General features: G+C 45.2%; 1 long non-coding RNA gene across 2 annotated transcripts; it reads right to left on the minus strand.

The window, feature by feature from the left end:
• Positions 1 to 3626: 3626 nt before the first annotated feature.
• Positions 3627 to 24087, minus strand: LOC104976124 (uncharacterized). Of its 2 annotated transcripts, XR_009493169.1 has the most exons (6): positions 23286 to 24087; positions 16224 to 16335; positions 11575 to 14897; positions 8371 to 8720; positions 4560 to 6880; positions 3627 to 4441 (listed from the first exon to the last, which is right to left on the minus strand). It is a non-coding gene; the product is annotated as an uncharacterized lncRNA (long non-coding RNA). The 2 variants fall into 2 exon arrangements; XR_816068.3 differs by lacking the exon at positions 3627 to 4441 and having other exon boundaries at positions 5132 to 6880; positions 11580 to 14897.
• Between the last annotated feature and the right edge of the window lie 48002 nt (positions 24088 to 72089).

The raw sequence follows: 72089 nt of genomic DNA on the forward strand, positions 1-72089 counted from the left end.
GCAGAAGACATAAGAGACACAGGTTTGATCCCTGGGTCTGGAAGATCCCCTGGAGGAGGGCATGGCAACCCATTCCAGTATTCTTGCCTGGAGAATCCCATGGACAGAGAAGCCTGGTGGGCTACAGTCCACAGGGTCGCAGAGAGTCAGACATAACAGAAGCGGCTTAGCATGCACACATGCATGCTTCAATTTAAAAAAAGAAAGGAGAGGGACTTCCCTGGTGGTCCAGTGGTTAAGACTCCATGCTTCCAATGCAAGGGGCCCAGGTTGGATTCCTGGTTGAGGAACTAAGATCCCGCATGTCACGTAGACAAAAAAATAAGTAAAATAAAACATTAAAAATATATATACAATAAGTAAAACAAAAATGAAAGGCGGGAAAGAAGGAAGGAAGGAAAGAAGGGAAAAGATAACTAAATATTTGAAAATAGGAACACTGAAGTGTTCACAGCCTCTGGTTTTGGGAATCACAGGCAGTTTAAACTTTACTCTTTTGGCTTTTTTTTCATTTTCTAAAATGTCTACAATGGCCATAAGTCACTTTGGCGGGGAAAGGGTAAGAGAATAAATATTACTGCTAAAGAAAAGAGGTTGGGTAAAGAGAACACCATAACCATTTTTCTCAGCAGAAAGAACACGGTGAGTCTCTAATATTAGCCCCAGTGACATAGGTTCTTAAAAATCCTGCCTCATTTGAAGCATCAGGTAATTATTGCAAAAGCCTTCGTGTGGGAGGGGGTGAGTGATGGCTCACATTTTCTGGATAACTGCCCTCATTGTCCAGTTCACACTGCCTATAGAATCATATCTGCATTTCCAGACCACACAGAAGCGAAGCTTGGAGTGAGAGCTCGCTCGCCGTCAATCCGTCAACAGGCATTTAATGAGCTCCTACTACATGCAAGGCTCTTGCTGTGCCTCGTTGCTCACTCTTGGGTATGTGGCCTCCTCACTGCCCCCTGATACCTCCACCACCCCCATCTGCTCTCCTTGGGCTGCCTGCCCTCCCGGGGCACCCCAGGTCCAGTCTGGTCGTCCGTCCGTTGCATCCTGCATCCCTTAAGGGAGAGACACTGAGCTTGGTCCACCTGCTCCAACTCTGAGCAAGGGGTGGGGGGGCAGTGGTCCCTGGTGATGCCTCTGAGCTGCCTCCCAGCAAACTTGCCTGGGTCCCTTCCATCCCCCTGGACATTGCTGGATGACACTCCCACGGGAAGGGGCTGAGAGGGGAGCCGTGGAAGGTCATATGTCTATCATGTCAGGGGAGAGCTTGGCGGCCACCTTTCTCAGTGGCAGGAATTCGTCCTCTAATAACTTGCCACACGAAACACACCTCTCCCGCTTGGACTGGACTGTGTCCCAGGATGGGGAGGCCAGTGAGAACCCTGTCCCTGCGCACCGCAAGGAGGGCCCGTGTTTCCTGCAGAGCCCTGGGGGTGTTGGCTCTCAGGAAATGCTGGACCAGAGAGGTGTCACCCACCAAGAGCAGGGAGGCAGAGAGCTCGGGGCTGGAACCCCCCAGGAGCGTGTCTGGGCCTGTGGCGGGATCCAGCGAGGCAGCAGGGATTTCCTGCCAAGCTAATGAGGGTGCTGGCAGCGTGCAGCCATCACTGGCAGGCAACGTTAGCTCTAATTGGGATCCAGCCCTGCCTCCTCTGGAGGGCGGCAGTGCCTGGGAGCAGGGCCCTCCACCTCAGAAACTTCCTGCCCCGCCTCCGGACCCCTGGGAGGGCACACGCCCTGGGCGCCCTGCAGCGTGTCCCCCCACCTCCCCAACTACCCCTCTTCCCTCCCCTTCCCCCACATTGAGATGCCTTCCATAGCCCACACAGGACACCTGGACCTAGCTAGTTGTGGCCAGCTTGTCTGAGGACTGGTCAGCCCGCTGGAGAAGAAACCGGTGTGTCCAAGGGCCGGCCACCCCACTGGAGATGAGAACGGCGTGTCCGAGGGCCATCACCCTGCTAGAAATGAGAACGGCGTGTCCGAGGGCCGTCACCCCACTGGGGAAGAGACTGGCATGTCCGAGGGACGGTCACCCCGCTGGAGATGAGACCAGAGTGTCTGAGGGCCGTCACCCCGCTGGAGATGAGAACGGCGTGTCCGAGGGACGGTCACCCCGCTGGAGATGAGACCGGCATGTCCGAGGGCCGTCACCCCGCTGGAGATGAGAACGGCGTGTCCAAGTGCTGTCACCCCACTGGAGTACTCTGGGCTCCAGGCCACTCCCTCTCTGTGCCCCCACCTCTCGGGGTTCCAATGCCCAGGTGTGCTGCTTCCCTCCGTCCGTCCTTCCACCATCTCCTGCAGATGGAGAATTGCAACCGGAAGAAGAGGAGCACGGCTGGTGCTCCCAGCTGGAGCTTGCAGCCTGGGGGACCTGTAGGGGGTGGAGGGAAGGACCCTCAAGGCTGATGGGGTTTCCATGTTTCAGGGAACTTTCTCCAGAAGGAGGGACGATTTCTCACCTTGCAGGGCAGGACCAACACTTGATCAGCATCTTGTCTTGAGAACTTTATTGGAGCCCTGGACTTTCTGTCATCCACTCAGCTACTCCGTGCCGGGCCCTCAGGGGGTCCAGGGGATGGCGATCAGGGCAGACACGAGGCAGACCCGCCATCAAGGTAGCCCAGCCGCAGCCTAGAGCCCTTGTGTGCCTTCTGCCAGCTGAGATGAGGTTCAGACTCTGATCCAAGGAGGGTTTGCGGAATCCCTCCTCTGTGTCAGATGCTTAGAGGCTCGTTGGTGCATTGATGAGCTTGGCAGAACCTCAGCAAATCCGGGAGGTGAATTCGTGCTGAAGAAATGGAGGCTGAGACCCTAAACGCTTTGCCCAAAGTCACTCAGCGGACCAGTAGAAGGACCCAGATCCAGGACTCGGAAAGTCTTTGACACACGTGGTGGTGGCAGGGTGGGGGGAGGGGAGCTGCCAGCTGAAAAGGTTAACAGAACTTTTTGAAATCCCTTCTCGGGTACCAAGTCCTGTGCTGCTAGATCTGCACCCAGGAATCAAAAGTTCTCACTTGGCCTAGCACCACTCCATCCCCCACCCACCGAAGAAACAGCCCCAGCCCGCCCAGCAGAGGACCACGGCAGCCTTGGTACTTTTCCGACATCTGTGGCCACGGCCCATGGGGGACACCTTCTACGAGGGCCATGGAGGTGGACGTTTGGACTGGCTTTCCAGTCTGTGCTGCTTTTCCCTTCTGTCTGTCTCTCTCTCTTTCCTCCTTTCTAAAAGGAGAGCAAGGTCTCTATTGTGCCCCATTGTGTGCCCGCTGCCGGGCCGCTGGGTTTTCCCGCCCTGTCTCATTAAGATGGATGGGGTTGCTGCCTTATTAATAATTGGGAAGGTCATTCTTTGTTTCTTGTTCCTCTCCTCACTAACGAAGCCTGCTCCGGTGGCTCCATAAAGAACTTTGCAGCCCCGGGCGCACCCAAGCATCTCCCCTGTGTGCAGGGCACTGGCTGCCAAGGCAGGCTGGCCAGCCAAGCCTGAGAGTCCCTAACGTGCCCCGCTCCAGGGCCCTGGTGTCACGGGAGGAAGGGCTGCCGTCATGCCGCCCCAGGGAAGCTGTTGGACCCGCCCGCAATCACCCAGGGTGTGGAGGAGAGGACACAAGCCAAGTCCTAGGTCTGCACGGCTGGCTCCGGGCTTCGTTCTTCCCACTGAGCAACCCCAAGCATCTCTAGTCCTTAGGCAGACAGGCATCGTTCGAGGCACTGGGGCTGCCGTGGTGAGCAAAGCGACCAGTTGCCTTCTTGCCCGACTTTCCAGTGGAGAGAGACAAGGAAGGAACCAACATGCCAGGAAGCAGGACGTTAAGAAAGTGGGAGGTGCTGTGGGGAAAAGAACCAAGCAGGAGGGTTCCGTCTGAAAGGCTGGGAGAAGTGACATTTCCCTGGAGAGCTGGAGCAGGACAGTTCCAACGTCCCCGCCAGGGGCAAAGCCCCCAGGACCTCGAGTGAAACAATGAAGGCCCAGCCAGTATTTCATGGTGTGGGGCTGAGAAAGAGGCAGAATCTATGTTGGGTTAAGTCGGGGCTAGAGGGAGAGGGGTCTAGGTGGTCCACGGGAGGGAAGATTGGACTTGGGGCAAGGATGGGGCAGGAAAAGAAGCCCCCAGGCCTGAGTCAGGAGGGTGCGGGCACAGGGTAACTGTACCTGATGGATGTAGGTGCTTGACCACCCACTCCGCGCCTCACTCCCAATCCTGCCGCTCTCGTCCCACATGGACGGGACCCAAGTCCCCGCTGTGGCTGCAGAGCCCAGGTGAACAGAGAGGATTCAGGGAGGTAGCAACATCCAGGTAAAGGACTCCATTCGAGAAAGGTGAGGCCTCGCCAGCTTGCCAGCAGTTTGCATAAGCCGTTGGCCATATGAATTATGCTCCGCACACAAGTTCAGACTGCGTCAGGCCTGCCTTTTCTGCCCCTCCTGCTGATGACACGGATGTCTGTTCTCAGAAAACACTGCAGAATTCCTCCAAGGGCACAGAGCCCACTCCCTGTCTGCCCTTGAAGTGAAACTGAAAGTGTTAGCCACTCAGTTGTACCTGACTCTTTGCGACCCCCACGGACTGTAGCCCGCCAGGCTCCTGTGTCCATGGGGATTCTCCAGGCAATTCCTGGAGCGGGTTGCCATTTCCTTCTCCGAGGGGTCTTCTCAATCCAGGGATCAAACCCAGGTTTCCTGCTTTGCAGGCAGATTCTTTACCATCTGAGCCAGCAGGGAAACCCTGTCTGCCCTTATTTACCTCCCTAAAAAAGGCAATAAGAAGAAAGAGGGGAGACGGTATTTACTTTTTGTAATGCTACTTGATTTTCTTCAAGCCCCCCAACTTTATGTCCTGGGCTTATGAACCAAAGCTTATTCTCACAGTCGAAGGAGACAAGGGTCTCTCTGCTCCCAGGGATGTCCCAGTTTGAGGGATTCCGGCCCCCAAGCCCTCACCCCCCTGCCACGTCAAGAAGATTAATGCCCTTTTTCCAACCTGTGAATGGGAGGCTGGGCTGTCACTGACCTCCTCCAAGAAAAGGGAGCCCGCATGTTTGCATGGAACTGAGGGAGCTTGGTTGAGTGCACGCACACACACACTCACACACACACACACACACACACGCATCCTCCCAGGATCCACCAGGGGAAGCTTTTATTCTCCACGTAGTTTTAGGGTTGCATCAAAGTTTACCATGGCCTCTGAGTGAAGGGATTACATTGATTCTCTCGTAAATCTGCAGGCTGGCAGGTTCCGTGAGAAGAGGACCTGGGTTCTGGCCACTTGAGTCAACCCCACAGTGGGGTGGCAGGCCTCCCACCATCCTTCCTTTGATCCTGCCCCCAGAATTCACTGATGAGAGAAAAAGAGCAAATTCCTCCAGCCTTGACCAAGTGCTTCTCACGCACCAAGCACCATGTGGGCCCAGGGTGCCACCCACCCTGGGCCACCTCAGGGCCTGCCCTGCCTCCCCCCGGCTCTGTTCTCCTGCCCCAGGGTCTGGCTGGCTTCTCTCCTCCTGACCTCACCATGGAGGTCGGGTTTTAGAACAGCCTTCCTATCTGTTAACCCTGCAGACTCAGCGTGGATGCTGGAATCTGGCTAAGTCCGCACCCGGTCGCGCGCCAACCCCTGCCCACCCCCCCAGCTCTCCCTCATTTGATTTTAACACGATGTATACCTGCTTTTGAGCATTTTTCCTCAGCCTAAAATAGTAACAATCCTAGTAGCTTCTTACAAGGGTGCATTAATGCATTTAGAGGAGGTAACGCATGGAGAAGCTAACAACACCTGTCAACAGTCCTCATCCCCTGCAGAACGTTAGCGATGCTTCTTCTTCACCAGATTGCAGGATCCTCTGAACAGCTACTGCAAGCTACTGAGATGTATTCATCTTTATTTCCCCAGTCCCAGCTCCGATGTAGACGCTGGCACACTTAACAAGTAGATGCTTGTTCAGTGTTTGTTAAAAATACTCTGCATCCACCCAGTCCTGGGTGCTGGTCCTCGGAAGCTGGCAGCATACAGATTTGCTGTCCTGAGGAGTCCATTCATCCTGAGGTGTCAGGACCCCAGAGCTCTGTGGGTTCCCCTTCCCAGGTAAGTGTTTATACACTGGGGGCCGTGTAGTCCTTGAACCAGAAGAAGGCCTAATGGTGCCCAAGGCCTAGGGCAGTGGTGGGGGACAGATAATTATTGTGGACAAAATACCTTTTCACACTCTTTAAAGTTTTGTAAGAACTAAGCTCACCTCTCATTCAAAAGGACAATCATGACTTGTGGTTCCCAAGGAAGTGTGGGGGAGGGATGGAGTGGAAGTTTGGGGTTAGCGGATGCAGACTATCAAATGGAGAGAATGGATACAGCAAGGTCCTACTCTACAGCACAGGGAAGTAGAGTCAATATCCTGTAATAAACCAGAATGGAAAAGAACATGAAAAAGAATGCGTATATGTGTATATATATATCTGTATATATACTGTTGTTCAGTCACTCATTCGTGTCCAGCTCTGTAATCCCATGCACTCTAGCACACCAGGCTTCCCTATTCTTCACTATTTCCGGTACTTTGCTCAAATTCATATCCATTCAGTCGGTGATGCCATTCAACCAGCATATTCCCTGTTGTCCCCTTCTCTTGCCTTCAATCTTTCCCAGCATCAGGGTCTTTTCCAATGAGTCGATTCTTCGCATCAGGTGGCAAAGTATTGGAGTTTTAGCTTCAGCATCAGTCCTTCCAGTGAATATTCAGGGTTGATTTCCTTTAGGATTGACTGCTTTGATCTCCTTGCTGTCCAAGGAACTCTCAAGAGTCTTCTCCAGTATCACAATTCCAAAGCATCAATTCTTCAACACTCAGCCTTCTTTATGGTTCAATTCTGAAAAACCATAGCTATGTAAGTATACATATATATAACTCAATGTGTGCATATTTGTATATAACTATACATAACTGAAATCATTTTGCTGTACAGCAGAGGTTAACACAATGTAAAACAACTATACTTTGATAAAATGCATTTTTAAAAAAAAGGACCCTCACGGCTGCTGCTGCTGCTGCTGCTAAGTCACATCAGTCGTGTCCAACTCTGTGCGACCCCATAGACGGCAGCCCACCAGGCTCCCCCATCCCTGGGATTCTCCAGGCAAGAACACTGGAGTGGGTTGCCATTTCCTTCTCCAGTGCATGAAAGTGAAAAGTGAAAGTGAAGTCACTCAGTCGTGTCCGACTCTTAGCGACCCCATGGACTGCAGCCCACCAGGCTCCTCCACCCATGGGATTTCCCAGGCAATAGTACTGGAGTGGGTGCCATTGCCTTCTCCGGTCATGGCTGGGACATGTACATCTACCAAGCGATGCCTCTCTGTCTCTGACAAAGTTTAATTGTATCAAACTCTGCCTCCCTTGGACAGGTTCTTCTGGTCAATGTTTTCCTTCCATAAGGGTGACCCATCACTTAGTCATCTAGTCAAGTCTGGCGGGGCTTCCTCTGTGGATCCTCACCTTAATGGGAGCGGCTTGCAGTGCTGGGACAGGGGAGGAGTGACCGGGCAAGTCATGGCAGGCACCTCTGGGTCAGGGAGCAACAGTGGGTGTGGACTCGCCCCCGGGCATCCAAGAAGAGCCACGGAAAGCCCTTTCTGGTGTTGCAGTCCCTGCCAGCTATGTGTCAACACCGCTCAGGACAGGCACCCACCAGCCAGAAACCCTGTGTGGATCCTGACTGCCTCTCCCAGCAAAGCCTAAAGTCAGGGCCCTCTGCAACTTGGCTCCAAACTTCCCCCATCTTTATCTTCGCTCATCCTCCTCCAAGGCCAAACCAAACAGCTCCCCTTTCCCTGGACACCCACAGGCTTCCCACCCTCCCACCTTGACCTTTGCTCTTTCTGATCCCTGACAGGCTGATCCTGTTCCCTCCATCAGTTGAAACCCCGTCACCTACCCCTCCAGGCTCAACTCGCTCACCTCTCTTCCTGACCGCATCAGCAAGACCTCTGCCCTGAAAGCCCGTTATGCTCTGTTCTACAGCCCTGCTGTTGTTTTCCTGCTTTGCTTTGTGTGTGTCTTTATCACACACACCCATCTTCCTAGATTGGAGGCTCTTAAAGGGCAGGGACCTCGTCTTATACATGTCATCCCACATCTCTTACAGAGTGTCATGGATGGGTGGATGGAAAAAGGGGAAAGGAGAAAGGAGGAAGGAAGACACAGGAATGAACGATAAACAAAAGGCCCTGGGGACAGCCAGCTCCTAACCAGAGAGGCCTCGCCCACTGAAGATGCCAGACATGCAGCCCTTCTCTCAATGGCTCCCTCCCTCCCCTCCCCGCACCTGGTACCCATTTCAGCCGCATCCATCACACAGACCTGGGATCACTGCGCAGAAAACATGCAAAGGCAGAGCAGGGCTGGCTCGGCCCCATGAGGTCCTCTTCCTCTCCAAGGGCCACTGACCCTACAGGAGATCAGGGAGGGACAGACCCATCTGCTGGGCCCCTTTATCCCCTGGTACGGACACACCCCAGAAGGTAACGTGACCACACACAGGACTCGCTGGTTGTCAGTGGCGACGGCAGATACACACTAAACCGATGCTGAGTGACAGGGATAAAAGCTGCCTTCCGCAGGATGCTTCAGTTAGCCAGAACTCCATCAGCCGCAATTCTTATCTCACTGAGGCTTTTGTTTGTCTTGTCTTTTCAATCTGAGTGTCCTTTCTGCAGGAGAAAGAGAAACAACCCAACAAAACAAACGGACAGTAGAAATTGTGGTCAAGAACAGTTTCAGGAGAAGAGAAAAAGGGAGGGTTTGTGATGCCTTACCATCCAGAGTTTCAGAGGTGATTTCAGCAAACGCCGAGCTGGTGACTCCGCTCCAAGTCGGCAAGCTCAGCAGGTCTCCTTCCCCTGCTGCCCCGAGCCTGCGTTAGAAGCTGGAGTCTGCCTGTGTCTGTTGATTGACCAATTCACGGAGCCACACCCCAAGGATCTAGCTGAACCCTAGTCACACGGCTCGCTTTGGCCTCATTGGTAACTGGAGGATCCGCGGATCATGCCGAAGCCACTGGGGCCGCGGCCCAGCCTCTGCCCAGGAGGAGCTCTGGAGCCCAGCAAACACCTGGCTTAGTCCCTCTCCCTTCAGCCACTCTCCATGTGACCTCAGCAGATAGAAACCAGTCTGCCTTAGGTTCCCTGTCTGCAAAGCGGGGTGATAATAATATACCCAAGACTTCCCCTGTGGCTAGGACTCCGCACTTCTATTGCAGAGGCGTGGGTTTGATCCCTGGTCAGGGAACTAAGATCCCATATGCCACATGACACAGCCAAAAAAGAATTTTAAAAACGCAATAACATACCTTCGGGAATCCACAAAGACTAATGGAGATAATGTATTAGTATATTAATAATGCTCTAACACACCCAGGAGCTAAAAAAAGAGCTGAATTTTTTTCCCCTTCCACCTGCATGCCAAACCTCTCACACCCCAGGCCCCAGGCTGTCCCTCCCAGAAAGTTCTGTCTGCAGCTCTCCAGGCCTCTTAAGGTAAGATGCTCTGATCCGTCACACCCTGAGAACCCCTGCCCTCTGCAGTATGGGGCAGGCACCTCCACCCTGAGCCCCCCGCGCCCCACAGCTTGCTCCCCAGTGCCTCTGCCCCAGCAGTGACCCCGCCACTGGCGAGAGACAGAACTGAGAGAGAGGAGACAAAACGGGCAGCCTGTGAAGTCCTCCCCCAGCCCCCTCAAACTATGCTTCTAGCCTGGTACAGTGCCAGCTCCATCATACTCCGAGATCCCTTACTTAATCCCTATGACTTAAGGACTGACATTGTCCCCTTACAGATAAGGAAACCAGGGCCCAGAAAAGTAGCTTTCTCAAAGTCACACATCTCATAAGTGTTGGAACCAGCCTTGGAGCCCACGGGGTCTGACTCCAGAGCCAAGCCTGCAGCCCTGAGCCTGGGGGCACCCTGTGTCCCCAAGGCTTCAGGCAGGACGACCCCCTCATCCCAGAACTGCCTTTGGCAGGGACCCACCCTGGGTAACTACTTTTCATTTATTCTTTCCAATTCTCACAGCAAGCCCACACTTGCTAGGAAAAGGTTTACTTTTCCTATTAGATGAGATACTTTCCTATCCAGATGCGAAATACTGAGGTCCAGAGGCATGAAGTGAAACTGTAAGGCACAGAGCTTGTAAGGGGCCAAATCAGATTCATCTGACTGCAAAGCCTGTGACTTTTCTGCTGCCCCAGCTCAAAGGTCAGCGCCAGACACACAGAGGAGGCCTGAATGGCCATACCCTCATGATGGCTTAAGAGGTAGTGAGACCCCATCTGTTCAAGCTCTCCCCAGGATCCCCAGGTACAAACCAAACCCCAGCCCCATGACCTTCTCCAAGAGCCCGGCCACGTGCCTGCAGTAATGAGTGTATTATCTGGGACTGGAACACTTGCAGTAGCATACAGATTAACCGGGCTGCCTTTATCTGGGCTGAACTGTCTGTTGGTAGAGACCAGAGCCCAGAAGGACTGTGACAGAGGAAGGGACATGGATTTGGCAGGAGAGGGTGTTGGATGTTCAAGGTGTTGTCAGGATGACTGGAGTGAAGAAGCTTGAGGTTGGAGGTGGGAGAGCCAGAGAGAGGGTGCCCTGTGCAAGTGGGCAGCACCAAGGCTGGCTGAGCGCAAACCCTGCCCTACAGCACTGCGAGCTCCATCACCCTGCTAGCAGGGCCAGGGACGCCTGATTCCCCCTGTTGTTATCACTGCATCTCTATAACCACCACCCCTTACTTATGTATCTGCATCACTTATCCATCTTCTTGACAGTCTCCCCAGCCCTAGAAGTCACCCCACGAATGCAGGGACCACTGAATCACAGAGCATCCCCAAAGCAGGCTCCAACTCCACCCTCTGGAATCATCCCCTCTTATAACAAAACGCAGATTCCTCAGCTGGGTCTTCGTGCCCCAGAAGCTGAGACTCTGCCCTCACCCAGGGAAGACTCCTGAGTGGGCGGACAGAGATGCTGCCCCTTGGGGCCTTGCAATAGGATGGCCATCCCTGGCCCTTTAAGGCTCCTTGTGGATGGAGGGTGACGGGTGCCCTCCATTCGGGTGCCTGACAGAGTGGAGCCCAGTCTGCAAGGCTCCTTGGTTGAAGGAGCAGCTCTCCCGTGCTCCTTGGGGGTGCCCGGGATATGCACACTTCTTCCTCCACTGCACCCACTCCCAGTAGACCGGGGAATTTGGTGGAGACTGCTCATACTTTGCGTCTTGTGAGGCGAAGCCAATAAATAGTTATTGTTGATTTCAAGCCAGAGGTTGGAAGAGAGCAAATGGCTTTCAAGGAAGTGTGAACAAGGGGCTTCCCTGATGGTCCAGTGGCTAAGACTCCGCACTCCCAATACAGGGGGCTGGGTTCCATCCCTGGTCAGGGAACTGGATCCCGCATGCCACAGCTAAGACCTGGTGCAACCAAGTAAATAAGTAAAAAATTTTTTTGAAAGAGTGAACAAGGGGAGGAGGAAGGAGAGGGTGGGATGAATGGACAGAGTAACACAGAAACTTACATTACCATATGTAAAATAGATAGCCAAGAGTCTTCTCCAGCACAACATTTCAAAAGCATCAATTCTTCTGCGCTCAGCTTTCTTCACAGTCCAACTTTCATATCCATGGCATCTGGTCCCATCATTTCATGGGAAATAAATGGGGAAACAGTGGAAACAGTGTCAGACTTTATTTTGGGGGGCTCCAAAATCACTGCAGATGGTGATTTTGATGGGAATTTGCTGTATGACTCAGGGAACTCAAACGGGGGCTCTGTAACCAACTAGATGGGTAGGAAGGGGTGGGAGATGGGAGGGAGGTTCAAGAGGGAGGGTACATATGTATACCGATGGCTGATTCATGCTGATGTTTGGCAGAAACCAACACACTTCTGTAAAGCAAGGATCCTTCAATTAAAAAATAAATAAAATTAAAATTTTAAAAAGAAGTGTGAACAAAATAAAGTGAGATCCATAGCTGGAGAATGATTCGGGGACTAAAGCATGGCACATCCTGATGCAACAATAAATTTTTAGTTGGAAAGACATTAGAAGCTCACTTTTCACAGCCTCTCAAGGATGATGGGTGTCCCTGGTGGCTCACATCCATACATGACCACTGGAAAAACCATAGCCTTGACTAGACAGACCTTTGTTGGCAAAGTAATATCTCTGCTTTTTAATATGCTATCTAGGTTGGTCATAACTTTCCTTCCAATGAGTAAGCGTCTTTTCATTTCATGGCTGCAATCACCATCTGCAGTGATTTTGGAGCCCCCAAAAATAAAGTCTGACACTGTTTCCACTGTTTCCCCATCTATTTCCAATGAAGTGATGGGACCAGATGCCATGGATATGAAAGTTGGACTGTGAAGAAAGCTGAGCACAGAAGAATTTACGCTTTTGAACTGTGGTGCTGAAGAAGACTCTTGCGAGTCCCTTGGACTGCAAGGAGATCCAACCAGTCCATCCTAAAGAAGACCAGTCCTGGGTGTTCATTGGAAGGACTAATGTTGAGGCTGAAACTTCAATACTTTGGCCACCTAATGCGAAGAGTTGACTCATTGGAAAAGACCCTGATGCTGGGAGGGATTGGGGTCAGGAGGAGAAGGGGATGACAGAGGATGAGATGGCTGGATGACATAACTGACTCAATGCACATGAGTTTGGGTGAACTCCAGAAGTTGGTGATGGACAGGGACGCCTGGCGTGCTGCGATTCATGGGGTCGAAAAGAGTTGGACACGACTGAGCGACTGAACTGAACTGAAGTGGTGGCTCAGGGCGTAAAGCATCTGCCTGCAATTCAGGAGACCTGGGTTTGATCCCTGGGTCGGGAAGATCCCCTGGAGAAGGAAATGGCAACCCACTCTGGTACTCTTGCCTGGAAAATCCCATGGACGGGGAAGCCTGGTAGGCTACAGTCCAGGGGGTCACAAAGAGTTGGACACGACTGAACGACTTCACTTTCATAAACAGCCCTGACATGTAATGGGATGACTTCCACATCTGGTTGATGGCAGACGGCCGACCAGGATGACAGAACAACCAGGGAGAGTGTCTCCCATTACCAGAAGCTTCTTCACATGGCGGCAGACACAGGTTCTGAAAATGGGGAAAGGACCGGTCTCACCGCACACGTGCTTCTCAGCCTCTGCTGGTTTCCGGGCAGCCAGAGCAAGTCACGTGACAAAGCCCAGGCTCCGAGGGGGAGGGCGGTCAGAGAGCAGGCAGGATGGTGTGAGTTCAGGCAGGAGCGAATCGTGGCCACTTGGGCACCCACCACCCGGGGACAAGAGTCACCAGGCTGCCTTTTGTTTACACACAGTCCTACAGGGAACATCAAGAATGTCTCTTCCTTACCTGACTTACAATAGATGACCAATTAACAATGTCTTCATGGTGTAATTGAAAAAAGAGGAAAAGAGAGAGAGAGGAAGAATGAAAAAGAATTACTGAATAAGGAGTGAGTGAGTGAACAGTGAACGGAGGTCTAACACTCCGGGTGCCTAAAGAAAACTGAGTCGCTCAGGCCTGGAGGAAGACTCTGGAATTTTAAGAAGCTGAAGAAAGACATGCAGCTGTTGAAGACACAAAGCCCTTAAGAAACGGGATGTTTGGGGAGGAAAAGCTTATGGTGCAGTGAGAGGAGACTGAACTCATAATCAAAACCCCTAATTCCTCAAACTTTATTCCTTCTCTAATCACAATGGAATTAATGAATGTCCTCACTTTTTTTAATTTCAACTCATATTTATTAAGCACCTACTCTATGTCAGGCATCATCGTGTTAGTTGCTTCAGTCATGTCCAACTCTTCATGACCCCAAGGACTGTAGCCTGCCAGGCTCCTCTGTCTGTGGAACTCTCCAGGCAAGAATACTGGAGTGGGTTGCCATGCCTTTCTCCAGGGGAACTTCCCGACCCAGGGATTGAACCCAGGTCTCTGGCACTGCAGGCAGATCCTCTACTGTCTGAGCCACCAGGCCCCAGCTCATGGTCCTGCAAGGTGGAGATCACCTCCATGAGTCATTTCTGCACCTTTTTAGCAGCTTGGTTCCCCACTCCATCTCTGAAGCCCGGCATCACATCTGCCCTGGCAGGGAGACACCAACCCAAGCTGCACCACCAGGCTCCCTCCGTGACCCTGGAGGGCTTCTCCAGCAGCTGCTGGGACACTCAGTCCAGACCTGGTTTCCTGGGCAGACAGGTAGGAGGCCCCTGGTCAATATGACCCCTCAGGCCCCGTTCAGCTCTAACACTCTAGGATAAGAACAGGAACTGTGTCAAGCTCCTAGTGAGCTTTCCATCACAGCCAGTTGTGCTGTGCCCTGCAGACAGCACGTGTCCTCTGGGGGTCACCAAGAAGGCCACCGAAGAACACAGAAATGCAAGCAGGGTCTTCAGAGTGTCGCGGGGCAGAGCTCCTTGGCATGGCAAACCTACCCTCTCCAATCTATCCAGCCACCATCCTGCCAAAGGGCTCGCTTCCCCAGAAAAGACAAACAGCCCAGCCACCCAATTCAGAGCTCTGTACTCCAGGGAGGAATGGTGGAGACACAGCTCCCAGCTGAGCCCAGTGGACCTTCAGTTCAGCCGCTCAGTCGTGTCCAACTCTTTGCAACCCCATGAACTGCTGCCTGCCAGGCCTCCCTGTCCATCACGAACTCCCGGAGTTCACCCAAACCCATGTCCATCAAGTCAGTGATGCCATCCAACCATCTCATCCTCTGTCGTCCCCTTCTCCTCCTGCCCTCAATCTTTCCCAGAATCAGGGTCTTTTCAAATGAGTCAGCTCTTCTCATCAGGTAGCCAAAGTATTGGCGTTTCAGCTTCAACATCAGCCCTGGATAAAGAATAAAAACAGAGGCAAAACGTGAGGCAGAAGGTCCTGACCACTGCTCCCTGCCAACCTGGTGCAGCACCAACCACCTCCCCAGATCTCAAGGTGGCTCTCTGTGTCCTCTGACCTCATCCGAGGGAGGACAAGCTCATTTTTTTTAAGTTACTTTTCCCCCTATTCATTTATTTATTTTATTTTTTAACCACACAGCATGTGAGATCATAGTTCCCCAGCCAGGTACTGAACCCCTGGCCCCTGTATTGGAAGCTTGGAGTCTCTCAACCGCTGGACCAGCAGGGAACTCCCCAGGCACTCTCTTGACTCCCCTCTCTCCCCACCTCTACTTTCCCGGACATCCGCTCATGAGAGCCCAGGCTTCCTCCTGCAGGCTGTTCACCCCTTCTTTTCTTACCCCTCCCTTTCCTCAGCCTCTCCCCACGGGGGCTCCATCCCCTTCACCTGCAAACACCTCACACCTTCCCTGGCCCCAGCTGTCAGCTGCCTAAGACACAGTCGATTGTCCTTTGTGATTCTCTCCCCCAAGCAGGCATCACTTCCTAACTTCCCTGCTGACCCCCAATTCCCTGCAGGCAGACTCAGACGGTGACCATTAAAGACCATCATCTTTAATAGCATCGCACACTGGAGAAAGGAAATGATCTTAACATTACTGCTTGAGGATCCCTTCATCTGCCTTCCCACCCCGCAACACCCACACGATTAGATGCCAACTTCTGTCTGTCACCCTGCATAATAGGTGTGGAGCATCCCTTTCTCTTCATTCCTGTAACAACGTCTTCCTTAGATCTTATGAGAAGCACTTTCAGTGGTCCTCGTTTCCCTGCCTCCCTTCCCACCACCAACCCCTCTTTAAATTCATAGCCTGTTTGGGGCCAAGCCTTGTATCTGTCTATATTTGATCTTCTCACACTCCATTCATCCTGGAAGGATTCACCCCTGCCCTGCTAAATCCTTCCCAGACTTTGAGATTCCGCTCAGTGGGGTTTCCTCTAGAAATCCTCTCATCTCCTCCCCTGCCCCCCTCTTACCACTGCCTGCCCCCATAAGCAGGAAGTCATCCTCTGGATTCCTAGTGCCCTGTCTGTGTTCCTGCCCTAAGATGCTTATCGCTTTCTGCATAGTATCCTAGATGTTTGAGTATTTTCCTGTCTCTCTAATGACAAAGATTCCTTGGAAGATGTAATTGAATCCTTTATATCTCTATAGCCCTCAAAAAATGAGGATGATGCCTTTGGATAGATTTGTTGAATGAATGAATGAATGACTCGTGCCTCTAGCGTTCACAGAAGGCAGTTGCAGAGCACCTACCTGAAGAGGAAGGGTCTTTGGGATCTTGCCCAGAAACAATTTGGTGATTGTAAAAGCATCACTTGAATTATTTGCCAGAGCTATGTCTCTTGACAGCCATCTGCAGCCACCTCTGCATAGAGGCAATGAAATTAAAATCTGCTGTATTGAACCAAATTCCTCGAGCAACCCTCCTGTTATCCCCGCCACCCCCACGTACGGAAGACGGAAAGCTGCAGCCCCTCTGTAGTCTCTCCCCAGAGCTGTGAGCGGTTACCCCACAACCCTGGCTCACCCCACCCCCACCCCAGCTCAGCCACTGAGCTCACGCCTTCTGGCCTCGTTCATTTTCTAGATGGATGGAGCAAATACCTAGCGAATATTATTTATGACTTTGTGATAAATAAGCCTTTTACAGAAGTTATTCAAGGAGTTCTGGGGAATTTCAAGGATAACTTTCAGCAAGTTTCAAAGGTCAGGTCAGCCTGGGATACTGAGCCCATAGTATTTGCCATTCGTTCATCTGTTTTGAATTATTGGCCTTACCCAGCTTCAGTCAGCTCTCAATGGACTGCCTGTGCTTTAGCTCTCTGGCTGTATTTTATTTCGATAGTGGGGAAAGGGCTTTAATAATTATTATTTGTGCTAGGCTGACAGTGGGAGAGGAATAAAAGGGGTCATAAATGAAATTTAAGTTCTAGCAAATGTGCTGGAAAAGATGTGCTCTATCTGACCAGGCACATTGCCCCCGTGCACCCCCACCCCCGGCCATATGCGTGGAGCTTACATCTGTGCAGAGGTAAGAAGGCACTGGCCCCGAGCTGGCAGCGCAGAGGTGGGGTCATAAGGGCAGGGCTTTCCCAGAGGGCCAGGAAGCAGTGGACGAGCCCGGGACCTCTTCTCATATATGAATGTACATCTGATCCTCTGCAGATGCTGCAAACAGGGCTGCTTGGGAGCAGAGTGTGTGTCCCACTCTATTCCAAATCCACAGAATCTAACAGTCTGCCAGCATATAGTAGGCACTCAATAAATATTAGATTAGGTTGGATGAGGCTGGATTGGATTGGAATGGACTGGGTTGAGTTGGTTTAGGTTGGGCTGGGGTGGGCTGGGTTGAGTTGAATTACATGGAATCAAATCGAATTAGGCTTCCATTTCTCCTCCACCCTAACTGTAATTTCTTTCCACAAAGCCTTTTATTTTTTAAATTTTTTTTCACTTTTGTTTTTGTTATGGTCAGCTTTTTTTTTTTTTTTTTCCTTCTGGTCTATTTGTTTAGCTTGGTTGTTTGGATTTGATTTTGATTTACCCTGAGAATGAGTTTGTCTGAGAAGTTTAACTTAGAATCTAAAGGTCTTCACAGATAGATCTAGACATTTCTGTGTAGATAATTCAGCAAACTTCATTTTCCATTCCTGAGACCTAAGAGTATCAGCCTATTTTTATAGAGATAATATGGAATAAAGAAATAAAGAATATTGCCTCATGTTACCCCCTTTTACAATAGTAAAATTTGTTTCACCTTGTTATATTTTTTTAAGAAGGCTTCTTCCTAGTACGTATACTTTACTAGTTTGAAACTCTTTACTTGGCATATTCCAAATGGGAGCATATAGGTTCTTTTACAAAGCGCTTGGTGAAGTGAATTGACGACAGAAAGCCTGTTTTGTCCACCTCTTTGGCTGTTTGTTTTCAACTCCAGAAGGTAGAAAAATATCTCCCCCTCTGAGAAATCAATCAAGGGTTCCCTTTGTCTCTAGACTGAGGCACTTTCTGCTAGATTCCCTTCTTATAAACATCTGTCCCTCTCACTTTACATGGTAAACACAGCCTGATGAAATCCTACTTTGGTGAAGGTTTAAAATCAAATTATATTTAAATGCATTGGTGGACGCTTAAAGGAATACCTCCTACAGCATGAATAGCTCTCTAATTTACCTTCTATGAAATCTGAATTTTTCATATTGAATTTTCTCGAGGAAAATCCATCTCCTCTTTGTTCTTCTTTCAGAAGAAACAGCTAGCAGAGTGCTTTGCCTGCAGTCTCCCTCCAGGCTGAGGCCTCAGGAGGGCATGCCTGTTTGCCAGAGTTGGATGCAGGTCCACCTGGGAGCCTGACTCCGAAAGGGAGGTTTAGAACCAGAAAGGGCTGAGACCATTCATTTCCAAAGAGGTCTTTAAAGCACCCCGGAAGGGTCTCTGCTAGAAGGTGCAATGGGATGGAGAAGCAGGGAAAAGGAAACAAGAAATAAGTCCACCGGGAAAGAGAGATGGGAACCCCAAGCAAGGACCTTCGATGTCGCTGACTTGTGCTTGCTCCTGCATCCAGCACTGTGTAGGGTCAAGGGACTGAGTTGACAGAGTCCCCAGACTGTTTTCCTGATGAACCTTGGATTTCTGCAAATCTCTCCAGCTTCTGGATGCGAACTCTCAAAACTCATCACTCAGGTTCGTGAAAACATCCTCAACCTTTACTTACCCCACACGGAGAACCCCATACATTATACTCCCTTCCCGTCAAGGGAAACGAGTGTGTTGTCATTCAGTTGCACAGGATGGGGAGGAGAGGCTGCCTAACATGGTGAGTCCTTCAGATGGATTTCATAGGGAAAAGCACCCTTTTAATACGAAGGAGAGAAAAACATGCCGCTGTTCCCCTAGCACTTCAAAGCATGTGGGGCCAGCGGCACGTCTTACATCAGCTGAAACATCCTTTGGACCATAGAATTTCTGCCTCCTTCTTCTAGGTCTCTGCTTTATCTACTGTGCATAGACAGTGCTCTATTTCTCCTACCTCTTCTGGAGTCCCCCTTCTCTCTTTAGCTCCTTCCCTGAGACAAGGTTTTAGAGCCAGAGCCTCATTTTGTGTGTGTATGTGCTGGTCACCTGGCTGATTAACAAACAATTCCAAAACATCGTGGCTTGAAACAAAAATTTGTTACTGCCTCTCGTGTGTCTGTTGATGGGGCAGTTGGGCTGTGCTCATTTAAGATGTCTCCTGGGTTGTATTCGGATAGAGAGGGGTCAGGGCTGAAGTCTTCTAATGGCTCAGTCTGCTCACGGCTGAAAAGCAAGACTCGAGGGGCAAGTGTTGGTAGAAAGGAAAGGTTGCTTTGTTCAGAGACTGGAAACCCGGGGAGAAGGCAGACTCATGCCCAAAGGCCAATTCCCCTCTCGTCCCCTCCCCATATAGCACTGGGCCAGAGTTTTTAAAGGGGAGTTTCCTGGGTGTATAGACAGAGGAAGGGGACTACATGCAGAAAAGAACAGTCAACTATAACAGTTATCTTGAAATTGGTCATCTGTGGTCTGATCAGCGTCCTCTTGACTGTTTTAAGTCAGTTCATCTTTAGTTCAAGGGTTAGTCTGTTCCCATTTCTTTGAGGCCAGTTCTTGGAACGGTGTCAGCTTGTATCATGGCTACAGTCTAATAGTAACTTCTTCCACCTGGTAAGGGTTTCAGTATCTACAAAGCAGTTCAAAGAATATGGCTCAGAGTGTTATCGAGAACCCTTGAGGAGGAACTAAGGGTCCTTGGCTTTTCTTAATGACTCGGTCATTATTATTTCATCTTATTTACTGCTTTCCTTTGCATCTACATTTTCTGACTTCTCTGATTAAATGTATTCTTTGACTCAAGTTTTTCTACAGACAAAAACCAGGCAGAAGACATAGAGGTGGGTGGAAGTTCCATCCCGGGAAAGCCCCAGAGGGTCCTGCTCCATTTCAACTGGATGGCCGACAGTTGGCAGTTGGCAGACGGATGACAGTTGCCAGTTGAGTCTCAGCTGGAGGTCCGTTGGTTAAGGACCGGAACAACTTCATGTGGCTTCTCCATACGGCTTCTCATAGCATGCTGGCTGGGCCACAAGAAGGGATGTCCCAAGAAGGAGTGTCCCGAGAAGCAACTATTCTACGAGACCCAGATGGAGAAGCTGCAAAGTGCTCATGACCTTGCCATAAAAGTCCTTGAAAGTCACTTCCGCCATATCCTACTGTTCGGGTAAGGCATTAAGGTCAGTCCTACAGGAAGGGAATCTGAGTCCATCTCCTGATGAGATGAGAAGCACGCAAGTGCCAGGGAATTGAGAACAGCCATGCTTGAAAACTCGCCATAGAGCCATGCTGTAATCTTATCACAAGATGCTAAAACCTTTTTATTCATTGCTGATCCTGTGCTGCTCTGTTCCCTTCCCCTCACACTCACAACCCCTCCAGTTAATAGCTAGGATCCCTGGGTTGAGAAGCTAGGATCCCTGAGTTGAGAAGATCCCCTGGAGAAGAAAATGGTAACCCACTGCAGTATTCTTGCCTGGGAAATTCCATGGACAGAGAAACGTGGTGGGCTACAGTCCATGCAGTCACAAAAGAGCCGGACGTGACTTAGCGCGCGTGCACACACACACACACAGAATATATATTTTGTAAGTCAGTCAAAGCCAGTCTTGAACTGAGCACAGCAGAGTTTGACCCAGGGAATGACTGCCTTAAAGCCACTGGAGAGATTTTTTGTTCTTTTTTAAGTTATTGGATTTTTTAAACAGTCAGAGAAAGTCCATGGGTCACATACACTGCAGAAATTTTCAGGTATTCCCACCATTATTATTATTATTATTATTATTATTTTTAGAAACCAAACGACAATCATCTTCTGAGGTTCTCCTCTGGCCTTCTATTTAAGAGTGAAAAATTAAAAAATAAAAAGGGGGGGAGGGCAGGGGGGGAAAGTCCAGGGGGGTGGAGTGAAAATTCAGCTGAAACTGAGAAATCTTGAGAGTGTGTATAATTCTAATACCTTTCCACTGGAAAGAAAAGTGAATCTTCTGAAACATCAAAGCTCCATAGAAAACAAGAGAGGTTTAGACTGAAAATCCTCGGACTCCAATCTACTGTCCACCTCTTCCCAAGCTGCTACAGGCTGAGGACAGGAAGATCAGCCACTCACTCCTGTAAAGTAGAAAGGAGGCTCTTTCCTGGCCCATCTGGCCTGCTCTGGGCTCTCCCTGAACCATCTGAGGCATCTCAAACCCTGGGCCTCTCCTCCCACTCCTGAGAATGACTGCCTGGTGTGTGGGGGAGGACAGGAGGTGTGACACAGGGAAGCCCCTTACCCATCCATCCACTCATCCATCCATCCACTCTTCTATCCATCCACCCATCCCCTTACCCATTCACCCTTCCATCCATCCACCCACCCATCCACCCATCTACCCATCCACTTACCCATTCATCCATCCATCCACCCATTCACTCACCCACCCATCCATCTATCCACTCATCTATCCATCCACCAACCACTTAACCATTCATCCATCCATCCACCAACCACTCACCCATTCACCACACCCATCCACATACCCATTCACCCATCCACTTATCCATTCACCCACACTCATCCACTCACCCATTCACCCATCCATCCATCCACTCATCCACTTACTCATTCACACACCCATCCACTTACCCATTCACACACCCATCCACTTACCCATTCACACACCCATCCACTTACCCATTCACCCACCCATCCACCCACCCACCCAGCCATCCATCCATTCACCCACGCATCCATCCATCCACTCATCCACCCATCCATGTACCCCTTACACATGATGCGCTTCCAGCTTCTCGAAAGGCAGAGGTGGACACAATTTGTATTTGACCTCACAGAAACTTTTTTTCATTATCTCCTAGGAGGCCCTCCTGTTTGAGGCAAAGAGTGCCAGATGGGGAGTTCTCCAACTTGAGGGCTCCCCTGTTTCTCCACCAACAAATGGTATAACCCTCCTGGGGCTTAGCTGGGAAAAGAGATTGTGCTACTACCTAATAATAATCTTTAGCTCTTTTTCACCCCCTAATTTTTCTTCAGGTAAACCAAAGGCAGGAACACCTGATGACACAGAAAACCCCTTACCCCCTTTATTCTGGCAGGATGGGCCCCCAGCGCCCACAGCCATTTGAAGAGACTCCCTGACCCCAGCCCCCGTCCCTCCACACCAGCCAGCCTCCTTTCAGGCCGCTGTGGGCAGCCAAACCAAGGATGACGAGTTTGCAAACTTGCTCCTGTGGATAAAATCCACAAGCTATTTTCCTAAATGGCCAGGAACTGGCATTGGGGTGAGATGGGGGCGAGAGCAGGGCCCCCCTCTCCCTGGAGGTCTCTATATGCTTCAGCTCTTAATCACTAGATCGGAAAAGAGGGGGAGGGGTGAGCCGGGAGGGGGAGGGGAAGGTAAAGGGGAAGGAAAAAAAAAAACAAAAACACAAAAACGCAGCATCAAGAAAAAAAGAGCCCCTCACTCAGGTCCTCTGGGACCCAGGACTCCATTCAGAGCGTTCAGAAAATAGGGTCAGGCATGTCTTGTGACCTGAGACCCCAGAGCTCCTCTGTTCCCCATAATTATCTAATACAGCACTCTCCCTGCCAAATACAATGAAACAATTTGTCACTTCAATTATCTGTCAGTCAACAGTGAGGCCTTTTCAACAGGCCAGCACATGTGTTTGGAGAGCTCGTCAGGGAGAGCCGGCTGGCCAGACCCATAACCATGGAAAATGGAACCTTTGTTAATGCTGGTGCTTAGAAAAGTAAATCCATTCAATTTCTCTCCTTCTCCCTCTCTCTCCTTTTCTAAATGCCTTCAGCTTGGAATTTGCACAAGGAGCTGAATTGGTCCTGCTCTGAACCTTCAATGACTGGCCAAAGGATTTGCATGGGGAAGCAGAAATTAATTCTTCCTTTCGGGGCTTTTTCCCCCTGGTTTGCTGTAATTCGGTGTTTAGACGCGAGATTACACCGTGCGTTACAGCGGGTTGGGGGTGATGAGGCGCCGGGAAGTGGGCGCTCGACCGGGCTGAGAGGGGGTTGCGTTTCGTCCGCTTCCCCAGTTCAGCCCAGCCAGCGACTCCTGCCCTTCCCCGCCTCCCCGCACTGGGGGTTCCCCCTGGGATCTCCACACTCTCCCCTTGGAGGGATAAACAGAAAGGAAATCTCATCCAAGGACCGGGCATCCCTTGGAACAACCCTCGGATTCCGTTTCTACGCAGACCTGAAATTGCTACTCCTGGGAGGGGACCCACCTCCTTTCCTGGGAGGAGGAAGCAAACCTGTGGCTGAATGCTGCTGCTGCTGCTGCTGCTAAGTCGCTTCAGTCGTGTCCGACTCTGTGCGACCCCATAGACGGCCTCCTACCAGGCTCCCGCGACCCTGGGATTCTCCAGGCAAGAACACTGGAGTGGGTTGCCATTTCCTTCTCCAATGCATGAAAGTGAAAAGTGAAAGTGAAATCGCTCAGTCGTGTCCAACTCTTAGCAACCTCATGGACTGCAGCCTACCAGGCTCCTCTGTCCATGGGATTCTCCAGGCAAGAGTACTGGAATGGGGTGCCATTGCCTTCTCTGGTGGCTGAATGTGCTGGTAGCTTCCTGTGATTTCCCACAATATTCTGACTTTAAATACTCATCCCAGGGTCAGATCGTGCAGTGAAGCTGCCTGTTTCTCTCTCGGGTTGGGCATACAAGGATGCTATTATTAATACAAAGTGTGTCAGCAAGGGCTCCAAAGACCCTTCCCCGCTCACAGCAAGGCTGGTACCTTTTCAGGATGGCAGACCCCAGTGGGCACACAGGTGTCCACCCATCATAGGGCTGGATCTTCTACCTCGATTTTTCTAACTAAACTATAGTTGATTTACAATATCGTATTAGTTTCAGGTGTATAGCAAAGTGATTCCGTTTTTGTTTTTTTTTTTTCAGATTATTCTCCATTTTAAGGTACAACAAGATATTGAATGTAACTCCCTTTTCTATTTTATGAAAAATAGTTTGTATAGTTTTTTAACAAACAAGTTTGTTAATCCCATGCCCTTAATTTATCCTTCCCCTCTCCCTTTACCCTTTAGTGACCAAAAGTTTGTTTTCTATGTCTGTGAGTCTATTTCTTTTTTTATATATACAGATTCATTTGTATTATTTTTTTGATCCCACATATAAGTGATACCATATAATATTTGTCTTTCTCCATCTGATTTTCTTCATGTGACAGTCTTTAGGGCCATCCATATTGTTGCAAACGGCAACGTTTCATTCTTTTTATGGCTAACATTCATATACATATAAATATTATATATAGAGAGCACATCTTCTTAAGCCAATCATCTCGTTAGTGAACACTTAGGCTGCTCCCATTTCTTGGCCGTTGTAAACAGTGCTGCTATGAACATTCAGGAGCATGTATCTTTTCAAATTAGAGTTTTTGTCTTTTTGGGGGTATATACCCAGAAGGAGGATTGCTGGATCATATGGTAGTTCTGTTTTTAGTTTTGAGGATCCTTTCCTTTTCCATAGGGGCGACACCAACTTACATTCCCATCAAGGATATACAAGGGTTCCTTTTTTTCTACACCCTTTCCACTTATTGTTTGTAGACTTTTTGATGATGGCTATTCTGACCGATGTGAAGTGACACCTTACTGCAGTTTTGATTTGCATTTCTCTAATAACTAGCAGTGTTGAACATCTTTTCATATTCCTGTTGGCCATCTGTATGTCTTTTTTGGAGAAATGTTTATTTAGGTCTTCTGCTTATTTTTTTGATTCAGTTGTCTGGGTGTTTGATATTGACTCATATGAGCTGTTGATACATTTTGGAAAGTACGCCCTGTTGGTCTCCTTTGCAAATGTTTTCTCCCATTCCATTGGTCACCTTTTCATTTTGTTGATAGTTGTGGTGCAAAAGCTTTTAAGTTTGATTAGGTGCTATTTACTTTCTTTTGCTTTTAGTTATTTTGCCTTGGGAGACTGATCTAAAAAACATTGCTATGATTTATATCAGAGGATGTTTTGCCTATTTTCTCTTCAAGGAAGTTATCGAGTCTCATATTTAGGTCTTTAAATCATTTTGAATTTTTTTTAATTTTTATTTTGTATATGATGTGAGGGAGCATTCTAATTTTATTGATTTATATGCAGCTGTCCAGCTTTCCCAGCACACTTGCTGAAGAGACTGTTTTTTCTCTATTTGTATATTCTTTCTTCCTTTGTCCTATATTCGGAGAAGGCAATGGCACCCCACTCCAGTACTCTTGCCTGGAAAATCCATGGACAGAGGAGCCTGGTAGGCTGCAGTCCATGGGGTCACTAAGAGTCGGACACAACTGAGCAACTTCACTTTCACTTTTCTCTTTCATGCATTGGAGAAGGAAATGGCAACCCACTCCAGTATTCTTGCCTGGAGAATCCCAGGGACGGCAGAGCCTGATGGGCTGCTGTCTATGGGGTCGCACAGAGTTGGACACGACTGAAGTGACTTAGCATTAGCATTGTCCTATATTAATTGACTGTAGGTGCATGAGTATATTTCCGGGTTCTCTATTCTATTCTGTTGATCTGCATGTTCATTTTTGTAACAATACCATGCTGTTTTGATTATTGTAGCTTTGTAGTATAGTCTGAAGTCTGGGAGGATTATGCCTCCAGCTTTGTTCTTTTTCTTCACGATTGCTTTGGCAGTTCTGGGTCTTTTGTGATTTCATATAAATTTTAGAATTTAATTGTTCTATTTTGATTGTTTTTATAGCGATTTTTTAAAAATACACCGTGTGTGCTAAGTTGCTTCAGTTGTGTCTGACCCTGCAATCCCATGGACTGTAGCCCCCCAGGCTTCTCTGTCCATGGAATTTTCCAGGCAAGAATACTGGAGTGGTTTGCCACTTTAGGGAATCTTCCTGATCCAGGAATTGAACCTGAGTTTCTCATGTCTCCTACATTGACAGGTGGGTTCTTTACCACTAGAGCCACCTGGGAGCCCCCTAAAATACATTGTTCTATAGCAAAGCAAAGTGTGTTTAACTTTTATACATATGATTTCATATACATTAGAGTTTAACCCCTCTTTAGATGTTTGCAGGTTTTTGCATATACTCCCCCCAACCTGAGAGTCTGTCTTCTTCCCACCCTGCCTTAGCTCGCGGTCCACATAGCAAGCCAGAGGTGGAAACCTGTCACTTTCTCCTTCTGCAGATGGCTTCCTTCCCTTCCATCCAGCCCCATAGCCCTGTACCACAGGAAGATGGCAATTTGGTTTTTTTTCCCAGGCCTTGGAATTCTGTACCCAGCACATCTGTGGGAAATAGATCCCTGAAGATTTCAGAGCAGATCTCTCTCTGTCTCCCCAGGGCCGCCAGGGCTCCTCGGGCGCCCCAAGCTCAGGTCTGATCAGACCATTCTCTCCTCCGCACTTCCTTTCTGCCTCATCCCTGCATTCACTCCCTTCCTCTCTTCTCCCTTCTCAGCTCTTCTCCCATCTCTGCCCTTCCTCCCTATTCCCTGCCAGTCCTGTCTCTGTATTGTTCTGCTCTGTTGTGATTTTCTGCTTCTTTCTCTGTTTTTCCCTTTTCTGAGCCCAGAGAATTTCACAGTCATCTCTATAGCATTGGATTGTACAGAGAAATCATTCTTTTTTTTTTTTTTTTTTTTCTTTCTTTCTACTTTAGAGCTAAGGAAAATATAAGCCCAAGAAGGGAGGTTTTAAATTCAGTCAGGAAGTCAGGAGTGAAACCGCCAAATAAATAAATCACTAAGTAGCTACCAGGTGGACCCAATCCCAGCCAGGCCCCCTCACGGCGTCCCTGCCTGCGTCTCACCCCAGAGCAGGCTGTTCTCCCCATCCTCTCAGGTGGCAGATTCCTCCAAGGAGGGATCCTGGCAACCAACCTGGGAGCTAACTGGGGTTGTTTTTGTGTTTTTTTTTTTCCCTTCGGGGCTGTGAGTAGAGCCTCTCTTCAGCTCTTGAGGAAGAGTCCATCGTGGGGGATATGACAACAGAGGAAGAAAACAAGCCTTTCTTTCTGGACAAACACTCTGTGTGCAGACCGGATGCTACAAAATGACCACTCACTTTGAGAAGCTGCACACCTTACCCCAAATGTACTAACTTATTGGCAAAATTATTTTGGAATATTTCCAGAAAAAAATATATACCATGTATATATCACAAAAACATGTCATGTATTACTACTTTCTGGTAACCCCATATTTTCAAAGGGGTTCCTTTGCAGTAAGCCCATGCTTCCTTTTCTACCCCTTTTCAGGTATGATTCTGATTGCTGCAAGACTTCTTCCCCAAAATCAGTTCTACCTTTGCTGTAAGAAAATCAGCAACCCTTCAGGCCATGTGAAGAACTGGGGCCCAGCCCTGAAAGGCATTCTGAAAGCAGAGGATTTCCAGGGAAGCCAAAGGCAAGGCACGATCAGGATACCTTGACAAGCATCCTCTGTGAGCATCCCGTGTATGAGGCTCCAGCGCCAAGGCCAGTGCCAAACCGCAGGGCTGAAGGAGGCAGGCGGGAGATCACAGCACAGCCGCCAACACGCAGATATAGGGTCTGGAGTTGGGGAGGCAGGCGAGGCCAGCCTGTTTCCCTGGGCTCTGGGTCAGCCTTGCCAGGGCTCTCACCTTCCCCCCTTCCCGACCCCCCACCTCTCTGTGGACCGACTCCCCAAACTCCCCAAACACTGACACCAGTGTTTAACCTCTCCCCTCCCCGACCTCCACTGTCTGCTCGGGGAGATAATGGCGACACGGTTGCCCTCTCTCCCAGGCTCTCCCCAGAGGAGAGGGGCCAGAAAGAGCCCCAAGCTGAGTGGGCATCGGGCCGGGCTGTGTCTAATCCCATCTCGGGCCCTGCACAGTTTAGAGGCATCTCCCAAGGAGGCCCAGCCAGTTCTGTCTCTCTGAAACATAATCTTCTCGATTGTTTCATCTTGCTTTTAGATAGCCACAATTTTTCCTTACAACAGCCAGCCAATCCCCTCCCCAGCCCCCAAGCCTGGAAAAGAAAAAAAATATGAATGTACTTGAACGGAGTGATAACCACCCACTGCAGAAAATGCAGGAACAAGACCTAGCCTGTGGGGGGAAAAAAAGGCTTCTACCCAGAAGGAAAATGAAGGGGGCACCCAGAGGAAATAGGTCAAGCTTTGAATCCATGGGTCACGGTCCCTCTGGTGATCCATGTATTTCAGAGACGCTGGGGGACCGGGGGACCTCCAGCCTGAATGCCACGTTTGCTTAGGTGGTCGAGGTTTTGAATTTTTTCTCAGACTCTATCCTATCTAGCCTGGTCTGGCTGTAATCACAAATCTCCAAAAATGGCGATGTGTACCATTTCTCTTGGGTGACTCCATAGAATAAATATTTTACATACAATTTACCCAGAAGCCCCAAAAAGACTTGTTGAAAACAGCCCAAATGCAAATTGACCACCCTTCTGAGAAACAGTGAATTAAAGCTTCTTGGGCTGTGAAGCCAAGTTGCTTAAAAAGCCACAGTGCAAATTCTTAAAGCACACAGCTTCCCTGAACTCAGTATGGAGAAACCGATTTAAACTATTTTTACCCATTCATTGCTGACGCTAATGAAATTTTATGACTTGCTTTATAATTAATTATCTGCTTGTTATTAAAATTCTAACTCAATATAAGTGCTATACGATTGTATTTTAAAAATCACAGTTTTGGGGGGAAATTGCCACCAAGCTGGGAACAAGGAGAAAAGGGTAGTAAAGGCCAGAAGTCACAAAGCCTGGTCTGCTTCCAAACAGCTGAAGGATAAAGTAGTTATTAAAATAATAACTCATATATAACATGGAAATAAAAATAGTGAGTTGTCTTACTTTCAGGTCTGAGTATCAAAATGTGAGTCTGCAAAAATTCATAAATTTATAGATAAACCTAATGCTATGCAGGCCCTAAATACAGATTTTAAGGAATAAAAATGAAAGATATTATTTTTTAAGTCTTTAAGGCCTCTAAGTCACCATGAATGTATATACATTTAAATGTATATACATGTATTTATAATAAACATATCTGTGTAACGTATGTATCTATACACATAAGCATATATTACATACATATAGCCACGCGAGTCAGCACAAACGTAGCTACTCAGAACCTTGCCTGCTCTTTCCCCCTCTTTCCCTGGACCTGTGCAAATGTGAACTAAATATTTGCAATAGATTTTAATTCCTCTCCCTGAACACAGAGCTGTTTTACAGGCTAATCTGAAATGTTGGTTTCACCATATAATTGCTTTAGATTCATGGACACTTTAACTTCGGGGAGAATTTTTTAAATTTTTATTTGATATCGGAGTAGAGTTGATTTACCATGTTGTGCCAGCTTCAAGTGTACAGCAAAGTGATTCAGTTGCACGTACACACAGATCCACGCTTTTTCAGATTCTTGTGGGGGGAAATTTTCAATTTCTAAAGCACATGAGAGGGAGAGAAACAAGTCTCTTTCATTCTCCCATCCATGTGGCCATCCAGCTTTTTTTGAATGAAGTAAAAATGAGCACTAAGGGGGATCAGACAACATCGTACAAAACAGGAGGTAGCTTCCAAAGAATTTTCCAGGCGGAAGTTCAAGCATTTCCCCACAAATAGCCATCTTAGCAAGTAGAGAAGGTACAACTCTTAAGGAAAAAACAAAATCCCAGAAAACTAACAGGTGTTTCAATGGCCAGGCGAGAAGGACGCTGCAAGTCCTGATTTGGGGTTGTTTTGAAGAACAATGAGGCCATTGGCAAGTACTTGTTGGGGCCACTGGGCTGTGAAAGACCCCTGATAGACATGCAAATGTGAAGGGGCCTGAATAGACTCAGCAAAGCTGGGTTTCCACAGCCTGGGCGGGGAAAGCTTTAGGGAGATAGCTGAAAGCATATGCCCTGAGCCAAAAATAACGTTTGCGCTGTAAGGACATTTAGGTAGAGCTGAAACGAGCCATTGAATGTTTTTTTTTTTTTTTTAAGTTCCATTGGAATCTGAAAGGGCAGCAATAATGCAAATCTGAAGTTTGCCTTCGTTAATTGGGTAGAGATTCACCAATTAATCGTAGAAAGGCAGAAAACTATTTTTTGGTTACCACTTTTTTTTTAAAAAGAGACTTACCGATAATTTTTTTTAAATACGATACTCCAACATCAAATCTGACAACCAGAAAAAAAACAAAACAGAAAACTAGGAAGGCCTTTATATAGCCTCTTTACTTCACCTGAACTGGGATAAACAGCTAAAATCGGAAGTTTAAGGTTATTTAATGCTTAGGACCAGGTTAGAGAGCCCAGCAGAGCCTCGATCAGTCTTTTCTTGACCTGATCAGTAAGGGAACTGCCAAAGGGGACACCCCCAGTTCCTGCACAGGTTCAGCCCTAAGAAACATCCCTAGGAACCCTGCTCCAACAGAGCAGAATGAAGAAAGCCTTCCTTCTCAAGCCAGCTTCCGAGTGTCTGGTATTAACCTGATGATCCAGAATTTTGGCTTCCTGCCCAGCAAAATGAAAATTTACAAACTGCAAATGTCTTTTATTATTAATAACATTTTTATTGATTCGGAAAACGCACCTGGTGTATTTCTTCCTACGTTCTGTGTTGACATTTGTTGAAATTGTTTCAGGGCTGTGTATAGGTTCCTGTCTCAAAGGAAGGTGTAAAAAGAAATTTCGATAGAAATAATAATGTGTGGATGAGGGAAGCAGAATGTGAGTTGGAGCTATGGAGAACGAACTACTCAATTTTTCAACTTTTTTTCCATCGAGGTTCACAAGCAGTGAAATCATTCTTCCTAAAAGGAACAAATGATCAGTTGAAATGTTTAAATAAATATTTTGACTAAAAATGTGTTTCCCACACATACAGATAATGGTCTGTATTTTTGCAGGGAACGTCTGACAACCCTACCATAGATTTTTCTTTATAAAGTAAATAAGGCCTGAAAAGAGTTTGGGAAAAACCTCGCAACCCTCATTGTCTTCTTCCTTATTCACTAACATCCAGGAAATGAAACCGTCATTTCAAGTGTTGTCTGTTTTGTTTGGTTGGTTTTGGGGATGGATCCTGTTCCCCTCTACCCCAACTTTCCCTTCCAAACTTCCTTATTTATTTCTTTATTTACGGCTGCGCTGGGTCTGTGTTGCTGCGTGCAAGCTTTCTCTAGTTGCAGCGAGCCAGGGCTACTCCCTAGCTGCCCTGTGCCGGCTTCTCAGCTTCTCACTGCAGTGGCCTCTCTTCTTGTGGGGTTCGGGCTCTAGAGCATGGGTTCAGCTGTTGTGACCCATGGGCTTAGTTGCTTCTCAGACCAGGGACTGAACCTGTGTCCCCTGCATTTGCAGGCAGAGTCTTAACCACTGGACCACCAGGGAAGTCCCTTAGGCTTTTTATATCCATTCAGAGAGACATCACAAGCCAGGGAGTCAACAGCCTGCGAACCTGGCAGGTGCCATGTTGCTTCTTGGAAAGCGTAGTTCCCAAAAGTCATTTGTCTCAGGCATGTGACAAAACAGGAGATGCTCAGCCAGAAGGACTTGCAGGAGATTGTTTACTTTCAACTGCAATGTTAGTCTGCTAAGTCGAGTCAGTCGTGTCCGACTCTGGGAAACCCCATAGACGGCAGCCCACCAGGCTCCTCTGTCCCTGGGATTCTCCAGGCAAGAATACTGGAATGGGTTGCCATTTCCTTCTCCAATTCGTGAAAGTGAAGTCACTCAGTCATGTCCAACTCTTAGCGACCCCATTTCCTTCTCCAATGTGTGAAAGTGAAGTCACTCAGTCGTGTCCAACTCTTTGAGACCCCATGGACTGTAGCCCACCAGGCTCTTCCATCCATGGGATTTTCTAGGCAAGAGTGGTCTAGTCCACCCCAAAAAACAGATAATGGAATAGGAGACAACCACATTTCAGGAGAGAAAAATTATCCCTTAGGAAAATATGCTAAATTGTGGGGAAGTAGCATTTAGCATTCTTAGATAGTGTTGTGGTTGGGTTGACCAGAAATCCTTCACTTTACCCACTGGAGAACTTAAAAAACGCTGTTTGTAAGTTGTACCATAAGTCCATGAGAAGAAAGAAAGAGCCACTACAGATAGCAGGGTGGCTCTGTCACTTCTTACTTAAAAAAAAATATGCACTTACTGTCTTTTAAAATAGGACCTTAGAGATCTCTATACAATTTTGCAATTATGGAAATATTTTTCATAATAATAAAGTCCCCTTAATTCTTTATGCCACCGAGCTCACCACTTGGCTCATTGAGTACCGGGTCTCTCTCAGAAGAACTCACAGTGGTGGCCCTGGTGAACTTTGCCCAAACCAATGCTGCCTTCTCCAAGTGTTTAAGCCTGAACATATGCACAAGGCTCCCTCTATGGAAGGAACAATAAACTAGAGGACACAGATCTTAAGACCTTCAGTAGAAGACGGAAGAATGAACGAACATGCATATTATTTTCCTCATCCTCCTCCATAATACAGACTCTGGACAGAAGCAGAACATCAAAATGTTGTTGGACTGACTCCTTAATCATTATATAAAGACTTTGTCTTTTTTTTTTCTTTACAATCTTTGGCTTAAAGTCTGTTTTGTCTGATATAAAGATAGCTTAGTTCAGTTCAAGTCACTCAGTGGTATCCGACTCTTTGCGACCCCATGAATCACAGCACGACAGGCCTCCCTGTCCATCACCAACTCCCGGAGTTCACTCAAACTCCTATCCATCAAGTCGGTGATGCAATCCAGTCATCTCATCCTCTGTCATCCCCTCTCCTCCTGCCCCCAATCCCTCCCAGCATCAGGATCTTTTCCAATGAGTCAACTTTTCGCAAAGTACTGGAGTTTCAGCTTCAGCATCAGTCCCTCCAATGAACACTCAGTACTGGTCTCCTTTAGGATGGACTGGTTGGATCTCCTTGCAGTCCAAGGGACCCAAAAGAGTCTGCTCCAACACCACAGTTCAAAAGCATCAATTCTTCAGTGCTCAGCTTTCTTCACAGTCCAACTCTCACATCCATACATGACCACTGGGAAAACCATAGCCCTGACTAGACGGACCTTTGTTGGCAAAGTAACGTCTCTGCTTTTGAATATGCTGTCTAGGTTGGTCATAACTTTCCTTCCAAGGAGTAAGCGTCTTTTAATTTCATGGCTGCAATCACCATCTGCAGTAATTTTGGAGCCCCCAAAATTAAGTCTGACACTGTTTCCACTGTTTCCCCATCTATTTTCCATGAAGTGATGGGATCAGATGCCATAATCTTTGTTTTCTGAATGTTGAGCTTTAAGTCAACTTTTTCACTCTCCTCTCTCACTTTCATCAAGAGGCTTTTGAGTTCCTCTTCACATTTTGCCTTAAAGGTGATGTCATCTGTATATCTGAGGTTATTGATATTTCTCCCGGCAATCTTGATTCCAGCTTGTGCTTCTTCCAGTCCAACATTCCTCATGATGTACTCTGCATAGAAGTTAAATAAGCAGGGTGACAATATAGAGCCTTGACATACTCCTTTTCCTATTTGGAACTAGTCTGTTGTTCCATGTCCAGTTCTAACTGTTGCTTCCTGACCTGCATATAGGTTTCTCAAGAGGCAGGTCAGGTAGTCTGGTATTCGCATCTCTTTCAGAATTTTCCACAATTTCTTGTGATCCACACAATCAAAGGCTTTGGCATAGTCAATAAAGCAGAAATAGACGTTTTTCTGGAACTCTCTTGCTTTTTCCATGATCCAGTGGATGTTGGCAATTTGATCTCTGGTTCCTCTGCCTTTTCTAAAACCAGCTTGAACATCTGGAAGTTCACATACTGCTGAAGCCTGGCTTGGAGAATTTTGAGCATTACTTTACTAGCATGTGAGATGAGTGCAATTGTGCAGTAGTTTGACCAATCTTTGGCATTGCTTTTTTGGGGGATTGGAATGAAAACGGACCTTTTCCAGTCCTGTGGCCACTGCTGAGTTTTCCAAATTTGCTGGCATATTGAGTGCTACACTTTCACAACATCATCTTCCAGGATTTGAAATAGCTCAACTGGAATTCATCACCTCCACTAGCTTTGTTCGCAGTAATGCTTCCTAAGGCCCACTTGACTTCACATTCCAGGATGTCTGGCTCTAGGTGAGTGATCACACAATCGTGATTATCTGGGTCATGAAGCTCTTTTTTGTACAGTTCTTCTGTGTATTCTTCCCATGTCTTCTTAATATCTTCTGCTTCTGTTAGGTCCATACTATTTCTGTCCTTTATCAAGCCCATCTTTGCATGAAATGTTCCCTTGGTATCTCTAATTTTCTTGAAGAAATCTCTAGTCTTTCCCATTCTGTTGTTTTCCTCTATTTCTTTGCATTGATTGCTGAAGAAGGCTTTCTTATCTCTTCTTGCTATTGTTTGGAACTCTGCATTCAGATGCTTATAACTTTCCTTTTCTCCTTTGCTTTTCACTTCTCTTCTTTTCACAGCTATTTGTAAGGCCTTCTCAGACAGCCATTTTGCTTTTTTGCATTTCTTTTCCATGGGGATGGTCTTGATCCCTGTCTCCTGTACAATGTCACGAACCTCCATCCATAGTTCATCAAGCACTTTGTCTATCAGATCTAGTCCCTTAAATCTATTTCCCACTTCGACTGTATAATCATAAGGGATTTGATTTAGATCATATCTGAATGGTCTAGTGGTTTTCCCCACTTTCTTCAATTTAAATCTGAATTTGGCAATAAGGAGTTCATGATCTGAGCCACAGTCAGCTCCTGGTCTTGTTTTTGCTGACTGTATAGAGCTTCTCCATCTTTGGCTGCAAAGAATATAATCAATCTGATTTTGGTGCTGACCATCTGGTGATGTCTATGTGTAGAGTCTTCTCTTGTGTTGTTAGAAGAGAGTGTTTGTTATGGCCAGTGCTTTCTCTTGACAAAACTCTATTAGCCTTTGCCCTGCTTCATTCCATATTCCAAGGCCAAATTTGCCTGTTACTCCAGGTGTTTCTCAGAGAAGGCAGTGGCACCCCACTCCAGTACTCTTGCCTGGAAAATCCCATGGACACAGGAGCCTGGAAGGCTGCAGTCCATGGGGTTGCTGAGGGTCGGACAAGACTGAGCGACTTCCCTTTCACTTTTCACTTTCATGCATTGGAGAAGGAAATGGCAACCCACTCCAGTGTTCTTGCCTGGAGAATCCCAGGGACAAGGGAGCCTGGTGGGCTGCTGTCTATGGGGTTGCACAGAGTCAGACACGACTGAAGCGACTTAGTAGCAGTAGCATCCAGGTGTTTCTTGACTTCCTACTTTTGCATTCCAGTCCCCTATAATGAAAAGGACATCTTTTTTGGGTGTTAGTTCTAAAAGGTCTTGTAGGTCTTCATAGAACCATTCAACTTCAGCTTCTTCAGCGTTACTGGTTGGGGCATAGGCTTGGATTACTGTGATATTGAATGGTTTGCCTTGGAAATAGAGATCATTGTGTCATTTTTGAGATTGCATCCAAGTACTGCATTTTGAACTCTTTTGTTGACCATGATGGCTACTCCATTTCTTCTAAGGGATTCCTGCCCACAGTAGTAGATATAATGGCCATCTGAGTTAAATTCACCCATTCCAGTCCATTTTAGTTCGCTGATTCCTAGAATGTCGACATTCACTCTTGCCATCTCCTGTTTGACCACTTCCAATTTGCCTTGATTCATGGACCTGACATTCCGGGTTCCTATGCAATATTGCTCTTTATAGCATCGGACCTTGCTTCTATCACCAGTCACATCCACAGCTGGGTATTGTTTTTGCTTTGGCTCCATCCCTTCATTCTTTCCAGAGTTATTTCTCCACTGATCTCCAGTAGCATATTGGGCACCTACTGACCTGGGAAGTTCCCCTTTCAAGTATCCTATCATTTTGCCTTTTCATACTGTTCATGGGGTTCTCAAGGCAAGAATACTGAAGTGGTTTGCCATTCCCTTCTCCAGTGGACCACATTCTGTCAGACTTTTCGACCATGACCCTCCCGTCTTGGGTAGCCCCACAGGGCATGGCTTAGTTTCATTGAGTTAGACAAGGCTGTGGTCTGTGTGATCAGATTGACTAGTTTTCTGTGATTATGGTTTCAGTGTGTCTGCCCTCTGATGCCCTCTCACAATACCTACCATCTTACTTGGGTTTCTCTTACCTTGGACGTGGGGTATCTCTTCACGGCTGCACCAGCAAAGCGCAGCCGCTGCTCCTTACCTTGGATGAGGGGTATCTTCTCACAGCCACCCCTCCTGACCTTGGACATGGGGTTGCTCCTCTTGGCCACCTCCCATGACCTTGGACGTGGGTTTGCTCCTCTCAGTCACCACCCCAACCTCGCACATGGGGTAGCTCCTCTCGGCTGCTCCTGTGCCGATGCAGCCAGGCACTCTCGGTCACCACCCCTGACCTCGGGCGAGGGGTAGCTCCTCTCAGCCATGCTTCTGTGCGGTCCCTCACAGCCAGCACGCTATCCTTGCTTTATTTTGGTTTCCATTTGCATGGAGTATCTTTTTCCATCCCTTCACTTTTAGTCTGTGTGTGTCCTTAAGCTGAAGTGAGTCTCTCATAGACAGCTTATGGTAGGGCCTTGATTTTTTATTCATTCAGCAGCCACTCTGTCTTTAGACTGGAGAATTTAGTCCTTTTACATTTAAAGTAACAAAGGTACGTCTAGTCAAGGCTATGGTTTTTCCTGTGGTCATGTATGGATGTGAGAGTTGGACTGTGAAGAAAGCTGAGTGCCAAAGAATTGCTTTTAAACTGTGGTGTTGGAGAAGACTCTTGAGAGTCCCTTGGACTGCAAGGAGGTCCAACCAGTCCATTCTGAAGGAGACCAGTCCTGGGTGTTCTTTGGAAGGAATGATGCTACAGCTGAAACTCCAGTACTTTGGCCACCTCATGCGAAGAGTTGACTCACTGGAAAAGACTCTGATGCTGGGAGGGATTGGGGGCAAGAGAAGAAGGGGATGACAGAGGATGAGATGGCTGGATGGCATCACTGACTCGATGGACGTGAGTCTGAGTGAACTCCGGGAGTTGGTGATGGACAGGGAGGCCTGGCGTGATGCGATTCATGGGGTCACAAAGAGTCGGACACAACTGAGTGACGGGACTGAACTGAACATGTAAAGTAAGTGATAGATATAAACTTTCTGTTTCCATTTTATTATTTATCTTCTGTCTATTTTGTAAATCCTTTGTTTCTTTCTTCTTCACTAGATCTCTTCTTTTGTGATTTGACGATTTTCTGTAGTGGGATACTTAGTGGGATGCTTTTTATCTTTTGCATGTTTACCATAGATTTTTGCTTGTGGTTACCATATGGCCTACATAAAATATCTTACATTTGTAACAATCTATTTTAAGCTGATAACATCTTAACTTCTAACACATACTAAAGCACAACATTCTTACTCTCCTCTCCCAACAGTTTATGATGTCACAATTTACATCTGTTTACCTTGTGTACCCATTAACTAATATTGTGGTTTGATTTATTTTAATACTTTTATCTTTTAACTTTTATATTAGATTTATAGGTGACTTATCCACCACCATATAACATTAGAGCATTCTGAATCTAAACTATATATTTACTTTTAACAATGAGATTTATATTTTCATATGTTTTTCTGTTACTAATTAGTGTCCATTATCTCAGTTTTTAAAATTCCTTTAACATTCCTTATAAGGCTTGTCTAGTGTTGATGAACTCTTTTATTTTTGGCTTGTCTGGGAAGCAATGTACTTCTGCTTCAGTTCTGAATGACACTTTTATCAGGTAGAGTATTCTTGGTTGGGAAGTTTTTTTCTTTCAACACTGACTATACCATGCAGTTTCCTTCTGACCTGTAAAATTTCTGCTGAAAAATCTGTCAATAGTGTGATGAGGGTGTTCTTGCATATAACAAGTTATTTCTTTCTTGCTATCTTTAAGAGTCTCTTTTTAGCTCTAACTTTTGACAATTTAGTTATAATGTTTCTCCGTGTGGGTCTCTTTGTATTCCTCTTATTTGGAATTCTTTAGGCTTCCTGGATTAGGATGTCTGTTCCCCTAGGTTGCTGCTGCTGCTAAGTCGCTTCAGTCGTGTCTGACTCTGTGCAACCCCAGAGACGGCAGCCCACCAGGCTCCCCCATCCCTGGGATTCTCCAGGCAAGAACACTGGAGTGGGTTGCCATTGCCTTCTCCAATGCATGAAAGTGAAAACTGAAAGTGAAGTCGCTTAGTCGTGTCCAACTGTTAGCAACCCCATGGACTGCAGCCCACCAGGCTCCTCCATCCATGGGATTTTCCAGGCAAGAGTACTGGAGTGGGGTGGGAAGTTTTTAGCATTTGCTTCTTGAAAAAGCTTTCTGCTTCTTACTCTCTCCCTCTTCTCTTCCTGTGAAAACTTTAATGTGAATATTGGTTCACTTAATGATGTCACGTAAGTTCCTTAAGCTATCTTCATTCTTTACCTTTATTTGGAACCTATTCCTCTGCTTCTTCATTTTCCTTGATTTTTTGTGTTGATTTCTGCATAAGACAGCCACCTCTCCCAGTCTTGCCAGAGTGGAAAGAATGTAGGAAATGGATCCTATTGTTTAGCCCATTTTGCACTCTTGGTTGTCTCTAAACCTTTGTGATTGTCTGAACCACCTTTGTTCTTAGTAACTCTCAGTAGGTGATGCTTTGCCAAGATCCGTCAGAGTCCCGAAGGAAAGGATCAGAGTCATCACTTAGATGCAAACTGATTGGAAGATGAACCCTCAGGTAGCAGCTTTTATAATATGCAAATAGAATTCTTTCAGAGGAAGGCTGGAGGGTGAGCATTTCTTTCAACTCCAGCACTGAGCCCTGGGTGGGTGGGGAGTGGGATGGGGAGGGGGCTGGTAGCCAGCTAAAAAATGTTTATTTGTTTGCCACATCTTGTGGGACCTGCAAACATGAGCCCCATTGGCCACCAGAGCCAGGCATTCAAAGGGTGCATCCTCTGGGTGGCAGCCACAGAAGCCCAGGTGCCAGACATGTGCACAGACTCCCAGAAAGGCACAGGTGACCTGGAGCAAGCCAAAGGGAGAATGTGGAGTCAGCACCTTCCCTGTCTCTGGGAAAGATTGTCATCAGCCCTGAAGTGAAGGTGTCCTAGAAGTCTGACCCTCAGGCAGCAGCTTAGAAAGTATACAAATAAGCCTCTTCAGGGACATAATGGGAAAAGAGCATTTCTGCCTGCTAATCTCTTCACCGAGCCCAGGGGGATGATTATCTGGGTATCAGTAAGCCCATTAAGAGCTGTTTTTTTGTGTGTAGTTGTGCGGATCTCATGGATGCAAGTCCAGTGAACCTTCAGAGATAGGTGTTTGGGGGCCCCTCAAGTGGAAGTCTGAAAAGCTGGGACTTCTGATGTGTGTCCAAACCCTTCAGTCTTCAGGGAGAAGCTGGAGTGGTGAGTTCCCTCCTGACTGTATGACACTGTGATCAGGGTGGGGTTTATAGTGAGACTTATGTCTCAACCTTCCCTATCCATTTCACAGTGGGTGTTTTCTCTTTCACTCGATGTGTAGGAGTCTCTCAGCTGGCTTCTAGATTTCTTCCAGAGGGAGTTGCTCTGCGTGCAGCTTTAGACTCAGTATATCCAGAAGGGAATGTGAGTTCAGGAGCCTCCTTTGTCACCATCTTGGACTGAACCCAAAAGGTTTCTTTTTAAGAGCAAGGGGAGGAGAGAGCAGATAAAAATCAGAGAGAGGGGGGAAAAAAAGGAATTAAAGTATTAATCTAAGAAGTTCAAAATCTGACAGACTAGAGAAAACTAGGAAATGAAAACTTAAAAAAATGATTCTAGAAAGTTGAATTTGCATGTTAAAAGGCCCCTCAAAGTACCCAGAAGAGTGGCTGAAAGTACTGATATATATGCCTTAGGATATATATCATCCTGATGTTTTAGAACACATGCTAAAAGATCCCAAAAACTTTATAGAGAAAAAGCAGCTTTCATATAAGGGCATAACATTGGCATCAGACTTCTCAACAGAAGTGTAGAAGACAATTGCCATAATTACTTTAAAACTCTGGGAAATAACCACAAAAATTACACTGCTCTCTTTTCGGTATATCTTACATCACATATTATATATTGTCCCTCTGCTTATTTAACTTACACGCAGAGTACATCATGTGAAATACCAGGCTAGATGAATCACAAGCTGGAATCAAGATTGCTGGAAGAAATATCAACAACTTCAGATATGCAGATGATAGCACTCTAATGGCAGAAAGTGAAGAAGAACTAAAGAACATCTTAATGAGAGTGAAAGAGGAGAATGAAAAAGCTGACTTGAAACTCAACATTCAGAAAAGTAAGATCATGGCACCTGGTCTCATCACTTCATGGCAAATATAAGCGGAAAAGTGGAAACAGTGACAGATTTTGTTTTCTTGGGCTCCAAAATCACTGTGGACGGTGACTGCAGCCAAGAAACCCAAAGACACTTGATCCTTGGAAGGAAAGTTATGACAAACCCAGGTAACATATTAAAAAGCAGAGACATCACTTTGCTGACAAAGGTCCATATAATCAAAGCTATGGTTTTTCCAGTAGTCATGTATAGATGTGAGAGTTGGACCATAAAGGCTGTGTGCCGAAGAATTGATGCTTTCAAATTATGGTGCTGGAAAAGAGTCTTGAGAGTCCTTTGGACTGCAAGGAGATCAAACCAGTCAATCCTAAATGAAATCAACCTTGAATATTGTTGAAGCTGAAGCTCCAATATTTTGGCCACCTAATGCAAAGAGCTGACTCGTTGGAGAAGACCCTGATGTTGGGAAGGATTGAAGGCAAAAGGAGAAGGGGTGGCAGAGAATGAGATAGATTGAATCACTGATTCAATGGACATGAATTTGAGCAAATTCCAGGAGATAGTAGAGGACAGAGGAGCCTGGCATGCTACAGTTCGTGGGGTCACAAAGAGTCGGACATGACTTAGCAATTGAACAACAAACATCACATCAGTAGAAAAATTGTTGACTAGTTCTAGTGATGGTCATGTTGGCCTTGATGATCCGCTCAAGTTGGTATCTGCTGATTTGATTTTCTCCATTGTACAAATCACCATATCTTCCTTTGTATTTGATTAGCATTTTGCTGGGAGATATTCTGATATTACATCCATATTCCACTTCTCACATGAAACTTCCTCCCACCAGCCTTAGGAGTCAATGACCACTCCCTACCTATATCAACTACATTTCTGGTGTCTGCTAACTGCTACTGTCAGTTGGCGTTCTGCTTATCAGAAGAGATTTCCTTTCTCCTCAATTTGTTTCTTACACTGCTGTGGATTTAGGCTTTCTTTATTATTCAGTAGATTTTAACCCAAGGCTTTCATTGTTTATTTTAATGCTCATATTGATAGGGATAGAGTAGGGTAATCAAACAATTAGCTTAGAAACCCTATTTGTTCAGTCGCTAAGTTATGTCTAACTCTTTGTGACCCCGTGGGCTGCAGCATGCTAGGCTTCCCTGTTTTTCACTATCTCCTGAAGTGTGCTCAAATTCATGTCCATTGAATCGGTGATGCTATCTAACCTGCCACCCTAACCTATCTATCTCATCACCTGCCACCCTCTTCTCCTCTTGCCCTCAATCTTTCACAGCATCAGGGTCTTTTCCAATGAATTGGCTTTATGCATCAGGTGGCCAACGTATTGGAGCTTCCACTTCAGCATCACTCCTTCCACCAAATATTCAGGATTAATTTCCTGTAGGATTATAGGAAATCTTATAGAAACCCCATTAGGGTGTAGGCAGAGAACTTTAGGGGGTTTTGGGACAATAAGACTAATGATTACTGAAGAACGTAATGGGAAAATTCTGAAATGTGGGCTTGCTTGACTCATAAAGCAAAACAAGTCACTTGTCATCAAAGCCAGATTGGGTCGCTTAACAATAAAATCAAGATAACTTGCTTAGTAGCAAAACCTTGCAACAGAAGCACAAGACATACCCCAAACAATGAAACAATGGTGGCGTGAGACCTGCATCCTGCCCAGTGAGCTCAGTGAGTTAATGACAGCCAAAATGTGCTCCTTGGCCCTTAAGATATTTTCTTTGTACAATGCACCCTCCCCCCCCCCCCCCCCCCGCCAAAATGAAGCAATAATTGAGAATAAGGCCTACAACCCACCCAGAGACGTTCATCAAGTTAACGATTCCCCAGGACATGCTTGGTGTACACAAAAATTAATCATTTCGGAAGATGACTTTTCAAAATGAAAGACCCTCGTTGTAATGAGACCTGACATAATTTTTCCAAAGTGTTATTACAGTCCTGGCCTGACCATATAGGAACAAGAAAACTTCCTGACCCTACCTGGGGTGGGGGTAGGGGGGTAAGAACTGATGTTGGAAGCATGATGTCTACTCAAGAAAAACAAAGGTCTTCTCCCCGCCCCAATTCTCGCTCTTCATTTGGTTATAAAAATGTAACCCACTGAGTAATCGGGGGCAGCCTAAGCCTTGCCTGTCTGTTTGTGAACCTTACAAGCACCCTATTCTAACAAATCACTTCTTGTCTATCACGTTGCCTTTTGCTGAATTTCTTCCTGCACTGAGACAGCAAGGACTGTGGTGCCAGACGGAGCTGTTCAGAGCCCTGGAAAGGACCCCTAATGATTTCAATATTGCCCTGAATCTGGTTAGTTGGAACCCTTCACCTGGCCCCTGTTTCTTTCACATGCTCCCTTTACCTTACTTCCTACCACAATAAGATAGTTCAGGCTCATTTTGTACTTTCCTTGCCCCTGCCTAAACTTGTTCATTTCCCCAAGGAGACGATCTCTATATAATCGTCACCATAACTATGTGGAGACTGTATATATTCCCCATGAGTTTATGCTGATATTTCCAGACTCCAGTAATAACACCTCTGGGTGCTTTTGATGCCCCTTCCCATAATGACAAGTCCCTTCTCATCTCTCTTTCTCCCTGTTCATCTGCTTGACTCGTCTCTTTTTCTCTCTCCGAAGCAGTTTTCTGCACTTCTCCAGTCCACACGATAGAAAACATGACTGAGACCCCTCCTAAAATTTGCATCACAGCTTCAGTGAACCAAAGAGAAACAGATCTCTCCTTACCCTAATAATTTCAAAACTTCCAATGAAAGAGTGAATGGCCCGGCCAGGTGCCCGCAGTGTGGCCTGGAGGCGGGTGACGGGGTAAAAACTTGGCACTGTGGATGGATTACAGGAGGGCCAGCCTCAAGAAGAGGAGTGGGCAGTTCCCAAAAGGGGTGGAGCAGTGAGGAGGAACGATAGACATCACCCCCCGCTGAGAACTGAGCACACCAGCAGGTCTGAAGAGAGAATGCAGAGAGAGAGTCTCAAAGTCTTTTGGCAAGCTCTGAGTCAACACAGCTATTATTCATAGATTCCAGAGTAAAGGAAATAAACCAAATGAGGTCTATGAGAGGAGACAGCAGAGTGAGAAGAAAGGAAACTGAACCCAAAGATTCAGGGGCAGAACATAACCTCTGAAGAAGGTTTAGTGCAAATGCAGGAGACTCATTTATCTTGTTATTTGCCAAAGAATGCAAAAACAGAAACAAGTACTCTTAAGAATATGACAGGAAAAGATGAAAGGGTAACAAAATGAGGTGAAAAGAAATATGATTGAGATAAGAAAGAACTCTAAAGAAACTGAAAGTGTATCAGTGCATCAAACCAGAGTATAGAGGAAAAAAATCTGAAAAGAAATGTACGAGAAAAATTGCAAGTTATGTGCATGAACCTAGATCAGAGTCCTTTGCCAAATAAGCCCCCCTCAAATATCTGTAGTACAAACAAATAATCAAGCCTAAGGATTATTTGTCATGAAAAATGAGAACTGGAACTAAAGCAAGAGCTGTATATGTATGCAAAATACATATAATTAAAATACATTAAAAAGCCACGGGAAAAAAAGATGTAGGAATGCATACTAAAGGAGTTAACAACGTTCAAGGCAAAAATCAATAAGCAATGACCCAAGTATAAGCATACCTTAGAATTTTTACATTATTGGATGCAGATAAAAATCTTCTAAAGATCCAAGAATAATATATATATATTTTTTTAAAAAACAGGTTATCTTCAAAGGAATGAATCCAAGACTTTTAGAATTCTATACTGCTGTAATAAATGTCAGATGAAAAGTTTTACATGGTTTTCAGAAGAAGATATTATACCCCAAGAATTACTCTCAGGAAATTGATATGTCATGTAGGAAGGAGAGATATGATCACATGAGCAAGGGAGTTGAACATATATATTCTTCCTTGGAGAATCTTAAAATATAATTCAATTAAGTAACAGCTTACAAATGGAAAAGTTTGAGATAAATGTCAGAGGGCAGTTACACCAGACAAAGAAAGGGTTAAGTAACACTGTTAAAGGTTCAGTATAATTGGTGCAAGTCTCCTTAAATAACCAATTGCAAATGTTAAAAATTACTTGTGAAATGGAGGATTCACAATGTAAAAATAACAACTTGGAAACAATAATCTGATGGTTTCACAGATGAATTCTTTCAAACTTTCAAGGAACAGATAATTCCCATGCTGTTTAAACTCTCTCAGAGCATAGGAAAAGATGGAAGGCTTCCCAGTTAATTTTACAAAGTCTGCATAACTCTCAAATCAAACCCAAAGAAAGCACAAAAAGAAAAACTACAAGGCTAATCTCACTTGTTATTTTAATCTAAAAGTCTAACTAAAATATTACTAATGGAATCCGGCAGTATATTAAAAGAATAATACTCTATGACCAAATAAGGCTTATTCCAGGAGTGAAGGATGATTCAATCTTATGAAATCAATATATATTAGTACAATAATAAGTCAAAACATATGAATATCTTGAGGGAAACTAAGAACTTTACCACCTCCCCCCCAAAAAAGAATTTTACAGTTGTTTCTGATTTGTTTTAAAGACAGTACACTGGAAATAAAAGGATACTCCTTTAACCTAATCAAGAGTATTTATTTTGGATCAAATTCCACGATCACATTTGATGATGAGACAAAAGATAAATCTTCTTTAAAGTCAGGGACAAGACATGGATTTTAGCTATCACTACTGTTTATTAATACGAAAGATCCAACCCATGTAATAAAATAAGAAATTGGAAATTACAGAAATCACGTCTAAACAAAGAAGAGCACATTGCTTGCAAATTATTTTACTTTTTATCTACAAAATTGACTGAAAAGCCAAGCAGAATTAGTTAGGAAGGAAGATGGGTAATTACAAATACATATGCAAAAATCAGTATCTTTCCTATGTCCTACCATGAAGGAAAGGATCAAAATTACAAATGCAACAAAACTGTAAATAAAATACTTGAGATTCTGCTTGAACAAAGTTGTTGATCTCTGGACAAGGTGGTTCTATTAGCTCCTACTTTGACACTTTCCTCATCAATGATGGATAAAAAATAAAAAAGAATACTAGAAGAGCATAGCTAATTCAAAAATAAGTATCACCACAGGTCAGAACTGAAGAGAAATAGGAAGGAATATGGAAAGTGGGGCCGCTGGGCCTGCTGAGGTTTCGCTCATCCAGACAAGCAGAGTTCAGCTCCTTCACATAAAGGGCCCTGGAAGCACCCTCCCCAAGTCAGGGGGCAGGAGCCAGGCTCCCCGCTTGAAGGCAGGAGACACCACGCCTTCAAAGCCCTGAGGGAAGGGGATTGTCAGCCCAGAATCATAGTTACTCAAGGGTGAGGACAAAGTAGGTCATTCAGACTGACAAGAAATTTTAAGACTATATTTAACAGTCCCTCAGCCAGAGAACGATAATGACGTGAGTGAACAAAAAGACGAGCAAACCCAGAGGGAAGACGTCAGATTTAAGAAATAATGAAATGAGTAAGTGAAGTCGCTCAGTCTTGTCCGACTCTTTGCAACCCCGTTGTCTGTAGCCTACCAGGATTCTCCGTCCACAGGATTCTGCAGGTAAGAATACTGGAGTGGGTTATCATTTCCTTCTCCGGGAGATCTTCCTGACCCAGGGATCAAACCTGGGTCTCCCGCATTGGAGGCAGACGCTTTAACCTCTGAGCCACCAGGGAAGCTCTAAGAAATAATAATGAGAACTAAAACGGGTTGGTTTGTTGGTGAAGCTGACATTAGCTACATAACATACATAGCCCAAGAATACTGGAGTGGGTAGCCTATCCCTTCTCCAGCGGATCTTCCCGACCCCGGAATTGAACCAAGGTCTCCTGAATTGCAGGTGGATTCTTTAGCAACTGAGCTATCAGGGAAGGATATAATATACAGCTATACTACATGTATATATATACACACACACAGAGCATACTATATAATATATATTTGCATATACAATAACTACAATTAATGAGTATAGGTAAATTTTATGTTTGAAATAGGTAAAAATAAAAACTGTACACCTGAGATATCCAGTACAGTAGTCACTAGCTCTCAGTGACCACTGACCACTTGAACTGTGGCTAATTTGAATTGATTAAGTATATTCAGTTCAGTTCAGTTCATTCGCTCAGTCGTGTCCGATTCTTTGCGACCCCATGAATCGCAGCACACCAGGCCTCCCTGTCCATCACCAACTCCCGGAGTTCACTCAGACTCACGTCCATGGAGTCGGTGATGCCATCCAGCCATCTCATCCTCTGTCGTCCCCTTCTCCTCCTGCCCCCAACCCCTCCCAGCATCAGAGTCTTTTCCAATGAGTCAACTCTTCGCATGAGGTGGCCAAAGTACTGGAGTTTCAGCTTTAGCATCAGTCCTTCCAAAGAAATCCCAGGGCTGATCTCCTTCAGAATGGACTGGTTGGATCTCCTTGCAGTCCAAGGGATTCTCAAGAGTCTTCTCCAACACCACAGTTCAAAAGCATCAATTCTTCGGTGCAGATTAAGTATACGATGAAGTGTAAAATGGGACTTTCCAGGTGGCTCAGTGGTAAAGAATCCATCTGCCAATGCAGGAGATGCAGAAGACATGGGTTTGATCCCTGGGTCAGGAAGAGTCCCTGGAGAAGGAAATGGCAACCCATTCCAGTATTCTTGCTTAGAAAATTCCATGGACAGAGGAGCCTGGCAGGCCACAATCCGTGGGGTTGCAGAGTCAGATACAACTGAGCATGCACACACAAAGAGTAAAACACATCCCAGATTGTGAAGACGCTGTAATGTAACATATCTCAATGATTTTTGTATTGGTTGCATATTGAAATGATAATATTTTGGATATGACTTAAAGGAAATATATATTAAAATTATTTTCACTCTTCCCTTTTTTAAAAAAAATTGGTTACTACAAAATTTAAAATTACCTATATGGCAGTCACTGCACCAGATACCAATCTTAGACCAAGGGACAGCGAGGCAGGAGAGAGGATTATTCTTTTATAAAAGTTGTCAACATTTGAGAAATTCTCTGTCATGTTTGAGAAGAGGAAAGACACGCTGAGTAACTATAGACTTTGTTACAAAAAATATGTGAAAGTAGAAGTGTCAGCTGCTCAGGTGAGTCCAACTCTTTGCGACCTCATGACCTGTAGCCCCCAGGTGTCTCTGTCCATGGGATTCTGCAGGCAAGAATACTGGAGTGGGTTGCCGTTTCGTCTTCAGGGGGTCCTCCCAACCCGGGAATCAAACCCTGGTCTCTTGCATTGCAGGCAGATTCTTTACCATCTGAGCCACCAGGGAAGCCCCTAAAAATGTATACACAAGTATACAAAAGCAGTGTATACTTAAGTATGAATGTTTCAAAAGAATGGAAGTGACACCTAGAGTTTTCAAACAATTTGAGAAAGGAAATATAGAAAAATTCATTAATACCTCAAAGGAAGGAAATAGCAGGCACAGAAAAAGAAAAGAAAGGGAAGATGAAAAAGATAGATGGTAGAGAAAAGTCCCAATTTTTAATAATTACAAAAACTGTAATCTCAGCTATTAGAGTCAACTTTCTTTGGAGCACATGTTCATATAAAAGACTTCTCTACCCTCAACATGGAGATGTAATTTTTATTCCAGATAAAAATTTTATAAAAATTGAATATATCTGAGATTTCAAAGATGCTAATGCTAAGTCACTTCAGTCGTGTCCGACTCTGTGCGACCCCAGAGACGGCAGCCCACCAGGCTCCCCCGTCCCTGGGATTCTCCAGGCAAGAACACTGGAGTGGGCTGCCATTTCCTTCTCCAGTGCGTGAAAGTGAAAGTGAAGTCGCTCAGTAGTGTCCGACTCTTAGCGACCCCATGGATTGCAGCCTACCAGGCTCCTCCGTCTATGGGATTTTCCAAGCAATAGTACTGGGGTGGGGTGCCATTGCCTTCTCCAGATTTCACAGATAGCTTCAAGTGATTTCAAAGGATAAATATGACAAACCATATTCTCTAATCTTGATCCAATTATTAATAGAATAGAAAGCAAGAATAAGGTATGTATGTTTGGAATTTTTTTTTTGGGGGGGGGCCATGCAGCTCGTGGGATCTCAGTTCCCCAACCTGGGATTGAACCAAGGCCATGGCAATGAAGCTGTGGGATCCTAACCACTAGGTCGCCAGGGAACTCCGTATGTTTGGAAATTTTTAAATGAAATCCTAAATAACTCATGGAATAAAGACAGAATTAAAATGGAAAGGTTAACTATTTCCAATGGATAACGATTAAAATGGCACACAATGAAAACCAGTGAGATGAGTTAGACTGAAATTATAGCTTTAAAGCCACGTTGTAAAAAAAATTTAAGATCAAAAGATAATTAGAAACTCACAAAGCAAGACAGGATATTAATTACATATCAAAGACAATAGAAGGAAGAAAAGAATAAGGTTAGTACTCTTGCCTGGAAAATCCCATGGATGGAGGAGCCTGGTAGGCTGCAGTCCATGGGGTCGCTAAGAGTCAGGCACGACTGAGCGACTTCACTTTCACTTTTCACGTTCATGCATTGGAGAAGGAAATGGCAACCCACTCCAGTGTTCTTGCCTGGAGAATCCCAGGGATGGGGGAGCCTGGTGGGCTGCCATCTATGGGGTCGCACAGAGTCAGACACTACTGAAGCGACTTAGCAACATAGCAACAGGAGCTAATAGAACACAAAGAAATATAGTATCAATAGCATAGAAAATGGCTTTGTAAATATTAATAAGATAAATCTACAGTAAGAATAATCAAGGAAAAAAGAGAAAAGACAAATCAGCAATATTTAGAACAAAAAGAGAGACACAGTCTTAGGATAGCAGAGTTTTTTAAAAAATCACTAACATGAATTCCCTGCTAATAGATTTGAAAATTTTAATGAACTTAATAAATGTCTAGAAAATTAATTACCAAAATTGACTTAAGAAGAAATAGAATGCCTTAATATGCAAAAAAACAAAAGTTTAAAGAAATTGAATTGGTAATCAAAAGGCTTCCAAGAGGCACAAGTCTCGAGTGTCTTATGGATGAAATTTTCCAAAACATTCAAGGGATTTGTTTACAAAAATGTTTAAAAGAAAAGAGAAGGGAAACCCCATAATGTATTTTGACTTTGGAATGAGTGTGTGTGTGCTAAATTGCTTCACTTGTGTCTGACTCCTTTCGACCCTGTAGCCTGCCAGGCTTCTTTGTCCATGGAATTCTCCAGGCAAGAATACTGGAGTGGGTTGCCATGCCCTCCTCCAGGGGAATCTTCTCAACCCAGGGATTGAACCTGCATATTCTGTGGCTCCTGCACTGGAGGCAGATTCTTTACTGAGCCACTGGGGAACCCTTACTTTGGAATAGTATACCCTTAATGCCAAATGAAATGAAAGTATGATTTGACATCTGAAGACTACTAGTGTAATAAATCACATTAATTGATTAAAACAGAAAAGTGGATATTTCAAGTGATGCTGAAAAGATGTTTGATAAAAGTCAATACCTATTCATGCTGAAAAAAAATTGGGAATAAGAAACATTTCCTTAATTTCATAATCTATATTATTAAATGTGATCCAGAAAACCTATTAAATATCATAATTAATGGCACAACTTGAGAAGCATAAACAATAATTCAGGAGTGAGACAGGATCTCTACCATCATCACCTGGATTTAACACCATAGGGGAAGTCATGGGTAATGCAATGAGAGAGAAGAATAAAACTAGTAATAATTGGAAAAGAAAATGTAAAACTGTCTTTATTCCCAATTGATGGTTTTCTATGTGGAAAGCCAATCTAAGACTTCTAAAAATTGTTATAACTGATTAGAAATATCAGTAATATTTTAAAACTAATAATTTATATTTCTACTGGCAACTACCAGAGATTATAATAGAAAAATAGAGCCTACTCACAACAGCAATGAAAACCATAAGAATCTATGTATAAATAGTTGAATATATAATTATGTAAATGCAGCAAAAATGTATAAGACACATTTATTGGAAAATCATGAAACATTAAGAAAGGATATAATAAACACTAAGAAATAAATGCCAAGTTCATGGACAAAAGACAATATTATCAAGATGCTAATTCTACCCAAATCTATAAATTGAATACAATTTCAGTCAATATTCTAATACAATTTTTTGTGAATTTGATAAGCAGATGTTAAGTTTATATAATGAACAGAGGATCACAAATAAATAAATACAAATCTATAGTAATTAAAAGAAATATTGCCTTAGGATTACACACACTCACAAGTGTATACACACAGATAGTTGTCCGTTTAGAGAGTCCAAAAACAGACTCATACAACCTAGGAAACTCGATATACAATGGAGGTGGCATTAGGCCACCTAACAAATAAAGACCTGGAGGTGGCATTAGGCCACCTGAATGAAGACCTAACAAAAGGTGATATCATTTGGAAAATAGATACACTTAATTCTCCACACAAAACAATCAATTCTAAATGTGTAAAATCAAAGAGGTTAAGCTTTTAGAAGGCAACACAGGAAATCTTTATGATTTCCCACACACCAAAAAAAAAATAATAATAATAAGGAAAATGTTGATAAATTTGACCCCATTAAAAGTTAAAATTTGGTATTTTTGATGCATAAAGCTAATGAAGAATTAAAATCTGCATTTTTAAAGAAGTCACAAATACAATTTCTAAAGAGAAGAAATTACCATAGAAAAATGAGTAAAACATATGAGCAGGCGATTTAGAGAAGAGAAAATACAGTTAACAGACACAAGAAGGGAGTTGCCTGGCAATCCAGGGGTTAGGACTCCAGCTTTCACTGCTGTGGGCCTGGGTTCAGTTCGGGTCAGGGAACTAAGATCCCACAAGCCGTGTGGTGTGGCCATAAATAAATAAATTTGTTTTATACAGAAGAAGAATACTTAAACTCACCAGTAACAAAGGAATTAAAACTAAATAATAGTGAATAGTTATTTCACAGTTATCATATCGCAAAAGTTTGCAAATAAGTGTCAGCAATAAAAGGGAGCAAAGGGAGCTATCACATATGGAAGTTAATTACTGCTGCTGCTGCTAAGTTGCTTCAGTCATGTCCGACTCTGTGCGACCCCATAGATGGCAGCCCAACAGGCTCCCCTGTCCCTGGGATTCTCCAGGCAAGAACACTGGAGTGGGTTGCCATTTCCTTCTCCAATGCATGAAAGTGAAAAGTGAAGTCGCTCAGTCGTGTCTGACTCTTAGCGACCCCATGGACCGCAGCCTACCAGGCTCCTCCATCCATGGGATTTTCCAGGCAAGAGTACTGGAGTGGGGTGCCATTGCCTTGTCCGAGTAAATTACTAATTAATAATAATCAATAACATAGGTCTTCAACTCAGAAATTCCATTGTGTATATGTATATATTCTAAGGAACTCTCACACACATATGTATATACACAGACATACAAAAATATTAATTACAACAATAACAATAATAGCAAAAAATTCAGAAAAAGGTAAATATCTATCAATCAAATGAACAGAAAAATTACAATATATGTATTGAACTGTTATACAGCAGTTAAATTAACTGAAGCTACACATATCCACATTCAGTTCAGTTCAGTCTCTCAGTCGTGTCCAACTCTGCAACCCCATGAATCACAGCACGCCAGGCCTCCCTGTCCCTCACCAACTCCCGGAGTTTACCCAAACTGATGTGCATCGAGTCGGTGATGCCATCCAGCCATCTCATCCTCTGTCGTCCCCTTCTCCTCCTGCCCCTAATCCCTCCCAGCATCAGGGAGTCAATGACTCAACTCTTTGCATGAGGTGGCCAAAATACTGGCGTTTCAGCTTCAGCATCAGTCCTTCCAATGAACACCCAGGAGTAGTCTCCTTTAGGATGGACTGGTTGGATCTCCTTGAAGTCCAAGGGATTCTCAAGAGTCTTCTCCAACACCACAGTTCAAAAGCATCAATTCTTCGGTGCTCAGCTTTCTTCACAGTCCAACTCTCACATCCATACATGACCACTGGAAAAACCATAGCCTTGACTAGACAGACCTTTGTTGGCAAAGTAATGTCTCTGCTTTTCAATATGCTGTCTAGGTTGGTCATAACTTTCCTTCCAAGGAGTAAGCGTCTTTTAATTTCATGGCTGCAATCACCATCTGCAATGATTTTGGAGCCCAGGAAAATAAAGTCTGACACTGTTTCCATTGTTTCCCCATCTATCTGCCATGAAGTAATGGGACCAGATGCCATGATCTTCATTTTCTGAATGTTGAGCTTTAAGCCAACTTTTTCACTCTCCTCTTTCACTTTCATCAAGAGGCTTTTGAGTTCCTCTTCACTTTCTGCCATAAGGGTGGTGTCATCTGCATATCTGAGGTTATTGATATTTCTCCCGGCAATCTTGATTCCAGCTTGTGTTTCTTCCAGTCCAGCGTTTCTCATGATGTACTCTGCATATAAGTTAAATAAGCAGGGTGACAATATACAGCCTTGACGAACTCCTTTTCCTATTTGGAACCAGTCTGTTATTCCATGTCCAGTTCTAACTGTTGCTTCCTGACCTGTATACAAATTTCTCAAGAGGCAGGTCAGGTGGTCTGGTATTCCCATCTCTTGAGGAATTTTCCACAGTTTCTTGTGATCCACACAGTCAAAGGCTTTGGTATAGTCAATAAAGCAGAAATAGATGTTTTTCTGGAACTCTCTTGCTTTTTCTATGATCCAGCATATCTGAGGTTATTGATATTTCTCCTGGCAATCTTGACTCCAGCTTGTGCTTTTTCCAGCCCAGCGTTTCTCATGATGTACTCTGCATATCCACATTAGTCGCTCTCAAAAACATAACACTGATTAATAAAAAAGAAAGCTGCAGTCTGATATACAAAATAATATTACATACAATTTGAGACCATGCAAAACAATATATTTTAGTAGTACATTCATATTACAGTCAAGTCAAAAGGTGCTTGGAAATCCTAAACACAAAATCCAGGAGAGTGTTCCTCTGGGCAGGGAGAAAGTAAAGTCAGGAGGCTTCAGCTGCATCAAAAATGTTTTCATGTTTTTTAAAACCTGAGGTAATCACCACAAAAGGTCAAGATTTGAGGAAGCTGGGTGATGGATGTTTCTGTAATATTCTTTACAGAAAGAAAATGTAGTGAGAATGGCTTCCATCCTGGGAGTTTGAATCAAACAGGAAGTATATACTGAATTCAAGAAGATGTCATTACATAGCTATCAAGGGGTGGCCAGAACATACAGATTCAGAATATTAACAGAATCAGGCTGAAAATAAAATTATCAAACTTGAAGCAAACCAGGTGGGAGGCAGCAGACTTCATGTCAGGCAGTAGGGTTAATTAAGGGCAGATCTTAAACTCAGAAGAGATCAATCCCTTCCAAAGGATATGAACTCACAGTCCCTGTTTTCTTGTGACTCTCAAAAAACTGAGTGTGTGGCTCAGTGGCTCCAGGAGAATAAGATCTGGTGTCTGGAAAAGAATCTCTGTCCCAACAGCAACCATAGTCTGCTGAGATGTCTCCTGCAATCTGATTGGGCTAATAATTCTAATTGGCTAGTAATCGCATCAGTTTTTCTTTCACAGGTGTCTTTTTAGCCCTAGGGAGGTTTAGAACCAAATACAGAGATGAGTAAATAAAAGAAACTCTCACATTAATACTAAGGTAGGAGACAGTGGGCCTCTGGGCCAGACCACCAGGTCATCAAGTGGAGTAAAACTGAGCCTTTGTTCTCACCCAGACACTCCAAGGACAAGCTAGTGGTAAAGCTGAGCTCTGCTAAAGCAAAGAGATGTGGTGCCCACTCCTGAGGTCAAGGAGGACGTCCCTGTCTGCCCATGCGCAAGAAGGCTTCCTGGGGGTCAAAAAGGAAGCGCAGGCATGATAAGCGCAGGCATGCACCCATAAGCCTCAATGGTGGGATCCGTCTTAGCAAACAGTTGCGCACGCATGTTGGGGAGGATCATGGACCAGTGAGGTGTGAGGAAGGAAACAAGGTAATTGGCCAAAGGTAAACAAGCACCAAAAGGACTGTCCTATACGGATGATTCACGTCACCTCCGTGCTGGGCTCCTCCCGGCTCAGGATGCACTCGTGTGTGTGTGTGTGTGTGTGTGTGTGTGTGTGTGTGTGTGTGTCCGCCTAGTGTCTGATGTACCGCGCTCCTCGTTAGAGAGGGTGCCCATACCCTTTCTCTCTCCATGTGCATCCCTGCTGTGCCTCTGAGTTGGACAGTTTTCCTGTGTGCTCTCCCATGCATTGTGCTATGTCTCTAATAATAAACTTTGTACCCGTTTTTACAGCTTTTTGACCCCTGGAAACATTCTGGCTTTCAAACAGGGGCAAGAGCCAGGGCCACTCTGCTTCCAGTCTCTAGCCCCTGGTGGTTTAGTGGCTAGGACTCTTGGTTTTCATCCAGGTTACCCAGGTTTAATTCCTGGGCACGAAAGTAAGGTCTCTTTTCAGGGTTGCTCACTGCTGTCCCTCCAAGATCAACACTTTTGTGTTTACATTTGAAAATAGGCTTTAGTATCACTGGAACAATCTGTGGGTGTCTGGTGTTTGCAGTGATTGTAGGATTAAGAGTTTTGGCATAGAGAGAATTTAGCAGATTATAGTTGTGATTCCATTTTACAACATGCAATTGAGTAGCTGATTTATAGTTGTAAGTTGAAAGGTATAGAGACTTCAACTGGATTTTTAAACAGCACTGGAATGTTTTTAAAGATTTGCTATATTTATCAGTTTGTTCTATCAGACTTAATACGCTTGTTCAGGTACTTGGGAAGGTAATGCTTTTCAGAGGTATTTGAAGTGCTGAAAAGAAAATCAACTATGTTAAACTTATAAATACAGCTTTAATGATTGAAGGAATTTAATTAACTGAGCTGTAAATGGGACTAAATGTTTAAGGGGATATGTTCTATTCACCCTGAATTAAGTAAACTTTAATCAAAGGAAAATTTTAAATTTTTGTACTTTACTAATTTCATAAGATTTGTAAGTTGAACTTAAAGGATTAAGGAAAATCTTGGGTTTTATTTGCAATTTTAATAAATCAAATATTAATGTTAACAACCTGCAAATAATCTTTCTATGCACATAAGCTATCCTCAGGAATACCTAAAATCTCCACTAATTTCTGCTTTCAATAATGGTGGAGTAAAGTAGTTGGTAAATCCTTTCCTAGATAATAATAATTACAAAATATGGACAAATTAATTTTTAAATAATCAACTATTTGAAGTACCTGGTTAATATATCAGAGACGATTATAAACAAATAATTTATTATAAATAACTATAAGATTATAAATAAATCTTGAAAGGTTGTACTTGCTCCAAGTAAGAATTACAAGTTGATGGGTTTTGGTTTTGTATTTTGTTGTTTTATTTTTGTCTTCCCAAAAACAAAGTACTTTGACAGTACTTTGCAACCCTTATGGCTGTGGACGTGAAAAAAAATTAGTCTTAAAAAAAAAAAAAAATTAGTCTTACCAACTCAAAGTGTCAGGGAAAAGAGTTTAGGGATGGCAGAGCAGTGGAAATTTAGGCTCAAAATCCTGGGAGCAAGAGAGTTGTGGAAAGTATAAGAATAAAAATTTGTATGCAAACTATGTCATGATGCTTCAACGACCACAAAACTATGCATGTGTGGGGTGGGAGAGCAAGGAATCTAGGAAGGAGCTCCCCCCACACCTCCCCCCAGGGGGCCAGTCCAAAATACTCAGCAACTAGGAACTGTAAGAAATGAGCACATAGATTAGCTCATAGATTAGCTCCTGCACAGTGCAAAGGAGGCAGCGTTTCTGGTTTCATTCGAGGCAGTTTACTATATTCTGGAACAACAGTAGCAACAAAACTCTCAGAAGAAAGTAGCAGAATACAGAATTGCTACATTTTACCCACTCTACTCAATTTTCAACAAAAATTAGATATGCAAAGAAATAAGAAAGTAAAGCAGTCAACAGAAAATAACCATGCGTGGGCCAAGATTTTGAATTTGGCCAAGATTTCAAATCACTTTTATGAATGTGTTCAAAGTATTCAAGGAAAATAAGTACTAACAATTAAAGGAAAATGTGGTTCTAATGAGTGAACAAACAGAAAATCTTAACAGAGAATGTAAACCATTAGAAATTAATCTGTGAAAAAATAGCAAACAATCCAATGTATGCGTAATTGGAGTCTCAGAGAGAAATAAAAAATATTTAAAGAAATAGTGGTGAAGTTTTCCAAATTAAGAGAAAATCATTACCTTATAAAGTCAAGAATTTCGACAACATTAAGCAGGGTATATACAAAGAAAGCCACATCAAGGCATATCCCTGTCAACTGCTGAAAGTCAAAAGAATGAGAAATCTTGATAACGGTACAAACACTTTAGAAAACAGTTTGATAGTTTCTTTAAAAGATTAACATACAAGCCTACACTTACCATATGACCCAGCATTTCTGTTCCAACATATTTACCCAAGAGAAATAAAGCATATTTCACACACAAATTATGCAAGGATGATAGTAGAGGTCTCATTCATAATAACCAAAAACTGGAAACAATACAAACGTCCATCAGTAGGTGAATAGGTAAAATATTTGGGGTATATCCATACACTAGAATATTACTCAGCAATAAACATGAACCAGTATCTAACATATGTCACAACATGGGTAAGTCGTATGCACAAAAGATATATATTGGGCTTCCCTGGTAGGCCAGCAGTTACGAATCCGCCTCGCAATGCAGGGGAAACCATTTCAATTCTTGGTCCAGGAAGATCCCACAAGTCATGGGGCAGCGAAGCCCAAATATAAGTGCCCTACAACTACTGAGCCTGCACTCTAGGCCCATGCTCTGCAATAAGGGAGGCCTCTGCAACGAGGAGCCCACACACACAGCTAGACAGTAACCCCCACCTGCCGAAACTAGAGAAAGGCCCTGCCAGCAACAAAGACCCAGTGCGGCCCCACTCCCAAAATATATATATATGTATGTGTCATTTGACATTCCAGAAAGGGAAGACAAATCCATAACAACAGGGTGGTCAGCTGATGAGTGGATACCGGAACTGGAGGCTAGGAGAGGTTGACTGCAAAGGGTCAGGAGGTATATGAGTTATCTACTGCTTCATGATCAATGCTAGCATTTGCTAGTTATCATCTCTCGGTTTCTGGCCCTGGGCATTTCACAAGTCTGTAGTCACGGTTCAGCTGAGGCTGCACTCCTCTGAAGGCTCAACCAGGAGTGGGCCTGCTTCCTAGCCCACTCAAGCTGTTGTCGACAGGATCCGGTTTTCTTGCAGGCTGTTGGAGGAAGGGCCTCTCTTCCTCCTAAGCTGTTGGCCAGAGAACGCCTTCAATTTTGGGGGGCCTGTGGGCCTCTCCACAGGGATGCTCACATGACTGAAGTTGGCTCTGTCAGCGAAAACAAGCAAGAGGGCAAGAGAGCGCGGGAACACCAACAAGATGGAAGCCACCAGTGTTTTGTAACCTAATCTCAGAGGCAACGTTCCATCACCTTTGCTGTGTCCTGTTCATTAGAACGACGTCCCTGGATACACCTCACACTCGAGGAAGGAGGTGACACAGGGGAGTGTCTGCTAGGAGGTAGATATCAATCGGCCTGTTCAGTAGCTGCCAACCTCAGGAAGGAAGTGCACAGGCTGATGGAAACGTATATCTTGACTGGAGATAAAACTCATCAAAGGGTGTGCTTAGAATCGGTACATTTTATTACATACATAGAGCTAATTTTTTTTTAAGTTACTAAAAAAAAAGAGATTAAAGCATAATTTCAAAAAATTTCAGTGACACGTGGAAGAAGCTCCTCTTTATCTCAGCTCAACTCAATAGTCATTAGAGGAATCAAATCTTCAAGTACAAATAGCGCAGACAATAATAGTTTCAGAGGTTTCAGGAGAGTTTTAGAAAACTGTGTGTGTATAAAGCCTATTGCCTCTCTTAGCAGAGCAGAGAAAGACGTGATCCCTGGCAGTAAGTAGTACCTTTGAGAAATAAGCCAGTTTCTCCTACCATACCTGAAAGTACCAGAGACCATGCAGCATGGGGCTGAAAGTAAGGGGATAAATAAACATGTAGAACATTCGGACCCTCAGATTCGTTTCCCTACCAGACAATATCCACACTCACTCCATTCAAGAAACTGGAAATTTATTCTCAGGAGAAGGTCCAGATTGAGCAAAACCATGCCCAAATGGCAAGAATGAGGCATGATGCCAAAAACAGACTAAGTTAAAGTCCAAATACTGACCTTCAGACTCACAGCAGCCACCCCCACTTCCTCCTGAAACGTGGCTGCCAGGCCAATGCTCTCGGACAAGAGACTGGAAATGTTTTCAATGGAAAACGGCATTAACACAGAAAAAAAAGGTCTATCAAAATGCTAGTGTTGCACTGGAATCTCTGCCCAGAGCTCTCTATAGAAGTGCTTCTCAAACTTTGAGGTGTTTAGGAAGCCCCTGGGATCTTGTTAAAGTGCCAGTTCTGGTTCAGTAGGTCTGGAGTGGAGGCCCAGAGCCTGCACTTCTAACAAGTTCCCAAGAGATGAAGATGCTGTTCTTCCCAAGGCTCCCTGGTCCTTCACCTGCAGGGTACAACCTGAACTCTTATACGTGGCATCCTTGTCTCTTTTTGGCATAAGTCCCCCATCTTGACTCATCCAAACTTGTTTCCCAGCATCATCTCCCTCCACCACATGCCTAGCTCTACTCCAGTTCAGTAAAGCCTCCTCCCTCTTGCCTGAAATGCATGGTTCCTTCCCTATGAGACAAGCACTCTCTCCTCCTGCAAGGTCAGTTCACGCTTCCATTACCTCTTCTCTGAAGTCATTCCGAATTCCTTTGGGCAGACTTCACGTTGCTGCTTCCATGTTTCCTAATATCCTGGTCTCACCTACACCACCAGACTCATCTGAAAGGGCTTCCCTGGTGGCTCAGTGGTAAAGAATCTGCCTGCCAGTGCAGGAGACACGGACTCCATCCCTGATCCAGGAAGATCCCATATGCCTCGAAGCAACTAAGCCCATGCACCACAACTGTGGAGCCTGTGCACAGAGCCTGGGAACCACGAGTCCTGAGCCCACGGGCCGCAACTGCTGAAGCCCGTGGCTCCTAGAGGCTGCACGATGAAGAGGAGCCCTGGCTCGCTGCAGCAAGAAAAGCCTGTGCAGCAAGGGAGACCCAGCCACAACAGCAAATAGATAATAAATATGCACGTGCATTATTAGTAAATTAGTATGCCTTTATTTGTTGGTTTACATAACAAAGACTCTCTCCTTCACCAAACTTGAATCAGCCTCCTCGGAGTTCCATTTCTGACTTTCTGCCCTGGACAAAACTCCTGTCAGTTAAGTTTAGCAAAGAACTAACCTGTCTCTTAGTAATTCTCCATCCACCAATCTCCCATCCTGCTTCTTGGCTACAAATCCCCACCGTTCTTTACTGTATTCAGGTTTGATTCTAATCTCTCTTCCCTACCATAAAAGCCCTATTCCACTATTCACCTTGAATAAAGTCTTCCTTGCCATCTTTAATAAGTGTAATCTTTTTTCCTTTAACAGTTAGGGTGCCATGACTCAGATAAGATCAGATTCATCACTGGACTCCCAGACCTCTTACTCAGGACCCTAAGGGAGCACCCTTAAAGACTTTATCTTCATCCCTGGCTGAATGATCCATATGGCAGTCCTTTGAAACATGTTAGAGCAGGTATTTATTTCTAGGATTCTGAGTATACTCTCTGAAGCTGGTTTAGAGTCCCAGGAAAGCAGCTGTTTGTAAGAAGCTGAGTTGGAGACCCAAGCTTTTTGTTTGTTTTTGTTTGAAAGGTACCTGCTGGGCTGGAAATCTTTCTTCATCACCATGTGTCTTGCAGTTGCTGGCCTGATTTGAAAACGTATGTCCACACAGAAAACCCACACGTGAATGTTTTAGCAGCCTTGTTGCAACTGCCAAAAAACTGGAAGCAACCAAGATGTTCTTCGGTATGCCGAATTGATGACCTGGGGTACATACATATCATGGAATGTTATTCTGTGATTTAAAAAAAATGATTAATGAAGCCACAAAAAGACATAGATGCCCTTAATGCCTATCACTAAAAAGGCCTAAAAAGCTGTATAATTCAGTTACATGACATTCTGTATCAGGTAAAACTATAGATTCGGTAAGAGTGTAAGTGGATTCAGGGAGGTAGTGACAGTGTTGAAAAGGTGACGCAGAGGGGATTTGCAAGCAATGAAACTATTCTTATGATACTGTAATGGTGGGTACATGCCATTACGCATCGGTCAAAACTCACAGAACTTTACTGCACAAAGGTTGCATAGGTTACACATATGAATGCTATCATATGGTGTTTGTCTTTCTGACTCACTTCACTTAGGATGATAATCTCTAGACCCATTCATGTTGCTGCAGATGGTATTATTTCATCCTTTTTTATGACTGAGTTATATTCCATTGTATACATATACCACATTTTCTTTATCCATTCCTCTGTCAATGTGGAGCATCTTTTAATGCCAGGAAGTTAAAAAGTACTCAGGAAAATGTGCACACACACATACACACACATTGGTGACTGATGGGAGTGTGTCAAAGAGACACAGGAACCAATCAGAGCTCCAAAAGCTGGAACAAGTTGAGCTGTAAAATAAAGTAGTATTGAATTATAACCTAAAACATAAAAGAAATATCCATGAATCCATACTGATATAAACAAATGAATAAATAAATGAGACAAATTAATTCAAAAAAGAGACAAGAATTCAAAAAAAATTTAAGTAAGTATTCCACGTGGCTTCAAGGAGAAAGAACATAACTCCCACTCCTGAAGTGTGATTCATGCACAGTGACTTCTTTCCAAAGGCTATAGTATGCAAAGGGGAAAATAAAAGCTCAGCTTCATGGTGGAGAGACCTGACAAGGTGATCAAGGTCATCATCAATGGTGACAGATCACTTAGATAATACACACTCGTGATAAGGTGTGATGACAATGGAATCTGCTTGTGGTCTCCTCCCCAAAACCATACCCATGGTCTAATCACAATAGAAACACTAAACAAAATCTGATAGAAAGGCATCCTACAACATATCTAACCGGTACTCCTCAAAGCAATTAGACTTCAATAAAGTTGAAATAAAATTCATTTAAAAAAAAATGACAACCTAGACCAACCTAGAAGAAAAGCTATGACCAAACTAAACAGCGTATTAAAAAGCAGAGACATTACTTTGTGACAAAGGTCCATCTAGTCAAGGCTATGGTTTTTCCAGTGGTCATGTATGGATGTGAGACTTGGACTATAAAGAAAGCTGAGCACCAAAGCATTGATGTTCTGAACTGTGGTGTTGGAGAAGACTCTTGAGAGTCCCTTGGACTGCAAGGAGATCCAACCAGTCCATCCTAAAGGAAATCAGTCCCGAATGTTCATTGGAAGGGCTGATGCTGAAGCTGAAACTCCAACACTTTGGCCACCTGATGTGAAGAACTGACTCCTTGGAAAAGACCCTGATGCTGGGAAAGATTGAAGGCAGGAGGAGAAGGGGACGACAGAGGATGAGATGGTTGGATGGCATCACCGACTCGATGGACATGAGTTTGAGCAAGCTCCAGGAATTGGTGATGGACAGGGAGGCCTGGCATTCTGCAGGCAATGGGGTTGCAAAGAGTTGGACGTGACTGAGTGACTGAACTGAACCAAAAAAAAAAATAAGTCTCCAATGACAGAAAACCCACAGTGAACAATGTCATGAAACCGAAGAGGAAGGATAAACCATGTCACATGAGAGGGCTCCTGAGATGAGACCAAAGTGTCCACATATTGGCTACATAGCGGTAGTGATGACTTTGATGGGAACAGTTTCAGTGCCATGATGCGGAGGGAAACCAAATAGTACTCTTTACTTTTGTTGGAACTGAAAAATCACAGGGTCTTTCATGGATGGAAGAGAATTCATTCATTTACTTATTCATCCATCCATCTGTCTGCTTTTGCCAAGCCCCAGAGTCAAAGCTAGTGACTCACAGATCAACAAGGCCTCATTCTGTAGGTGGTCCCAGGCTAATCATAGCCATTGCAGGTGTACATATAATTGTAATGAGATGTAGTGGCACAAGAAAAGAGGGACTCATCAGTGTAGCTTGGGTCATTAGGCTGGTTCTGAGGCTTGCATTTGAGGTGCTTTGGAGACCTCTAGAGGAATACCAAGTAGGCATCTGAATGTGTGGGTCTAAAGGTCCACAGAGATGTCTGGGTTGAGTGCGTTAATCTGCCTACAGAAAGCACTTGTGTGGGGAAGTCTGTCTAGTGAAGAAGTCTATGTCAAAAAGGGAGGAAGCCTAAAGGAATAGCTTTGGGGATCTGACATTTAAGGACAAAGTAGATGACTGTGAGCCTGCAGGGAGGGAGGAGTCATTAATTCCCATCACTGCTAAGACAAGTCAAATGGAGATTTGAAAATGTTGAGTGCATTCAGCAAGAGGAGATTATTCTAAAAATTGCAGCCCTCTCTTTCTTTTCACAGTAAATCTCCCAACCTACCTACATCTTTCCCCATCTTCTCTTAGGCACATTTTGAGCCTTTATTGAAACCTAAAAATTACAGAAGAATTTCCTGTTAGCCTACACTTAAAAAAAAAAATCCCAAAAGACTAAAAACAGAGTTCAGTGAGTGATGGATAAACTAGAGTTAAAAAAAAAAAATAGCTACATTTGATAAACAGAAGAAAATTGCATAAATTTTGAGTTCTAGAACTCCCTCAAGTTCATAGCCCTTGATACATGGCAGGAGATAATTAAATAATGTGGGTTCAAATAAAAATTTCTTCCCTATCGCTTGTTAAGTGAAGAAAACAAATCTAACCATTTGCTTATATGTTTAAGAATCTATAATAAATAGGGTATTTGCAAGCTGCCCGTTGAGTACAAAGGTGAGTAGAAATGGTCCTCAGCTATCTGAGAGCTTGTATAATTGATTGTCCTCCTACAGAGCCCCCATCTCTGTCTCTGGCTGTGTTTCTCTGACTCTCTCTCTCTCTCTCTCTCTCTCTTCTCTCTGCTTTCCAACATACTCAAGGTGTTCTCCACATTAAGGAGAAATGCTTGACCTTTCCTTCACCTCCTCTCTCTCAGCTCCCTCTCTTCCCTTTGAGAAAGGCTGTAGCAGTGAAAGTTCTCAGCTTAATCAATCTCAAATAGCCATTATTTTCCTGAACTTGCAACCCAGTCTCTGCTCTCAAGTTCTGTATTACAAGAGCCCCTTCTCCCATATCATTCATAAATAGTAACTCTTTTATGTCACAGAGAAAACTAAAGCGATCAGAATAGACCTTCTACATGTTCCTGCCATCAAATCTGCCCTAAGGCCGCTCCAGGCTGTACATGGGATCTTGTTGCCTCTTATCTAAACAAACACTCCTGTTAGCAATTGTCCTCTCCCTTTTCTCCATCATTTTTTGCACCTACTGGATAATTCTCATCAATATGTAAATATTCTGTAATATCTCATCTCTAAAAGTGAAACCTTTCTTGACCCCACATCTCCCCACCTACTGATCCATTTCTCCATTTCCCTTTACAGTGAAAGTTCTTCAGAGAGTAGTCGCCACTCTGTGGCTTTCCTTCTCCTCTTTGCATTATGTCTTGAACCTCCTCTAACAAGACCTTTGCTCCCAATAATTCACCAAAACTGCTGCTGCCCAAGTGCAATGGTTAATTTTATATTCCAACTTAGCTGAGCCACAGTGCCCAGCAGTTCAGTCAAACACTACTTTCAGTGTTTCTGTGAGGGTGCTTCTGGACGAAATTAGCATTTAAAATGGTGGATTTAGAGTAAAGCAGATTGCCCTCTGTAGGTAGGTGGGCCTCATCCAATCCCTTGAAGGCCTGAATAGACAAAAGATTGACCTCTCCTGAGCAAGAAGGAATTCTCCAGCAGATGACCTTCAGATTTGGACCACAGCATCAGGTCTTCCTGGGTCTCCAGCCCACTGGTTCACCCTGCAGATCTGTACCTCCCAGCCTCCAGAATTATATGAGCCAATGCCTTAAAATAAGTCACTTTCTATATATGCATGTACATACCATTGGTTCTATTTCTCCAAAGAACTCTGACTAATACACATAGTCACCAGGTTCTTTACCAAACCTAAATGTCAATTCTCTTATATCAACTTTCACCAGCATTTGACACAATTAAATCACAGCATCTTTCTTTAAGTATGTCCTATGCTTCTGCTATCTGGTATATTTTAAAACTGCTAACAGAGTAGATCCTAAAAATTCTCATCACAAGGAAAAAACAAACATCCCCCCTTTTTCTTTTTGGTGTCTATATAACTAAACTTATGGCGGTAATCATCTCTCAATATATGTAGGTCATTAGCGCTGTGCATTAGTTCTATCTCAATAAAACTGAGAGAAAAAATGAATGCTCTATGCTTCTTACCACTTGTTTCTCATGGTTTTCCCCTGCATCACTGGCCACTCCTAAGGCTATTTGTGGGGGCCCCTCACCTGCCTCAGAGCTCAGTTCCCAGACTCCTCTCTACTTCACCTACACTCTGTTTCTCTCTACGTCTCCAGAACCTGGTGCAATGGTCTCTCACCATTGCAGTTGGAGAACAGATCAGGAAGGGAAATAGAACTCTAAGACATTTGCAAGGGCAAATGTCATCTGGTGACTAGAAACTCAATTCTGTTGTTGTTGAATCACCAAGTCCTGTTCAACTCTTCCTGACATCATGGACCTCAAGCACTCCAAACTTTTGCCTGTCCCTCACCATCTCCTGGAGTTTGCCCAAGTTCTGAGCTGAGAGGCCTTCAGAATTCCAAAGGAAGACTCTAGTGGTGGGATTTAAAGTACACCATGGTCAAAACACTCCAAATCATTTCAAATCATTCCAAATAATAATATAAGAATTAACATCCCATACCATCTCAGGAAAAGAATTGCTCAGCAATTTGAATATGGAAACAACTTGTGGGGTTAATGTATGAACAGACCAACTCATTCTCTTCCTTTTTCCTTTTAAATATCATCATTCCCGAGCTTAACAGTCATATGAAAATCTGAAAGTGTTAATCACTCAGTCATGCCCAACTCTTTGCAACCCCATGGACTCCTCTGTCCATGAAATTCTCCAGGCAAGAATACTGGAGTGGGTTGCCATTCCCTTCTCCAGGGAATAGTCATATACTGATGTCCAAAAGTCATGTTAACTGGGCGAGAAAATCCAGTGTGAGCACAAGTTGTGTCTGAGAGCCTTCTTCCTGGAGAGAAATGAATGCAGGGACCTGTCTCTCCTTCCAGAAAGATCCCCCGTGGTGGTCCTTTCTTCCAGCTGACCTATGAACAGAGTCCAGCGCAGGAAGACGTGGGAGGAGAGAGAAAAAGGAGCAGAAGTTTCTGGCTTGTTCCCTGGGGAAGGCCTCCTTGTTCAAAGAAGTGACTTTTGGCCAATGATGTTTCAATAACAGTCTTTCATGGAGTCTCAAACAGCAACAACAACAAAAGATTTATTTATATGATTTTTCTCTGGAGCTCTGGAGGCGGGCAGCTGGGATTCCTAGCCATCTGAGTTCCTAGGATTAGATCCAACAGAAGAAAATAGAATGTGAACAGGAACATCAAGGCTAATCATCATTAGTGCTGTAAAAAATAAAAATAAAAACTTTCCATTAGGTACAACATTCACCAAACACTCTGTATAAATCTCCATCCCATGCTTCTATCTGGTTTGTACCAGTGGTGTGCTGGAGTTGGCCCATACTGGCTCATGAGTATCAACCATTAAGTATTCAGAGATTTTGTGATCTCATTGTTAAGGTAAACAATCATTAAAAACCAAGTTTTGTAAACTTAGTCATACAAATGATATAAGCCATATCAAAAGCAAAGGGAATAGATACTCAAAAGCGACCACTTCCTAATTTTTTATTGCACTGTTTCAACTCATGTTTTGCTTCTATTTTACCTGTATGGCAAAGTGCCACTGAATGATATGGCTACTATGTATCTCTTCCTGACTCTTTGTTCAGTGATTCAGTGAATTCCAGGTTAGTGCCTTGAAACTGACCATGAACCAAGCCATGATGGGAGTATTTACACCAGGGAAATTGGCCAACACTTTGGTGGCATAGTGGGGGAGCTTGTTGTGGAACTTTTACCAACACTCCCAGCCCCACATTTTCCACATTGCTTCATTATCCTCACTGCCCCCTGGCCTTTGGATTTTTGCTCAATCCTGCCTCTTCCATGAAAATTTCCCTATGACTACTATGACTCCCTGCGCCGGACTCCCATTGCCTTTGGCTTCAACTTGGTTAAAAGTTCAAGGAAATACAACAAACTTTTTACATGGCTATAAGCTTTTCTTCTGCTGTCGTCTAAGTAGATTGTGTGCTCTTTGGGGACAGAAGTTGAGGACACAGCAGATATTCAACAGACACTGAATGGAAAATTCCACATGGAACTTCCTAGTAACTTGACTGGGTCCCCAGTTCCCAAGGAGCATCTACCCAAATGAGGAAAAGACGGATACTGACCAATTTAGATGCATTTTTTTTCTTTTTGTAGGACAATTTCAATATTACTTGCTTGAAATGTCTCCAAACATTCAAAAAGTCACTCTGATGCTGCCTCTGATGACAATAAATTAGATCAAGCGTGTCTTTTTTTTCCCCTCCCAAAGTGATTCTTGGTTCAGAATTTGATGGAGATAGACATCAAGTTGATTTCTAAAAGATGGAGGTGAAAGGAAGACTCTGGGAAGGGTCTAGTCTACCCCAGCCTGGTACCCCCAACCCCACCCCAGCTCAGCAGCCTCCAAAAGGTACCATGACTCTGGGGCTGGAGCCTTCTCTCGGGGTGGGCTGGTGGGGGGTGCCCCACACTGACACCTTGCCAGGGAGCAGCTGGTGGAGGAAGAGGCACAGGAGGAAAGCTGGCTGCGTGAAGGGAAAACAACTCTCTGGGAAGAAAAGGGGCTCCAACCACAAGTGACATTTGGCATTTGCAAAGGAAGCAGCCATAGACGGGAGATCACAGCTGGTTTGACTTACAAATAACAAATCCAATCCTGTTTCTTGCAGCTTGTCTTCTCTCTGTAAACACAGACGAAGCTATCCACAGATGCAGGTTCAAATTACCCTGGTGTTCCAGAGCTCAGCGTGGGGGCCTTGGGGGTGGGCTGCAGAGGAGTTCCTGGATGGTTCTTCTCCCCGCTCTACCCCACCAACTGCGGGTGACACGTCGGGGGGAGAGAACGCAGCGATGGAGAAGGGAGACCAGGTGGGGTGACGCTTGAGGGGAATGAGGGCCTGAATCTTATCAAGGGAGTAAGAAAGAGCATCAGGAATTAGAGAGCTTCCCTCTCCCAGGACCTTTTGGGAAAAAGAATTCTGGTGAGTTGTTCCAGCCCCAGCAGCATCTGCTGTATTCCATAAAGACGCTTGCTTTGACAGCTTCTTGAGATTCTGGTCGCTGCCAAATGCATCCTGTAAATCCACTTATTGCCTTTGTTTGTCTTTTTTCTGTTCTTCTCTCTCCTTTTCTCTTCTTTTTTGTGGGGTGGGGTGGGGTGCAAGGTGGGTTTGGGGAGGGCTTGACTTTTAGCCAAAATGACCCATTCTGGGTAGGAGAAACAAACCCACAGAGTGAGTGTCACCAGTGGCCAGAACTTCTTTCCTAAAATCGCTGAGCAGACACACATGGTCTCCTGCTGTTTGCTTCTAGAGAGCAGACCCTCTTTCTCAGCAAGCTCTGCTCCTGAGACAGTGGATCTGGAAGCTGCCCAAGTCCAGCTTTGCAGAGAGGAACTCGATTATCCCTTTTCCCTTCTCCCAGTGGCCCCATCATTCTCCAGAGCACAGGCTTTTAGGAAATGGCGTCACTTTGGAGGAAATTCACTTTGGGAGCTCCTGCATTCCTGACGTGGAATCCGGGAATGTTTCAGGGTCCTAAAGGGACTCACCCAGGACTCGCACCAGGTCAGTCCTGGCTGGCTAGGGCGTCCCCCTAGCTGGGACAGACCTCCCCCTTGGGTGGCCTGTTCCTCCTCCAGGTCTCTACTGGTGGCTTTGCCCGTTTGCCCCACTCCCGAGGCCGCAGGCGGGCCTTGCTAACGCTCTAGCATCCTGGACTCAGGGAGGCTGGGCTGCAGCCCAGGGATCCTCCCGCCCGGTTGTTGTCTGGAGCGCCATCTGGTTGGGAGGCTTATCACCCACTGTTATCTCTTGTGTTCCTCAAGGCAGCTTAAACCTATTAATTCCTTATCTTGTCATCACAGGCTAAATGAAAGCATCCTCTGCTAGGCTGCCTCCCTTTGGAACAAAACTCTCTTACCTCTTGCTCACCCCCACATCCTTGGCCTCTGTGTGTTTCTTAGGACTCCTCTTCTAGCTTCCTGTGAAGTGCTTTGGTTTAAAAACCCCCTGAGGAACCTGCCCAGGAGAGGGAACGCCTGGAGAAAACCCAGAGGGGCTGGCTGCCTGGACGGGATGTCCCCTGGAGGCACACCCTGGCTCCTAAATGAATCTGCGGGGCCTCGGAGGCCTAAGCATTGTCCATTCCAGTCTCAGTGCTGTGACCCAAGTGGATTTTTCCAACATCAGGAGCTCAGGGCTCCTTTTTTGTTTGTTTTTTTCTTCAGCCAAGCCTTGCCCAAGGCATTCGGGATCTTGGTTCTCCTACCAGAGATGGAACCCATACCCCTGCAGCGGAAGCACACAGAAGCTCCCTTTTAACTGTGAAAAGATTGTAAGAGGCTTTTCGCAGTTAAAAGCAACCCCTACAGTGGTTCAGTTCAGTTCAGTTGCTCAGTTGTGTCCAACTCTTTGCAACCCCATGGACTGCAGCACGCCAGGCCTCCCTGTCCATCACCAACTCCTGGAGTTTATTCAAACTCATGTCCATTGAGTTGGTGATGCCATCCAACCATCTCATCCTCTGTCGTCCCCTTCTTCTCCAGCCTTCAATCTTTCCCAGCATCAGGGCCTTTTCCAGTGAATCAGTTCTTCACATCAGGTGGCCAAAGTATTGGAGTTTCAGCATCCATCCTTCCAATGAATATTCAGGACTGATTTCCTTTAGGATGGACTGGTTGGATCTCCTTGCAGTCCAAGGGACTCTCAAGTCTTCTCCAACACCACAGTTCAAAACATCAATTCTTTGGCGCTCAGCTTTCTTTATAGTCCAATTCTCACCTCCATACATGACTACTGGAAAGTGAATAAACCAGGATGTGGGGGGAGTTGGGGGCGGGTGCTGGAGCCGGGAGGAGACATGAGAACTGTTGTGCTGGGGGTTCCTGCCCAGTGTTGCCCCAAACCTGGGAGGCCAGACAGTCAGGCCCGCCATCCGTTTCTCTTGCCTCCTTGCTCAGAGCAGATGGAAGGTGTGGGAGGCAGTATAGTCGACCTCTCTGTGCTCCAAAGGGACAGACCCCTCTGCAGGGTAGGATTTGGCATCTTCAAGGGTCAGGTTCAGAGACCAAAGAAAGAAGAAGGACTTACCTCTCCCAGATTCCTTTCTGGTCCCAAGGACATGTTTTCTCTGAATCCCCTCAGCCAACTGCCCTCCTGGTCTCGTTGCCCAGCTCTAGGGCCTGTGGCCCCCCAGGCTGCCAACTGGCAAGTATCACAGGTCAACTGACCCTTGAGACCATGAAGGACCCACCCCTGCAGTGGGAGTGGGTGGATCTGCCTCCTTTCTAGCCAACCCCGAGTATCTGCAGGGCAGTCGTTGAATCACGCCTTTATCCTCTGAGCATCTCTCATCAAGGCCAGCAGGGATGCTCACTGTCCTAAGGCCTCGTCCTCTGGGACCTGTCAGCCAGCCTCTCCCCACTCGGTTCCCCCCTCCATTCCAAAACCCTTCTCCACGTTTTCTCCTCTCTCTCTTCCTGTCTCACTGGCCACTTCATCTCAGTTTCCTTTGCTGGACACCCCCCTCCCCCCGCCCCTCTTCTTTCCAGCTCCTAAATGGTGCAGTCCACAGCACGGTCCTCAGACCTCTTTTTCTTTTATCTTCCTCCTCCTCTCCTACGAGGTGAGCTCCTTCAGGAACACAGCTTTACATACCACGTAACTGCTGGGACTTCCAGATAGCTCTCTCTCATGTGTCCCTCTTCCCTTAATTCCAGATTTAGATGCCCAACTGCTTAATCAATATCCCCTTTGGGTGTCTCGTGGACATCTCAAAAACCATAATGACCGAAACTCCACTCTACCTTCAAAATAAGCTCAGAATCTGATTACCTCCTCCATTTCTACCACTTCTGACTCCAAGCATCTCTTCCCTGAAAGTGAAAGTGAAGTCGCTCAGTCTTGTCCGACTCTTGCAACTCCATGGACTGTAGCCTGCCAGGCTCTTCCATCCATGGGATTCTCCAGGCAAGAATATTGGAGTGCGTTGCCATTTCCTTCTCCAGGGGATCTTCCTGACCCAGGGATTCAACCTGGGTCTCCTGCATTGTAGGCAAACACTTATACCATCTGAGCCACCAGGGAAGTCCCCTAATCTACTTCAAAAGCCACAGCACTCTCTTTTATCCTCCCCTCCTACAGTCAGTTTTCCTACAGCAACCAGAGTGAGTCCTATAAGACAGAAGTCAGATCGTGTGGCTCTTTTGCTCCAAATCCTCCAAGAGCTTCTCGTTTCACGTAGAATAAAAGCCAACATTGTTACAAATGGCATCTAAAACCCCCACACAAAGCAAGAAGGCTTGAAGGACGTGAGGGTGGGATGAGCTGAAGGAAGGAAGGAAGCCTGCCTCACAGACATCCAGGGGGTGGAGGCGGGACATCTAGGGTGAACATGGCGAGGAAAGGATGCACTTGGCTTCAGGAAGAGACAGGACCTTGCTCTTCTCTCTGCCTTCCTTTCCTGCGTCTCACCCCTGCCATGGGATGAACAGTGTTCCCTAAAATCTGCATCTACCCAGAACCTCAGAACGTGCCCTTGGGGATTGGAAATAGGCAGATGTAATTAGCTAAGGATCAACACGGGATCGAGTTAGGATGGTCCCTAAATCCAATGACTGGTGTCCTTCTAAGAGGAGAAGAAGACTCAGAGTGAGACAGGGAAGGCCACATGAAAACAGAGCTGGGAAGAGGCTGGGTCATGAAGCTGCAAGCCAAGGAGTGCCGGGGGCCAAGCTCACACAGAAGGAAACAAGGAAGGATCTTTCCTTGCAGCTTACAGGAAGTGTGGCCCTGCTGATACCTTGGTTTCAGACTCGTAGCCTCCAGAACTAGAAAGAGAGCCAATTTCTATTATTTGAAGCCACCGAGTTTTGGGTAATTTGTTCTGACAGCCCTCAGAAACTCAGACAACGCTTATGCCTTCATTTGGTTGCAGCCACGTGGGTTTCGTGCATCTCTGCATCTGGATAAGGAAGACGCCAGAAGGGTTTCATCAAGATGGAAGGAGTCCCAACCTGAGACTTTGCCCATGTCCCTTGACCTCCCTGAGCCTCACACATTTCCCCTGTGTATCAGACAAGATAATTCCTATACTTTCTCCAGTTCTGAGAGCTGACGATTTTCCTAATCAGTGGTGCAGACCCAAATGCACATGGTGAGGGCAATTCTCCTTAGATGACCTTGGGTTT

The sequence above is a fragment of the Bos taurus genome, chromosome 27 (assembly GCF_002263795.3).
Source record: "Bos taurus isolate L1 Dominette 01449 registration number 42190680 breed Hereford chromosome 27, ARS-UCD2.0, whole genome shotgun sequence".
Lineage (NCBI taxonomy): Eukaryota > Metazoa > Chordata > Mammalia > Artiodactyla > Bovidae > Bos > Bos taurus.